The following is a 72089-nucleotide window of genomic DNA, read 5'->3' on the forward strand; positions in this document are numbered from 1 at the left end:
ACTAAGTGCTTCTGAAATGAGGGGAACGGTCACTGAAGCAGAACTACCCTAGATACTTCGTAGATGAGAAGGCTGGCAAGGTCGACAGAAGTATATTGGATATACATTATATTAATGTGTACTTTACTAGTACTCCTAGTAGCACCAGGGTATTAGATACCGGTTCGGTTGCTAAGTGTTAGTAACTCGAAATAAAAGCTGCGGAATAAACGGAGACTAGCTAAAGGTGAGATGACGATATGTGTTGGAAGTGTTTCCAAGGTTGATGTGATCAAGCATCGCATGCTCCCTCTACCATCGAGATTGGGGTTAAACCTGAATAATTATTATTTGGTGTTTGCGTTGAGCATAGACATGATTGGATTATGTTTATCGCAATACGGTTATTCATTAAAGGAGAATAATGGTTACTCTGTCTATTTGAATAATACCTTCAATGGTCTTGCACCTAAAATGAATGGTTTATTGAATCTCGATCGTAGTGATACACATGTTCATGCCAAAAGATATAAGATAGTAATGATAGTACCACATACTTGTGGCACTGCCACTTGAGTCATATTGGTATAAAACGCATGAAGAAGCTCCATGTTGATGGATCTTTGGACTCACTCGTTTTTGAAAAGATTGAGACATGCGAACCATGTCTATTAGTATATATGCATGAAGAAAGTCCATACAGATGGATCATTTGGACTCACTTGATTTTGAATCACTTGAGACATGCAAATCATACCACATGGGCAAGATGACTGAAAGGCCTCGTTTTCAGTAAGATGGAACAAGAGAGCAACTTGTTGGAAGTAATACATTTGATGTGTGCAGTCCAATGAGTGCTGAGGCACGCAGTGGATATCGTTATGTTCTTACTTCACAGATGATTTGAGTAGATGCTGAGAATATTTACTTGATGAAACACAAGTCTGAATTATTGAAAGGTTCAAGTAATTTCAGAGTGAAGTTGAAGATCGTCGTGACAAGAGGATAAAATGTCTGTGATATGATCATAGAGATGAATATCTGAGTTACGAGTTTGGCACACAATTAAGAAATTGTGGAAATTGTTTCACGACTAATACCGCCTGGAACACCATATTGTGATGGTGTGTCCGAACATCATAACTGCACCCTATTGGATATGGTGCATACCATGATGTCTCTTATCGAATTACAACTATCGTTTATGGGTTAGGCATTAGAGACAACCGCATTCACTTTAAATAGGGCACCACGCAATTCCGTTGAGACGACACCGTATGAACTATGGTTTAGAGAAACCTAAGCTGTCGTTTCTTAAAAGTTTGGGGCTGCGACGCTTATGTGAAAAAGTTTCAGGCTGATAAGCTCGAACCCAAAGCGGATAAATGCATCTTCATAGAATACCCAAAACAGTTGGGTATACCTCCTATTTCAGATCTGGAAGCAAAAGTGATTGTTTCTAGAAACGGGTCCTTTCTCGAGGAAAAGTTTCTCTCGAAAGAATTGAGTGGGAGGATGGTGGAGACTTGATGAGGTCATTGAACCGTCACTTCAACTAATGTGTAGCAGGGCACAGGAAGTTGTTCCTGTGGCACCTACACCAATTGAAGTGGAAGCTTATGATAGTGATCATGAAACTTCAGATCAAGTCACTACCAAACCTCATAGGACGACAAGGATGCGTACTACTTCAGAGTGGTACGTAATCCTGTCTTGGAAGTCATGTTGCTAGACAACAATGAACCTACGAGCTATGGAGAAGCGATGGTGGGCCCGGATTCCGACGAATGGCTCGAGGCCATAAAATCCGAGAGGATCCATGTATGAAAACAAAGTATAGACTTTGAAAGAACTACTTGATGGTCGTAAGGCTGTTGGGTACAGATGGATTTTAAAGGGAAGACAGACAATGATGGTAAGTGTCACCATTAAGAAAGCTCGACTTGTCGTTAAGATGTTTTCCGGCAAGTTCAAGGAGTTGACTGCGATGAGACTTTCTCACTCGTAGCGATGCTAAGAGTCTGTTAGAATTATATTAGCAGTTACTGCATTATTTATGAAATCTTGCAGATAGGATGTCAAAACATTGTTTCCTCGACGATTTTCTTGAGGAAAGGTTGTATGTGATACAACCAGAAGGTTTTGTCAATCCTGAAAGATGCTAACAAGTATGCAAAGCTCCAGCAATCCTTCTAAGGATTGGAGTAAGCATCTCGGAGTTGGAATGAACGCTTTGATGAGATGATCAAAGATTTTGGGTTTATACAAAGTTCATGAGAAACTTGTATTTCCAAAGAAGTGAGTGGGAGCACTATAGAATTTTTGATGAGTATATGTTGTTAACATATTGTTGATCAGAAATGATGTAGAATTTCTGGAAAGCATCCAGGGTTATTTGAAAAGTGTTTTTAATGGAAAACCTGGATTAAGCTACTTGAACATTGAGCATCAAGATCTATAAGGATAGATCAAAAACGCTTAATAGTACTTTCAAATGAATACATACCGTGACAAGATTTTGAAGGAGTTCAAAATAGATCAGCAAAGAAGGAGTTCTTGGCTGTGTTACAAGGTGTGAGTATTGAGTAAGACTCAAGACCTGACCACGGCAGAAGAAAGAGAAAGGACGAAGGTCGTCCCCTATGCTTTAGACGTAGGCTCTACAATATGCTATGCTGTGTACCGCACCTGAAGTGTGCCTTGCCATGAGTTAGTCAAGGGGTACAATAGTGATCCAGGAAGGGATCACATGACAGCGGTCGAACTTATCCTTAGTATCTAGTGGACTAAGGAATTTTCTCGATTATGGAGGTGGAAAGGGGGTTCGTCGTAAAGGGTTACGTCGATGCAAACTTTGACACTAATCCGGATGACTCTGAGTAGTGAACCGGATTCGTATAGTAGAGCAGTTATTTGGAATAGCTCCAAGTAGCGCGTGGTAGCTGCATCTACAAGATGACATAGAGATTTGTAAAGCACACACGGATCTGAATGTTGCAGACCCGTTGACTAAAACCTCTCTCGTAAGCATAACATGATCAAACCCTAGAACTCATTGAGTGTTAATCACATGGTGATGTGAACTAGATTATTGACTCTAGTAAACTCTTGGGTATTAGTCACATGGCGATGTGAACTTTGAGTGTTAATCACATGGTGATGTGAACTAGATTATTGACTCTAGTGCAAGTGGGAGACTGTTGGAAATATGCCCTAGAGGCAATAATAAAATGGTTATTATTGTATTTCCTTGTTCATGATAATTGTCTGTTGTTCATGCTATAATTGTATTAACTGGAAACCGTAATACATGTGTGAATACATAGACCACAACATGTCCCTAGTAAGCCTCTAGTTGACTAGCTCGTTGATCAATAGATGGTTATGGTTTCCTGACCATGGACATTGGATGTCATTGATAACGGGATCACATCATTAGGAGAATGATGTGATGGACAAGACCCAATCCTAAGCATAGCACAAGATCGTGTAGTTCGTTTGCTAGAGCTTTTCTAATGTCAAGTATCATTTTCTTAGACCATGAGATTGCGCAACTCCCGGATACCGTAGGAATGCTTTGGGTGTACCAAACGTCACAACGTAACTGGGTGGCTATAAAGGTGCACTACAGGTATCTCCGAAAGTGTCTGTTGGGTTGGCACGAATCGAGACTGGGATTTGTCACTCCGTATGACGAAGAGGTATCTCTGGGCCCAGTCGGTAATGCATCATCATAATGAGCTCAATGTGACTAAGGAGTTATCCACGGGATCATGCGTTACGGTAAGAGTAAAGTGACTTGCCGGTAACGAGATTGAACAAGGTATTGGGATACCGACGATCGAATCTCGGGCAAGTAACGTACCGATTGACAAAGGGAATTGTATACGGGATTGATTGAATCCTCGACATCGTGGTTCATCCGATGAGATCATCGTGCAACATGTGGGAGCCAACATGGGTATCCAGATCCCGCTGTTGGTTATTGACCGGAGCATCGTCTCGGTCATGTCTGCATGTCTCCCGAACCCGTAGGGTCTACACACTTAAGGTTCGGTGACTCTAGAGTTGTAGAGATAATAGTATGCGGTTAACCAAAAGTTGTTCGGAGTCCCGGATGAGATCCCGGACGTCACGAGGAGTTCCGGAATGGTCCGGAGGTAAAGATTTATATATGGGAAGTCCTATTTTGGCCACCGGAAAATGTTCGGGATTTTTCGGTATTGTACCGGGAAGGTTCTAGAAGGTTCCGAAGTGGGGCCCACCTGCATGGGGGGACCCACATGAACGTGGTTAGTGGGGGCAAGGCCCCACACCCCTGGTCAAGGCGCACCAAGATCCAACCTTAGAAGGAATAAGATCATATCCCGAAGGGATAAGATCAAGATCCCTAAAAAAGGGGGATAACAATCGGTGGGGAAGGGAAATGATGGGATTTCTGTCCCCCACCTTTGCCAATGCCCCAATGGACTTGGAGGGCAAGAAACCAGCCCCCTCCACCCCTATATATAGTGGGGAGGCGCATGGGAGCAGCACCCCAAGACCTGGCGCCTCCCTCCCTCCCGTGACACATCTTCCTCCCCGCTTGCGCTTGGCGAAGCCCTGCCGGGATCCCGCTACTTCTACCACCACGCCGTCGTGCTGCTGGATCTCCATCAACTTCTCCTCCCCCCTTGCTGGATCAAGAAGGAGGAGACGTCCCCGCTCCGTACGTGTGTTGAACGCGGAGGTGCCGTCCGTTTGGCGCTAGGATCATCGGTGATTTGGATCACGACGAGTACGACTCCATCAACCCCGTTCTCTTGAACGCTTCCGCGCGCGATCTACAAGGGTATGTAGATGCACTCCCCTCTCTCTCGTTGCTAGATGACTCCATAGATTGATCTTGGTGATACGTAGAAAATTTTAAATTTCTGCTACGTTCCCCTACACTGTGTGGGGGCATTACTTTGGGCACTTTGGCGCATTAGGAACAAACTTACGATTGAGGGAGTCTTTCCCTCCCATCCAGCTGATGTTATCTTCAAATGTGTTATCTTTTTGCAGCAGTGGGCGCCGTTGGAAGGCGTCAAGACGTTGATCTACTACAGCTCGCTCTTGCCCGTCTTCGTCAGGTCTATGCTTTGGCAAGAGCTCCTGCGCCGCAACCATAGGGTTTGGTGGCACCTTTTGGCATCTTAGCTGCGAGCCTGTGTGCTTTGTTCTAGCCGTATGTGGCTTGTAACCCTGAACTTGCTGCCCTCGCCTCGCTTGATCTTTTGAGGGTTTCGGACATATTGTAAGACTCTATTTGTGTGTACGCTGCCTGTTGTGGGCTTTATTCAGTTAAAGCCGGACGCTTCTAGCGTCTTTGTTCTAAAAAAACATACAACACACTGGAGTACCCTGCCGCGTCTTGGAAGCTCAAGGAGATCGACTCATCAACATGCCGGCTTGGGGATGACAACGCACGATGAATGTGCCTGTGAGAGAAAAATCATGGTTTCATTGAGCAGAGGGGGACAATGAAACTAAAGAGGGTGCGCATTCTGAAATTGCTCATAGTAGAAGATAGTTCTTGACTACAATGGCTACACACAGATGAAAGCACTCCCCTTGCCATTCTTGCCTCCACCGACCTCAATGCCTGCATCATTGTTCAAGACAAAAGGCCGAGAGTGCAACACAGAAGGAAAATAAATGCTACTCCAGTGTAAAAAACGCTCTTATGGACGGAGGGAGTAGTTCAAGAGAAAAGATACAGATCTTTGATGCTGCGCTGGGAGCGTGCTTGCAATTCTGGCACTGCAGCATCAGCAGAATCTTCCTGGCGGTTACTTTTCGCCTGAAAATGTAAAAAAATTAGCGTTGCACATCTGGCTCTAATCTTTATACCAGACGTTTAGATTAAACAGACACTATAGTACATGGCATCATGACAATGAACTGCTAGGAAAATCTGAAAAATACTGAACTACAATATACTCCCTCCGTTCCTAAATATAAGTCTTTTTAGAGATTTCACTAAGGACTACATACGGATATATATAGACATATTTTAGAGTGTAGATTCACTCATTGCTCCTATGTAGTCCGCGTTGGAATCTCTAAAAAGACTTATATTTAGGAACGGAGGGAGTATATCATGTTGGCAGATCAATAGATCATCACACCCAATGATGTCGCCATACCTTCTTGTGGGATACAAGAAACTTCCTGTCATAAACGAAACTTTCCCTGGGCAGACAGGCTGCCTTACCCTTCTTGTACCCAGTGATCTTGTAAAAGGTGTTCTTTGCTGCACTCCTTGTTCTTGCAGTTGCAGTAGGTATTCTTGGTCTTTGGAAGGTTCACCTATATAACATTTGCAATAAAAATAATGTTAAAGGACCCATAATTTAAATACCAAATATTAAGCGATAAGGACTGAAAATATATATCACTTCGCAAGAAAGAAGAATGCCTCATAGGTTCAGGAGAAAATTTAGAAGAAATTAATGACAATTGGTTATCTGCTCAGGGAATGCATGCAAACAATGGACCTGTGGGATTTAGGTTAGCTCAGTAAAGTACACAAAAAGCACCAAACAAAATCACTGGATACTCCACAATATGGTCAACCACATTGGTTTTAGATGTATCATGCAATTTAAAGTTGCATGAAGCACACCCTTCACAAGGTCATTTGAGTATATGGCACACTCAAAGATGCATGAATACACGCTATAGTCGACCTAACGACAGAATAAAAACTAAACTAGATTTTCTTTTTAGACATGACGAGCGATCCATTCCATCTAAAAAGAAAGGGCATCTGCCTGATATAAACTAGTATAGCTGCTTTCAGAACTAATGCCCATCTCATACATGTAACTAGGAACCTAAAGCAGTATAAATCAAGTGCAAATACACCGAATTAAGTAAACATACAGTTCATCAGTACACACAAATGTAGTATGCACATAGAGAACATAACATCAAAGCCTGATTACAGTAAACAGAATGGACAGTAATTCAATCCTGTGCTTTTAGAGTCAGAAGTGTTGAGTGTTTCATTGGAAATCATTACATTATCAGAAACAAGGACCAATTGCTCTTCATCTGTTCATCATATTTCAAACTAATGCCAAATTTGATAAAATCATGAGGGAATATCACAAACAGCAAACCTACTACTGTCTATATCATCACTAGTAGGAAAAGGGGCTTTTACCCCGGTTTGTAAGGGCCTTTTGTCCCGGTTTTCGAACCGGGACTAAAGGGTCGTTACTAAAGCCCTAACCCTTTAGTCCCGGTTCTTACACGAACCGGGACAGAAGGTCCTCCATGTGGCCGCTGCTGCCAGCCCAGGCAGGGGGGCCTTTGGTCCCGGTTGGTGCCACCAACCGGGACCAATAGGCAGGGCCTTTTGTCCCGGTTGGTGTCACCAACCGGGACCAATAGGCAGGGCCTTTTGTCCCGATTAGTGTCACCAACCGGGACCAATAGGCATCCAGGCGTCAGTAGCTGGCAGGAGCTGAGGTTTTTGTTTTTTTTGAAAGGGGGTGGTTTAGGGGTTTTGGGGGGTTAATTTAGGTGTTTCATATATTGTGTTAGCTAGCTAATTAATAGAGAGAAGTGTCCTCTCTTATCTCCGTGCTTGGTCGACGCTACGTACTATATACGTATGGAGAGGACTAGACACGCTAGCTAGTAATCAAATGAAGGAAACAGAAGATCGTCATGAACATATGCATACAGAGAGAAGTGATATCGACCACCTCTCCTTCTCCGAGAGATTGGTCGAACAACAAGTTCTCGTATATCTATCCGACACTACCGGCTACATATATACAATAATTATCTCTTACAATACAATCTCCTAATTAAATTGTAGGAACACAGGGTCCACATAGTATTCTCCGTTTTCAGCGATCACGTGGTCAAGGAAGAATGCCGCCAATTCCTCTTGAATTCCTCGCATACGATCTGGTGCTAGGAGTTCATCCCGCTTCCGAAACATCTAATTTGAAGAAGGGGGTCAATACATATATATATGAATAAATGAAACTCAACACAAATGATGGTAATAAAATAAAATTGTGAATATTATTGCTTACGCACTTCATATTGTTCTTCAGTGTAGCCCCGCTCACAGGTCGTGTAGCGGATGGACTCGCAAACGTAGTATCCACAGTAATTATTCCCGGGTTCCTGCCACAACCACTTTACAAGAAATAGAGGTCAATCAAACTGATAAGCAAGCATGCTAAATGGTATTGATGAAACTAGCGCTTGAATCACTAGGAGATGCGCGGAACATGCTACTATAGTACTTACTTTCGGGTGTTTAAATTGCAGCTTCTTCGGCAGTCCCGGAGCTTTTGTGGTGAATTTTCTCCAAACCCTGCCAGACAAAGAAAACAATTACTTGATATCAGGAAATGAACAAAGTTGCTGATATGGTGGATAATGATCGATTTAACTTACTTCTCGAGCATTTGAGTCATGTTCGCATAGTCCTGGGGATCTTTTCGTCTCGAGTCTAAGACGGTTACTACTCCCTGCTCAAGCTTAATCTCTAGGAGAATATAGTGGAAGCTGCGCATGCATGCATAAGTCATCAATTACATTACCATAACCTGGACTAATAAGGGAAACCGAATATGCACAAGACAGTAACACTCACTTGAAGTTGTAAGGAAAGAGTATTATATCTTTGTTTTGATTTAATACCAACGATTGTAGCAAGTTGGCCTCGGCTTCTTTGGGATGTTTTTCAACCGTATATGCATCTATGAGATTTGTGTTAATGAACCCAATATCACCGATTTGTCTTTTCTTCAATTCGGCGATCTTCAATCTGCATAATATAGTGAGGATAATTATAAATACATGCAATGAAAGAGTTGACCTATATAGAGAGACTTAATGACAGAAGTAGTACTACTTACAGACAGTAGCAAGTGATCGTTGTTTTATCGAGGGCCTTTTGATTGTAAAACTGGAAGAAATCCTCAAATGGAACATTCAGCAGTTCAATTCCAACGAGGTCATGCTCCGGTTTAACTCTCAGCGTCAAAGTACTCGTCCCATCAGACTCTCTGCAGGTTTTCATGTACCAATCATGTAATCTTCGCATCATCGTTGTTAGAGATCTTTCATCTTTGACGAGAGGCTTCCCGTAATGGTATTTGTGTTCGTCCACCTCCATGATTTCATAATGTACATCGTCGGGCAGGTAATCTCCAAGATTGCTATAACCGGGCACCATCCTCGGATCATTAGCGACGATGTCTTTTGACACCTTGAGCGGGGGGCACGATTGGTTCGCTTGTTCGCCGAGCTGGGCAATTTTTTTCCCAGCTCGTCGTTCTTTTAACCTTTGATCACTGACAGTACTTCCCGACCGCTCCGCTTCGGCATATGTCTTTGCAAGAATGCGCTCATAGTTGCCTCTCGGCGGAGACTTTGGTGGTTTTGTCAGGGCAGCCAGAGTGCGCTTTGCTTTCACCGGATCTACCTTCTCCTCCGGAGGTGGATGTTTCTTTGCTTTCACCCCTTCAAAGAAGTTTGTCACTTCGGCTCGCACGATCTTCCTGGTTTCCTCCTCGGTCCTCTCGTATGGTAACTTCTCTGGAGTCTTCAGAGAAGGACCGAATCTGTATTGCCTCCCGCCTCTGGCAGCTGTACTGCTAGACGCCGGCAGAGCAGACGGAGCGGCTGCGGCTGTCTTCTTTCCTTGCTTACGAGGCGGAGGAGAAGGACTACGACGCGCCGGAGCAGCCGCAGCGGCGGCGGGTCTCTTCCGCCCTTGCTGACGAGGCGGAGAAGGAGGAGGCTGGCTGCTCTGGCGCGCCGGCGCAGGCGGAGAAGGAGGCGGAGTGCCGCCACGCGCCGGAGAAGGAGGCTGAGTGCCCTGATCACTCGCCGGAGGAGGAGGCGGAGTGCCGCCACGCGCCGGAGAAGGAGGCTGAGTGCCCTGATCACTCGCCGGAGGAGGAGGAGGCGGAGTGCCCTTACTCGCCGGAGCCGTCCAGTTCGGAAGCTTGATGAGCTCCTTCCGCCATAGGCATGGAGTCTTCAGAGCAGAACCCAGCCGAGTCTCCCCTTCACCGGTAGGGTGGTCAAGCTGGAGCTCCTCAAATCCCTCCGTTATTTCATCCACCATCACCCTAGCATATCCTTCTGGAATCGGCCGGCAGTGGTAGGTTGCGCCGGGTTCAGGAGGTAAAACAGAGCCAACAGCCGCCTTGACTTTGAAGTTCTGCCATTCCGCCATAAGGTGGCAATGTTGAGACTCCGTGATAGCATCCACGGGGTAGCTAGCAGGAGCCGCATGCTCCAGCTGAAGCAGCTCGGTGGAAGCCACGCTGCTTCTCCGCTGAGATGGCGGTGTAGCTTCGGGGGCAGTTTCGGCATGTCGATTGCCGTCTCGTTCCTCTAGCGCTTGAACCCTTTCGTGCAGCTTCTGAATTTGGATCTGCTCCACTTTTTTCCTCCTCTCCTGGCTTTTGTAACCGCCCGCGTCCGGAAAACCAGCCTTCCACGGAACGGAGCCTGGCGTGCCTCGTGTCCGTCCAGGGTGCTCAGGATTCCCGAGGGCCATTGTGAGCTCGTCGTTCTCTCTGTCTGGAACGAACGTCCCTTCCTGCGCTGCATCGATATATTGCTGAATCTTCTTGACTGGTATTCTCAAAAGCTCGTTCGTCCAAACGCACCTCCCTGATACAGGGTCCAAGGTTCCGCCAGCCCCGAAGAACCAAGTCCGGCAACGGTCTGTCCAGTTCATTGTCTGTGGTTCGATCCCTTTTTCAAGCAGATCATTCTCAGCCTTGGCCCACTTAGGTCGGGCTTTGAGGTAGCCACCTGACCCCGTGCGATGGTGAAGCTTCTTCTTCGCAGCATTCTTCTTGTTTGTCGCTGACATCTTCTTACTCTTTTCCGATGTCTTGTGGGCCACAAATGCGGGCCAGTGATCTCTGATCTTCTCATACCGGCCGATGAATTCTGGTGTCTCTTCTTTGTCGACAAACGTTTTCAGCTCATTCTTCCACCTCCTGAATAGGTCTGCCATCTTCTTAAGAGCATGAGACTTGATTAATTGCTCTTTAACTGGCTTCTCCGGATCCTCCTCTGGCGGTAGGGTGAAATTTGCCTTCAGCTCAGTCCAAAGATCATCTTTCTGCATATCATTGACATAAGACACCTCAGGGTCTTCCTTCTTAGGCTTATACCATTGGTGGATGCTGATCGGGATCTTGTCCCTAACTAGAACCCCGCACTGAGCAGCAAATGCATCCTTTGTCCGGATGGGTTCAATCGGTTGGCCGTCGCGCGCGATTGCTGTGATCTCAAACCTTTCATCCGAGCGCAACTTTCTCTTCGGGCCTCGTCTCTTTACCGCAGTTGTGCTCGATCCGGAGGGCTAGAAAAAAGAAGAAAGACGAGTGTTAATTAATATGTGTACATACCAAAACAATGAATGCATCAATTAGCTAGTCAGCACAGGCTTAACTAATATATTTACCTGGCCGGACTCTGTTCGGTCACCGGAGCCGTCACCACGGGCTCCTTCTTGCACCAGCATTGGGTCACCGGAGCCATCATAATCATGTCTTTCCTCCTCCACTCTTCGATCACCGTAGCCTGCTTCTTCACCCTGTTCTTCCAGACCATCATTGTCGTTAAGATACGACAAGATATCACCTCCGGCTAAGATTATGTCCCCCAACACCTCTTCTGCTTGCTCGTCTCGTCCGTGCTCCATTGTTTCTGCAAATATTACAACATGGCAATTATTACACAAACATGACAGCAGGTGGATATATTAGTGCAAACGTAGACCTAGCTTATTCCGGGTTTGGGGTGGCCTCGGCAACGCTTCAAGGGTAGGGGCGCGGCGGGAGGGGGTAGGAGACCGACATCGTTTTTTTCTAGGGTTTGGGTGTCCTCGAGAGTTTTGGTCGAGCGAGAGGGCCGGGGGGTGCTCCCGTGGTATAAGTTATCACGGTCGAGAGGGGGTATAAATATCGACCGTCCATCATGTCGAAGTTATCTGGGAGGGAGTTATATATATCGACAACGACGACATACATACATGGGAAAATAATGTTATCGGGGAGGGGGTATATCGACCCCCCCCCCACGTGTTGAAGTTATCGGGAGGGGGTTATATCGACAACGACGACATACGTACATGGGAAAATAATATTATCGGGGAGGGGGTATATCGACCCCCCCCCCCTCGTGTTGAAGTTATCGGGAGAGGGGTATATCGACGACGACAGACCCGATAAAACATAAGAAAACGAAGAAGAAATAAAAAGAGGAGAAGAAGAAAAGGAATAGAGGAGAAGATCGAAGAAAAAAAGAAGAAAAAAAGAGGAGAAGAAGAAAGAAAGAGAGAATAGAATTTTTTCTATTTTTTCTTCTTCTCCTCTTCTTTTTCTTCTTTTTTCCTCTTCTTATTTATTTCTCCTCTTCTTCCTCTCCTCTTCTTCTCCTTTCTTCCTCTTCTTATTTTCCTTTTTCCTCTCATTCATAAAAAAATGTTCAAATAGAAAATTTCAAAAAAAAGTAAAGGTTTTTCCTAATGCATTGTTCATATGAATATACAAACATTTGCATATTCTACAATAATTAATATCACCAAAAAAATCTATGAACAGAAAAAAATCCTAACTTTTCTAAAAATCTATCTTTTGCATATATACATGAACATATATATACACAGAGAACATATATACATACATATACTCATACATGAACATATCATCATATATATGAACATACATTTTCTTTGCATATGCATATGAACATACATCCATACATTTTTCTTTCATATGAACATACATACATACATTTTCTTTGCATATGACCATACATACATTTTTCTTTGCATATGACCATTCATACATTTTCTTTGCATTTGCTTTGCATATAAACATACATACATATGAACATACATACATACATACATACATACATACATATAAACATAACATACATACACAAAAAATTCTAAAAATGTGCCTAAAAAATACTAAAAATCTGCCTAAAAAAATTATATGAAAAAAAGCATACATCATCCATCCATCCATATAATGAACATATACATCATCCATCCATCCATATAATCAACATATGCATATGAAAAAAAATTATATGAAAAAAATATATATGAAAAAAATATATATGAAAAAATTATATGAAGAGGATCGAGGGGACAGGGAGGAAAGGGGGTCGCCGGAGCCGGACCGAACGGGGAGGAGGGGCGGCGTCGAGGCAGGGGCGGCAGTGGGGGCGGGCGCCGGCGACGACGACAATGGTGGGGCGGGCCGGGGCGCAGGGGCGCGGCCGTGCGTGCTCGGGGACGGGGCAGGGGCACGGGGCGGCGGCCGGCGTGGGCTCGGGCGCGGGGCAGGGGCACGGGGAGACGGGGATGGCGGCCGGCGGCGGCGACGGCGACGAGGAGCGCGCGAGCGATTTGGGCAGCCTGGCGGCGGGGGCAACTGGCGAGGGAGGCGAGGGAGATGTGAAATTTTCACAAGTCCTGGTTATATAGCAAGGGCATTGGTCCCGGTTCGTGGCACCAACCGGGACCAATGCCACCCTTTAGTCCCGGTTGGTGCCACCAACCGGGACCAAAGGTCCCTTTTCAGCAGCCCAAAGGGCGGGAACCGGCGGCCTTTGGTCCCGGTTGGTGGCATCAACTGGGACTAAAGGGGGGGGCATTGGTCCCGGTTCGTGCCACCAACCGGGACCAATGGCCTTACACAGCGGCGTGGTGGTGGGAGTTTAGTCCCACCTCGCTAGCTGAGAGAGAGCCGCACATGTTTATAAGGTGCGGTGCGCCTGAGCTATCGAGCTCCTCTCTAAAGCAGGCTTACGGGCCTAACCTCTCTGTACATGCCTGTGGGCCTACTGGGCCTTCTGCGGGCCTGAATCCTGGCCCATGGATGGGTTTCTAGTCGTATTCAGGCCGTGGTGGCCCAGTAGGTGGCATAATTTTTATTTTTTGCCTGTTTTCTTTTTTGCTTTATTTATTTTGTTTTGTTTCTACTTACAACAAAAAACTTATTTATTTTATTTTATTTTGTTTCTAATTACTTATTTATTTTACTTTATGATAATTCTTTTTGCTATTAAAGTTTCTATCAAAAAAAGTTCTTTATGAAAATTCTTTTTGCTGTATTTAGTTTTTTTGTTTTCTTTTTTGCTTTATTTATTTTGTTTTGTTTCTACTTACAACAAAAAACTTATTTATTTTATTTTATTTTGTTTCTAATTACTTATTTATTTTACTTTATGATAATTCTTTTTGCTATTAAAGTTTCTATCAAAAAAGTTCTTTATGAAAATTCTTTTTGCTTTTAATGATTTTGAACAGAAAATACTTCGATAATTTTAGTTGCATCAATTTTATATGATTTTAGTTTCAATAATAATAGAGGTTTCTTATAATGTTTTGAACAGAAAATACTTTGTTAATTTTAGTTTCATAAATTTTATTAAAGTTTATTTTATTTTGTCGAACACAAGAAGTCCGGAGTTGTAATAAGTTATTAAAAATAAAAAAGAGGCGCAATGCTCGTTGATTTGCTTCAAGCCTTTCGGAATAGTGTAGACTGCACTGCACATAGCTCCATGCAGTCTACCTTATTCCTCAAGGCTTGAAGCTAAGCAACGTGAGCATTGCGCCTCTTCTTCATCGTCTCTGCACTCAGGGCTTATAAACCGCTCCTAGTGCCTCTCAGCTAGCGAGGTGGGACTAAAAAACTGCTTAGTAAGAAACTCTAGTACCGGTTCGTGCCACGAACCGGTACTAAAGGTGCTCGTGGGGCCACAGCCTCATTAGTACCGGTTCGTGGCACCAACAGGGACCAAAGGGTGGAATTGGTCCCGGTTCGTGCCACCAACCGGGACCAATGGCCTTGCACAGCGGCGTGGTGGTGAGTTTAGTCCCACCTCGCTAGCTGAGAGAGAGCCGCACCTGTTTATAAGGTGCGGTGCGCCTGAGCTGTCGAGCTCCTCTCTAAAGCAGGCTTACGGGCCTAACCTCTCTGTACATGCCTGTGGGCCTACTGGGCCTTCTGCGGGCCTGAATCCTGGCCCATGGATGGGTTTCTAATCGTATTCAGGCCGTGGTGGCCCAGTAGGTGGCATAATTTTTAATTTTTGGCCTGTTATTTTTCATGCATTTACTAATTATTTTGAGCTATAAGACCCTAAAATTGAAAAGCATTTCAAATGAACTCTGAAAAGGTTGAAAGTTGGCATGGTATCATCATTTCATCCACATAGCATGTGCAAGAAAGTTGAGAGGGTTACGGCAAAAACTAGATGCACTTCTTGTACAAAACGGACAATGGTATCATACTCGTCTGTTACAAAGTTGGCATGGTATCATCATAATAGTTGCGGGAGAAAGTCTTCACTTTTTCTTCGCTTGTGTCATTTGCTTATTGCGCCGTAACCATGGATAATCTTCATCGTTTATCAGGATGCTTGGGTCAGCCTTGACTTTGAAGGGAGGAATTTCATGAAACTTTTCATAATCTTCAGACATGTCTGTCTTGCCCTCCACTCCCACAATGTCCCTTTTTCCTGAAAGAACTATGTGGCGCTTTGGCTCATCGTATGATGTATTCGCTTCCTTATCTTTTCTTTTCCTCGGTCTGGTAGACATGTCCTTCACATAGATAACCTGTGCCACATCATTGGCTAGGACGAACGGTTCGTCAGTGTACCCAAGATTGTTCAGATCCACTGTTGTCATTCCGTACTGTGGGTCTACCTGTACCCCGCCTCCTGACAGATTGACCCATTTGCACTTAAACAAAGGGACCTTAAAATCATGTCCGTAGTCAAGTTCCCATATGTCCATTATGTAACCATAATATGTGTCCTTTCCCCTCTCGGTTGCTGCATCAAAGCGGACACCGCTGTTTTGGTTGGTGCTCTTTTGATCTTGGGCGATCGTGTAAAATGTATTCCCATTTATCTCGTATCCTTTGTAAGTCAATACAGTCGAAGATGGTCCCCTGGACAACGAGTACAACTCATCACAAACAGTGCTGTCACCTCTGAGACGTGTTTCCAACCAACTGCTGAAAGTCCTGATGTGTTCACATGTAATCCAGTCGTCACACTGCTCCGGGTGTTTGGAGCGCAGACTGTTCTTGTGTTCATCGACATACGGGGTCACCAAGGTAGAGTTCTGTAGAACTGTGTAGTGTGCTTGAGACCAAGAATATCCGTCCCTGCATATTATTGAGTCCCCTCCAAGCGTGCCTTTTCCAGTCAGTCTCCCCTCATACCGCGATTTAGGGAGACCTATCTTCTTAAGGCCAGGAATGAAGTCAACACAAAACCCAATGACATCCTCTGTTTGATGGCCCATGGAGATGCTTCCTTCTGGCCTAGCGCGGTTACGGACATATTTCTTTAGGACTCCCATGAACCTCTCAAAGGGGAACATATTGTGTAGAAATACGGGCCCCAGAATGACAATCTCGTCGACTAGATGAACTAGGACGTGCGTCATGATATTGAAGAAGGATGGTGGGAACACCAGCTCGAAACTGACAAGACATTGCGCCACATCACTCCTTAGCCTTGGTATGATTTCTGGATCGATCACCTTCTGAGAGATTGCATTGAGGAATGCACATAGCTTCACAATGGCTAATCGGACGTTTTCCGGTAGAAGCCCCCTCAATGCAACCGGAAGCAGTTGCGTCATAATCACGTGGCAGTCATGAGACTTTAGGTTCTGGAACTTTTTCTCTGGCATATTTATTATTCCCTTTATATTCGACGAGAAGCCAGTCGGGACCTTCATACTGAGCAGGCATTCAAAGAAGATTTCTTTCTCTTCTTTCGTAAGAGCGTAGCTGGCAGGACCTTCATACTGCTTCGGAGGCATGCCGTCTTTTTCGTGCAAACGTTGCAGGTCCTCCCGTGCCTCAGGTGTATCTTTTGTCTTCCCATACACGCCCAAGAAGCCTAGCAGGTTCACGCAAAGGTTCTTCGTCACGTGCATCACGTCGATTGAAGAGCGGACCTCTAGCTCTTTCCAGTAGGGTAGGTCCCAAAATATAGATTTCTTCTTCCACATGGGTGCGTGTCCCTCAGCGTCATTCGGAACAGCTAGTCCGCCGGGACCCTTTCCAAAGATTACGTGTAAATCATTGACCATAGCAAGTACGTGATCACCGGTACGCATGGCGGGCTTCTTCCGGTGATCTGCCTCGCCTTTGAAATGCTTGCCTTTCTTTCGACATTGATGGTTGGTCGGAAGAAATCGACGATGGCCCAGGTACACATTCTTCCTGCATTTGTCCAGGTATATACTTTCAGTGTCATCTAAACAGTGCGTGCATGCGTGGTATCCCTTGTTTGTCTGTCCTGAAAGGTTACTGAGAGCGGGCCAATCGTTGATGGTTACAAACAGCAACGCGTGCAGGTTAAATTCCTCCTGTTTGTGCTCATCCCACGTACGTACACCGTTTCCATTCCACAGCTGTAAAAGTTCTTCAACTAATGGCCTTAGGTACACATCAATGTCGTTGCCGGGTTGCTTAGGGCCTTGGATGAGAACTGGCATCATAATGAACTTCCGCTTCATGCACATCCAAGGAGGAAGGTTATACATACATAGAGTCACGGGCCAGGTGCTGTGATTGCTGCTCTGCTCCCCGAAAGGATTAATGCCATCCGCGCTTAAACCAAACCATACGTTCCTTGGGTCAGCTGCAAACTCAGCCCAGTACTTTCTCTCGATTTTTCTCCACTGCGACCCGTCAGCGGGTGCTCTCAACTTCCCGTCTTTCTTACGGTCCTCACTGTGCCATCGCATCAACTTGGCATGCTCTTCGTTTCTGAACAGACGTTTCAACCGTGGTATTATAGGAGCATACCACATCACCTTCGCAGGAACCCTCTTCCTGGGGGGCTCGCCGTCAACATCACCAGGGTCATCTCGTCTGATCTTATACCGCAATGCACCGCATACCGGGCATGCGTTCAGATCCTTGTACGCACCGCGGTAGAGGATGCAGTCATTAGGGCATGCATGTATCTTCTGCACCTCCAATCCTAGAGGGCATACGACCTTCTTTGCTGCGTATGTACTGTCGGGCAATTCGTTATCCTTTGGAAGCTTCTTCTTCAATATTTTCAATAGCTTCTCAAATCCTTTGTCAGGCACAGCATTCTCTGCCTTCCACTGCAGCAATTCCAGTACGGTACCGAGCTTTGTGTTGCCATCTTCGCAATTGGGGTACAACCCTTTTTTGTGATCCTCTAACATGCGATCGAACTTCAGCTTCTCCTTTTGACTTTCGCATTGCGTCCTTGCATCGACAATGACCCGGCGGAGATCATCATCATCGGGCACTGGTTCCTCTTGATCTTCAGCAGCTTCCCCCCTTGCAGCATCATTGGGCACATCGTCTGGTTCCTCTTGATCTTCAGCAGCTTCCCCCGTTGCAGCATCACCGTATTCAGGGGGCACATAGTTGTCATCGTCCTCTTCTTCTTCGCCGTCTTCCATCATAACACCTATTTCTCCGTGCCTCGTCCAAACATTATAGTGTGGCATGAAACCCTTGTAAAGCAGGTGGGTGTGAAGGATTTTCCGGTCAGAGTAAGACTTCGTATTCCCACATATAGGGCATGGACAACACATAAAACCATTCTGCTTGTTTGCCTCAGCCACTTCGAGAAAATCATGCACGCCCTTAATGTACTCGGAGGTGTGTCTGTCACCGTACATCCATTGCCGGTTCATCTGCGTGCATTATATATAATTAAGTGTGTCAAAAACCATTACAGAACATCATGAATAGATAATTAAGTGACCAAATTAATAGAAGTTCATCATCACATTAAAACCAAAGTACATACATAGTTCTCATCTAACAACATATATATAGCTCTCCAGAGCATCTAATTAATTAAACCATACATTGAAACTATGTAAAACATTTCAATGCGAAAAAAATGCGATCATAATCGCAACCAAGGTAACAATTGATCCAACGGCGTAATGATACCAAGCCTCGGTATGAATGTCATATTTTCTAATTTTTCTAATCTTCAAGCGCATTGCATCCATCTTGATCTTGTGATCATCGACGACATCCGCAACATGCAACTCCAATATCATCTTCTCCTCCTCATTTTTTTATTTTTTCCTTCAATTAATTGTTTTCTTCTTCAACTAAATTTAACCTCTCGACAATAGGGTCGGTTAGAATTTCTGGTTCAACCACCTCCTAGATAAATAAAATCTATGTCACGTTGGTCGGTATATTTGTCATAAACAATAAATGAACCAAATAGTTATAAAAAGATAATATATATACCACATCCGAATCATAGACAGGATGAGGGCCGACGGGGGCGGATACCAAAACCATCGCACTATGTAATAAGAAGGAATAATAAAAGTAACAAAATTAGACAAGTAACTATCTAAAGTAAGAATTTTTTTTCCTTTGAGAAAGAAGATAAGAACAAGAGGCTCACCACGGTGGTGCTGGCAACGAGATCGGAGCGGGCGATCGACGGCGGTGAAGACGGGGACGGGACGTGACGGACCGCTAAACCTAGACAAATCTCGGGGAAAATGGAGCTCGGAGGTCGAGTTTCGAGAGGAGAAAGATTAACTAGTGTGGCTCAGACATTTCATCGAACACCTCATGTGCATAGGAGGTGAGCTAGAGCACCGAAATGCCCTCCCCTCGCCGGCCAGAAAAAACAGAGCACTCTGGAGTGCTCTGCTGTGGCGATGGGGTATATATAGGGAACTCTTTGGTCCCGGTTCGTGGCACCAACCGGGACTAAAGGCCTTTGGTTCCGGTTGGGGCCACGAACCGGGACCAATGACCCCCTTTAGTCCCGGTTGGTGGCACCAATCGGGACCAAAGGCCTTGTGCTGCCCCGCGTCAAAAGTTTAGTCCCACCTCGCTAGTTGAGAGGGCTCGAGAGTGGTTTATAAGCGCTGCTGCGCCCACCCTCTCGAGCTCCTCTCAACTGCAGGCTTTCGGGCCTAACCGTTCTCTTTTCCTATGGGGCCTACTAGGCCTTCTGCGGGCCTGAATCCTGGCCCACGGATGGGTTTCAAGTCGTATTCAGGCCGTGGTGGCCCAGTAGGTGGCATGATTTTTTTTCTCTGTTTTTTGTTTTCTCTTTTGCTTTATTTGTTTTGTTTTGTTTCTACTTACAACAAAAAACTTATTTATTTTATTTCTAATTACTTATGTATTTTTTTTTTATTTTACTGCTGCTATTTTTAGTATTTTGCTGCTGCTATTTTTATTTATTTTATTAAGGTTTATTTATTTTAGTTACTATAGTTTATTTTATTTTATTTTATTAAGGTTTATTTATTTTATTTACTATAAAAAAATGAACATAGATGCGTTTATAGAGGAAATTCAACCCAAATTCATAATAAATTTCTATGAAATTTACTGTGAATTTAGGTCAAATTCTGTGTATAAGGGCATCTATTTTCACTTTAAGAGGAGCTCAACAAGGCAGAGAGGGACGGGCTTATAAACTGGTGTGAGCGCCCTTCGGTTGGCGAGGTGGGACTAAACACTGGCCGCAACTAGGACCAGCCCTTTAGTCCCGGTTTGTGGTATGAACCGGGACTAAAGGGTGGTGGGCCAGGAGCGTGGCCCATTGGTCCCGGTTTGTCCCACCAACCGGGACCAAAGGGTCCGGACGAACCGGGACCAATGCCCCCACGAAGCCCGGCAGGCCCCTGGCTGCACGAACCGGGACCAATGCTCACATCAGTCCCGGTTCGTGACTGAACCGGGTCTAATGTGAATATTGCCCTGTGACCAAAGCCCAGTTTTCTACTAGTGCATGTAGATTATGTAACAAAGATAACACTGTTGTAAGATGAATCTTTCCAACAAAAGCATATATGCTCCTGATTTGACATTCAGAATGAGTAGGAGCAATTTGTCATCAAATAGACCGGACACCAATTGTCTTCCTCATTATGCCAGTGACAGAATTATACGAAAAGCAGTGGAAAAAATGAGGAAAGGACCTGATGGAGCAAATATTTTCTCAGACAAATGCCTTGATTGTCCACATGGTTTAATAGACTACATCGGACTTGTTATCTGATTTCAACATCGCAGAGAAGTACGAGAAAGCACATAAATGCTCGGATCTCACAACAATGTCTAGTTACTCATTCATGCCTTGCTAAACTAACTTGACTCGATGCCTTGCTAAACTAAACTCTGCTGCTGAACTTCTTCTCAGCTTTCCCTTGCATGCCTCATTTCTTCTGGCCGGCGGAACCCTTCATCCCTTTCCCCCCTTTGGCGCCTCCTTTGCCACCTTTCCCCTTCTTCCTTCTTCTGTGAACATATCCTGACTGAACCACTGCTTTAACATCTTGCTCTTCCGCTGGCTTCTCTGTATCTAGACATAATAAAAGGGGGTTGGTCTCTTGGCCTTGATCTTTGTCAGAACCTTGATCGATGCCAACGTTGCCACCATCATCTTCACCTCTCTCTAACAAACCTGCATTAGCATCAGGATCGATTCGCTTGGCACGTTTGTGTTCTTGTTTTACTTCTTCACCCATTTTGGTCACATAACGCTCATAAGCTTCATCAAGCATCTCCTCCAGTTGGTGTTCTTCATCAGAATCCATTTCTTCCATTTCCTGTAAAAGCTGAACATCATCTTTGACCTTGGTGTCCGTCGCGGCACCATCATCCTGTGGTGTAACTTGCGAAGATGACGGCAGGGCTTTCCTTACGCGTGTGCGCCACTCCAAGATATGCTTGAAACTATTTTTATCCAGCACCTGCAAATCCTCGCAAAGGTATTTGACCTCATCTGTGGTGAGGTCGTGGTTCTTGATACTTCAGACAGATGATGTAAATTTCAGCGGATGTGCCCCTGCTCGCTCTAGGTTTAGTCACCTCGACCTTATGAAATAGCTGCTTCAGGCAGAACATGATGGCGCTGTAATCCTGAGACCTGAAGACCTTGGTGAATGGTGACGAAGGTGCCATTGGGGGCGAGGAACATGGTGGCCAGGCGAACGGCGTCGATGACGAGTGCGGACTGCGCGGTGGCCTCCTGCGCCCATGCGCTGCCGACGTTGGGCGAGCCGTCGTGGAGGACGACGTCGAAGGTGTCGATGAGCCTCCGCGTGGCGGAGCGGCACCTGGTGGTGGTGATGTCCTTGGCGAGGTGGTAGTACTCGTCCTGCAGCTGCTTTCCCTTCGCCTTGCCCATCGCCGCCGCCGCCGCCGCCGAGACGGCGGATCGTGTTTGATTGGGCTTGCGGGTCCGTGCAACAGTACTCGGTTCCGGGCTTCCGACACGGGTCGCGCCAGCCAGCACGCTAATTGGAGTTCGACTCAAACTCAGGAATGTTCGTTCGTGTTGGCGTCCGTTTGGGTGCGGGACTCCCGTCAAATTCGGAACCAACCTATATCCTCATATAGTACGTAGGGGTAGTGGCGGTGCCCTGGCTACACAGTTGATACAAACCCACCCGATCCACAGCCGCTTCTGTCTATGGCGACGTCGACTCCGGCGCCGTGGTCTGAACTCCCGCATGACGTACTAGACCTCATCATCGACCGCCTCGTGTCCTCTCCTCCACGGAGAGGCTTCTTCCCCTCGGCGTGGTCGCTAGTCCGATGGGTCCTTGGTTTCTCCGCTGACTTCGAGAAGGTGCGACGTGACCGTCATTGGGTCTCTGCCGCTGATCGAGCCCGCTTCCGTGCGGTGTGCCGTTCGTGGCATCTGGCTATGCGCCGGCACCTTTCGGCTTCACGGCAGCTACCCTGGATTGTCATGTCAGACGGCTCGTTCTACACACCTTCGGACGATGTTTGCACCTCGCCGCCCCGGCTCCCCACCTTGCCCAGCAACACAACGTGCATTGGCTCCACCGACGATTGGCTCACCATTGACTTCACCGACGCCAAGAAGATGCATAGCTACTCCTTGCACAATCCGTTTACTGGCATCACCGTGCCGCTCCCCGAGCTGGATGCTGTCATCGGCGATGTTTCCGAGCTTTTCATGGTTCGTAAAGTGCTCCTACGGTCAACGCCTTCTGACATCATCGCTGTCATGACGAATAGCCGCAATCGCCCTCTCATCTTAATCCGGACGGGGAAGGGTGTGTGGTTGCCTGAGCCACAAACTGGTCCCTTCATCTACATCGTTGACATTGCTTTTCTTGGAGATAAATTATATGGAATCACGGAGGCAGAGGACCTTGTCTCCCTCAGTATAGATTTTGATAGCGATGGTATACCCACCGTTACTAGCATCGAACGCCTCATTAGACACCCACCAGGTTATTATCATTTTGGCGTGTGGAGTGATGATGATGATAATTCTGAGTCCGGAATCAATGATGTGGGCACTAAGGACAAGGTCACGAATATTGATGAAGGCCATATCGAGGTACCGAGCAAGGAAGATTCCGAGGAGCACGCCTTAGATGAACTTGAGAAGAAAACCGACGACGACGTGATTCTTGAAGGCGCAACATGTTGGATAGATGATGAGGTGCCATATGAACCTAAGGATTTCATCACCCTCAATCGGCACTTGGTTAAGTCATGTGGGAAACTGCTAATGGTGAAGCGACAATTGCATTGGCCTTCTTATAGTATCAACTTCACCCGCAAGGTGGAGGTTTATGAGGCGGATGTCAATGGAGACGCGCACTGGGTGCCGATTTCAGGTGGGCTGGGCAGTCAAGCGCTTTTCATCAGCAGATTCTTCTGCAAGTCCATTTCTACTCGTGAAGACGTGGACCAAGATGCTCTTCATTTTATTGACACGGGCGAGAAATACGATATGAAATCCCAAAGTCTGAGCCCCAGCTGGAAGGAGATTGACTACCATGGGTCAACGTGGATATTTTCTCCCGAGCTAGTGGTTTAATATCTTTGTAACAATATATGATGAGTTAGATCGGTGATTGCCAACATATGTACTCCAAATCAGTGGTTTAATAATTTACTATGTAACGGTATAAGGTATAAGATCAGGTTTTGTTTGGGTGTAAGTTCAAATTTTAATTTGTGTGAGAAAGGTTCACAAGGCTGTTATGCTTTTAATATGATAGTATATAACAAAAGGGCATTCGCTACCGACCTGAAAAGGGCATTCTCTACCGACCTACTGCAAAAAGGACCGATTCGCGAGGCTACAAAAACGTCTTATATTTTGAGACGGGGATAATAGCTTTGTAAGGTTCGAATTCTTCCTTTAGTTTCCTAGAAATTGAACCGTTGTATGTGAATTTATTGCATTATAGAACAGGACATATAAGTGGCTTGCTTTCAACTCAGGTCCTACCAGACTTTTAGTCATCGTTTCCTTGTGTGAATTAGCAAAGAGACACTAATTTTTTCTAACTCTCCGCCACCAGTTTTCACAATCCCGAGTGAACCGAAAATTAGTAGAAAATCACACCCAACTAAGAATTAGCAAAAGCTGGGTTCATTCAACATGATACTTGCTCTTTTTTCCCCTTATCTGACGCATGCAACCCACCAAGTGTAACAGCAAGGCTGGCAGGAAAATAACATTACTAGCAGGCGGAGGTGCGGTGACGAGCCACGCCCGTCTATTAGTTCGATGTTGGCTAGCTTCATTCATTGGCGTCCATGATTTGCTTTTGGTTATTCCTAGCATTTTTTTAAGTAGCATGAAAACAGTATAGTGGATGATGTAAATTGCTGGGTCGGATAGAATTCAATGGCATACAGTCGGAGATGAATGAAATGGTACAGTACAGTCAACACTAAGAGGGTGCACTTCATAGACCTAGATAAGAAGAAGAACTTGGTGGACTTGGTCTGCAGTTCGCAAGTATCTTGGTTGAGTTGCTTTTGATCTGCATTTTCTTGTCGTCGTCTTCTTCGGATGAGAGCATAATTATTTTAGCGGGGCTATTTCTTTGCCTAGTGTCATGTCAAATTCTTCTTTCACTTGGCGTTAGTTAATTTTGTTCAAATCAGAAGAGTTCCCTAGTAGCAGACGACATCCCTCTACTCAGTGCTGATCTTCAATTCTTTGTACAACCATACCTCAGAAAGGAGGACGTGAATCAGAGTAGCGCATCAGCCTAGAGCATGAACACGAACCAAAGTAACACATCAGAATTATGGAATTCACTCAGAGAGAAAGAGAGATTCTTTTTTCTGGAATATGCGTGGTTTTGGGGTTAGGGGGCGCCGGAATTTGCTTAAGGAGTACATCCGTTCTTTTCTTTTTTTGCGGATGAAAGGAAGATTTTATTTCATCAATCAGGACATAAGTCATTCTTACAAATATCAGGGACGTCTCCTGGTCCCGAACCCAACCACACCACAGTGCGACCTTCTGTCCGTTCAAAGGAGGCCAGATAATGGCTTGCACCATTCTGTTCCCTATGAACATGAGATAGCTTGAACATCCTCTCTTCCCTCAAAAGCCTTTGAATTTGATCAACCAACATGGTATAGCGAGACCGTTCCCTGTCCGGGCCATTAATCATGTTAAGAGCGAAAAGGCAGTCCGTCTCTACTTCTATCGGCATCTCCGTCCAATGCAGGGCGAGGTTGTTGCCCTCCATGCAAGCTGAGAGCCCAGCCTCCAATGGTTCTGTACATGTACGCAACTCTCTACAGGATAAGAAAATGATGTCGCCGGTGGAGCCACGCAGAATCATGCCCGCCCCCGCAGTTCTCGATGTGGCGCAGAACGATCCGTCAGCGTTCAATTTTGCCCATCCTTAAGCCGGAGGAGACCACCTGGGTGGGGCACCATTGATGGCATGAGCATGCGGTAATGTCTTTTTGGGAGTCACCACATCCACAACTTGCTTTCCTTTAATTGGATCAGCACCCGGGTTGTTCTACACACCAATTAGTGAGTCCACATATCTTAGAAGATACCTCTTGGATGCTTCAACTGGGGGCGGATGCTTATGGTGTGTTATCTCGTTGCGAACATGTCAGCAACGCCATAGTGTCATCATGAGCTCCAATCTCTCCGTGTCCCGCAGGTCGCAAAGCGTTTGGGCAAGCCACTCAGAGCCCGTCCACTAAAACGACGCCGACAGGGGGATCCGCCACTGTTCTGCCATCGCTTGCCAAAGTGTCACCGCTCTAGGACATCTACGAAATGCATGAAACGTGTCCTCTGACTCCATCGCGCAAAGGGGGCGGTCATCAAAGACTTCCAAACCGCGTCGTTTTTTTATTAACCCACGTAGGTAGACAATCTGTGATCAAACGCCAAGTGAAGGTGCGAACCTTAGGAGGAGCAGGGCACCTTCATATAGAAGCCCAGACGGCTCGTTGCCCATCCGGTGCCTTGCTCGCCGCGACTGAAGAGGACCAAAGATGATCCTCCAGAGCAAGTCGGTAAGCACTCCGTACCGTGAAGCAACCATTCCGCTCCGGTCCCCACGCAAGAAGATCCTCACCCATACGAGGTGAAGTTCGAATTTTGGCAATCTCTTATGCATCCACCAGAAGGAACGTGTCATGAATAATGTCCATATGCCAACCACCATGATTATCCAACAACTCAGACACCCGGCGGAGACGGCTTCGGCCTTGTGGTGTCACCGGTCGTCCTCCCCCATCCCGTGGAATCCATCGGTCTCGCCAAATTCTAATGATATTGATCTTATTTGGTTGCAAGAAACTATCAAAGCATCCTTTTCTTATGTCAATCTGGCTTCCTTGGCTGCCGATGGGATTTTTTTCTGGAAGTGGATCCCAGCCTCTGGCCATTCGGGCGGTATCCTATTAAGGGCGCGACAGGATGTTTTTGATTTGGTTTCCTTTGATTCTGGTTCCTACTTTGCTAGCCTAGTGCTTCACCATCGTATTCTTGATAAGAGCTGGGAGTTCATTCGGGTTTATGGGCCGGCCGATCATTCTTTATCGAACGCTTTTCTTCTGGAGCTAACTGCTAAAGTTGAATCTATTTCTGTTCCCTTTCTGATTGGTGGTGATTTAAACCTTGTTAGGTTCCCCTGGGACAAAAATAATGATAATGTTTCTTGATCTAGGGCTGAGGGTTTCAATGATTTCATCATTAACTTTGCGCTTCGCGAGCTCCATAGGTCTGGGGCGAGGTACACGTGGTCTAGTCATCAACTCGACCATGTCCATTCGGTCCTGGATAGAGTTCTTGTTTCTCCTGATTGGGATAGGTTGTTTCCCCGTTCTTCTCTTGTTGCGGAATCCTCTATTGGTAGTGATCACACATCCCTTCTTGATTCTGTCATGGTTCCTTCCTCCTGTCCCCGCTCTTTTAGGTTTGACGCTTCGTGGCTTCTTACTGAGGGCTTTTTTCACTTGGTGTCGGGCAAGATTCTTAGTTCACACCGTTCCTTCGGCCCAGTGGATGATTGGCATTTTCTCTCTTCCAACCTTCGGCGTTTTCTTAGGGGTTGGAGTCGGAACCGGGATGCTGATTCTTGCAAAGAGAAGGAAACGCTTCTCTCTTGTATTAAGTCTCTTCACGCGACGGCAAGACTCCGTTGGTTTGGATGAAGGGGGCTGGTGTCGGGGATATACCCCGCGGCGTAACCCGGCCGGAAGTATAACCCGGCCGGACTGGACGACTCACTGGTAACCCGTTCGGAGCTTGGCGATTCACGGGTAACCCGCCCGATCTTGGCGGTTCATTAGTAACCCGGCGGGCGGGTCAAATGGATGACGAGGCCCAAGGCCCAGAAGGCCGGTTCACGTTTAATGGTGTGGGCCGGTTTATGAGGAAAGCACAAGGAATATTCCCTTACAAAGGAAGCAAGACTAGGACTCCACTTGTAATAGAGTAATCCTAATCCAACTAGGATTAGTCATGTAAACCGCCCCTTCAACATATATAAGGAGGGGCAGGGCTCCCCAAAAAGGGAGAGGGCAACAATCAATAATCTCTAGGGCTAGACACAATTAGAGGAGAGCCGGTTTATGGCGACTCCCTCATGAGCGTAATGAGATCTAGCCTCAAACAGCATGTAGGGTTATTACCGGATGATGTTTCCCGGGGCCCGAAGCTGTCTAAATCCTCGTCTTGTGTTGCGTCTCTCGATTCCGCTCAACCCCTCTCAAGCTACCACATAGATGCATTGGCCTCGCGACTAAGTCCTCACCCTAAGGACATCTGCCGTGACAAAACCACGACAGTTGGCGCCCACCGTGGGGCCTGCGCACGGTGGTGTTGAGTTCTTGGAGGGAGCTTTTCTAGGGTTCGAGAAGATTGCAATTGGTCAGATAACAAAAGCGGGCACGGAAGGATCTACATCAACTTCGAATTCATCAGTTGAGATTAAAAAAGTTTCAGTGTCCGCATAAAACAGATCAAAGGGAAAAAGTTTCTTTGACAGCGGCGTACATCAGATATGGGTGATCCATCGTATGGTTTCCGACTCACGGGTGTTCGGGAGAAATCTCGCAAAGCGATGAATCCCAACGCAATTTCCACATCAGCGCCGTCGCACTCAGCCAGCTGCAAAAGTTCAGAGTACAATACATCAATCATCGTTCTATGTGCCAAGACAAATTGCTGCTGTCAACACATCAAATCATGGGTCAAATCTGCTGTATATTACGTGAAGAGCACAAGCTGCAACCTGACAAAGCCGGAGTTGCAGAAGCAAGAAGTCCGAGTCGTCAACACGGTCGGCACGGAATCAAAAGCAGATTCGTCCTCCGCATACCAAAAAATAAATATATACAAGTCTAAGACTGACCAAATACATCAACGAGGACGGGGACGGGAGTACTTCATCCCAATGGACAGGTTCCTTTGCCAAGTGCTTGCACGTTTTGGTCAAAGGGTCAACGGCTTCAACGATTTAGAAAGAGAGGATGGTCAATCGGCCCGTGCGCTGCCTTGGTAGTGACAAGCCGACGTGCGCCTTCGCCGACTCGTCGCGGAGCACGTTTCCGTCTCAAACACGGTTCTCAACCGCAGGCCGTCGCCTTATCGCCCTGCCTCCTCCGGCCCTGAATCTGCAGCAGACCGCCGCCAAGCCGGCCATAGTCACTAATGCTCACCTCCGTCAAGCTGCTTCCTCTGAGCCGCTCCCGGATCGTCCCGCCGCCGTCATGGTTTGCGGCGTCACCGGCCCTGTTGGGCCGAGGAGCCGACCCGCCATCGGCCGCAGCGCCCCGCGCGCCTGTCTTCGCCAAGCGCACCGCGGGTCACCTCTGCCGCACCGGTCTTGTCATGGCCTCCTCCGTCCTCGGCCCGCCCGACGTCTCTGAGCTGCCGCCAGACGTCTCAAGCCTCGTTAAGACACAATACATGTCTGGCAGGGCCAGAAAGGTATTTCCCAGATTAAGAAAACGGATCATATGGAGTCGGGTCTCGAAGAAAACCTCAAAAGCTGTCTCGCCATGAAGACTTAAGGATCATCTGTCGTCTGGGCGAATCAGGTGCTATTTATCCTATTTATTTTTAAGCACATATTAATTCATCCGAGCAAAACTACTTTGCCCTGCTGTGTTTTATATGCAGGAGAATTATTAATTACAAAGTGGCATTATACTGCGGAGATGGAGGCGTACCAACATCATTCGGCACAGGTGGTCGTCCTTACTCAACGGACTCCCGCACCGGCTTACAACGTCGTGGCCGACTCGCCCGTCTGCACCAGCTTACAATGCCGTGACCGATTCATCTCTCCGAGCCGCCTCTGATGCTGTGATCATGGGTCGTTCACAAACATCAGCTTCACGGACGAGTGTGTTGCGGTCCAATTTGCATCAACATGTCGGCTGAATCGCCCGTCCGCGCCGCCTTACAACCCCACGGACGAGTCGCCCGTCCGCCCTCGCCGTCAGTTCATGTGTCCGCGCCGGTTTACAATGCGAAGGACAACTTGCTCGTCTGTACCGTTGTACAAACGCCGCGGCCGATTCATCCGTCTACTCGCATGGCCGACTCGCCCGTGATTGATTCCAGTTTCAACATGGTGATCATCAACTCCGCGGTGGATATTTTCTTGCTTAACATATCAGGTGAAATTCATCCATTATATTTTCATATTATGTATTGCTTTCTTTAAAAAGAGCAATTACTCTGGCTTGCAAGTTTTCCAATGCAGGACAAATTGTCTACTGCAAAAAGGGATTATTATATCGCTGAGCTATTGGATAACCCATGCCGGTTTATATCGCGGTCCAGTCTGCATCAACTCGTCAGGACTGTGCGAATTACCCAATAAAGCGTGCACAGGTTGTCCGTCTCTCGCGGCCTGGTCCACATCAACATACCGGGCCGCACCTGTCTGCATGAGCTGTTTATTGAGTATGAGCAAGTCACAGCTTGGGTAGCCCGGTTTTCTTTCAAATTGGAGGCAAATTATCATCAACCGCCGTTTGCACTGGATGGCTCAATGGGAAGGCGCACAAGTCGCCGCCACTACAGTTTTGTTAACTTCAAATCGCCAGTTGGAAGGAACCATTGGCCGAGTTGCTGACACGGATCATACGAGATCATTTATAACCCGCCGCAGTCACCTCAACCTTCTGTGGATTCACATCGTGCTATCAACACCAATGATATACAAGTTATGCCAGCTTATATCACGGTCAAGTATGGAGAATCTCAAGCCAACTCCTCGAGTCACCTTGAGACTCGGGGGCTACAATGATATGACTCAGCAAATGTTGCCGGTTTTCAGTGAACTCAAGAACCCCAGGACGTTGGAGGGAAAGATAACCCGGTCCCGGAGGCTACTACCATATGGATGAAAATTTAAAGGCCGTCAAAAAATTTCCGGTTTAGAAAATATATGACAGTTACAAAAACCCGGCTTAATGAAGAAGGTCCGGGTCATCAGAAAGGATTCCGGTTTAAAATCCGGCTCAAGGGAAGTCAGTCTCACTGAAGCTCTCGAATATCCGGTTTACAATCCGGTTCAAGGAAAATCTGTTCTCCCACAAGGCTCTGAAGCTCTCAAATCCGGTTTAAGAATTTCCGGTTCAGAAAGAATTAATCTCTCGCAAGTTCGAGTTTAAATGCCGTCAGAAAATTTCCGGCTGAAAATAAAGATTCCGGTTTAAAATCCGGTTCATGTGAAAGATGTCTCCCACAAAGCTTTGAAGCTCTCAATATCCGGTTTAAAAATCTCGGTTCAAGAAGAATTTATCTCTTGCAAAAAGTTAAAGGTTGCCGAAGAGGGCATGTTGCCATGATGCGCGGTTCAAACATGGGTATTCCGCCTTATTGGCTTATCATATTATTGATCACTTGGGGGCTTGGTCGTATCCGAACCATAGCTACACCTCTTGATCGGCGCAATGCCACAAAGTCACTTGGGGGCTTGGTTGTATTCGAACCATAGCTACACCTCTTGGCTGGCTCAAAAGCCACGACAGTAAGTCACTTGGGGGCTTGGTTGTGTTCAACCATAGCTACACCTTTTGGCTGGCGCAATGCCATTACTTAGGGGCCAAAGAGTGTTGTCAAGAACAACTCAAACATAGGCACCCGTTGAGCACAGCTCAAAATGTTGCTTGGGGATTCTTTGCTATCGCAATGAACAAAGAAATCTACACTTGCAATAAGCTATCAAGCCGTGGCTTGGAATCCTGGTATACACACCTAAAACCCCGGGTTAACCTGCCTTCATTAAGTAAGTCACTCATACCAGGTAAGCCTGGTATGACCCGCCAACTTGACAAGTCAATCGCATATGACCCTGAACTTGTCAATGATAGACCGGCGATTGGTTAAAGATGGAGGACCATCTTAAAAGGCTTTGTGAAATGGTTTAACTCAGTGGCCTGGCAGCCCATGAAAAGCCTCGAATTTGGGGCCTGGCAGCCCATGAAAAGCCTCGACTACAAATTTTTCATATGCTTTTGTTTGCCAAGTTTTTTCTCTTTTGGTGACATTTATAATGTTTTGATAAACCGGTGTTCATTAAACCGGCTTGACTTTCAACTACAAGTTGTCAGTACATGATCAGTTATAATCCGGTGTTTATTAACCGGGCCTGGCTTTCGACTATAAGTCGCCAGTATATATTTGGATTGCGCCATTGGAATCATGCGCTTATAAATCATTGGATTATATTATTCAAATCTTTAATAGCCAACATGGCTGGATTTTTATTATGGTTATCAATAGCCAATATCATGATGGAGGTCTTCAAAGTCGCTTCAGCGCAATGGTTATTATTTTATTAATGGACATGATTTATTTTTACGATGGAGAGAATAGTCCCGAGTCGCTGCAGGCTCACGACCCGGCGCTTGGGGGCTACATTATTCAAATTGAGATTACATCAAATATGCAAGTCCCATGTCACTGCCAGCATGCATCATGGCACTTGGGGGCTAATGCAAAGTCATTTTTTTGCTCACTTTATGGAAGACCCGACTCGTCACATTGTAATGAGCCGGCCCTTGGGGGCTACCAATTGCTCCTGTCAACAATTCAAGGTACACAAGTCTTAAAACCATTATATTGAAAGGTCCATTGCTCAGTTGGTAAAGCACAAAGCTCTTAACCTTGTGGACGTGGGTTCAAGCCCTACGATGGAAGCTACATTACAAGATGTTATTTTCATTGAAGTATATATCAAGTCCCGGTTCAGTATTATTTTACTAAGCCGGCCCTTGGGGGCTACACTGATTGAAGTTTTTATAAGCAATTACAAGTCCCAGGTTGCTGCAAGCATGACAACCCGACACTTGGGGCTACATATATGGAGTATTCAGTTTATATGATTGAGATGAACAAACCGGATTTCTTCAAGGTTGAAAACACTTATTGGAGCAAGTCTTAAGTTATCACTATGTTCTCCTCTTAAGACTTGGGGGCTACAGGTATTATGCATATAAAGGAGGAATGTCTTCAGTTTATCAGTTTTGAGCAAATCCGGAAGATCAATTACATGACCCGGTGTCGACAACAATTATGACCCGGTGCCATCAATATTTATAAACCGGTAATTTTGGTAATATTAAACCGGCAAGTTCTACATCTTCAAACCGGTTGAATATCAGATGAGTATTTCAAGACCAATATTTCTTAAACCGGCGCTTTGGAAGCCGACTCAAGTGGATTATTCTTCACAATATTTCTCTGTGAGAAACCAATGTCAGCAAATTGAGTATGAAGTTGGCTTGTTGACCCGGATTTTCTAGAAGGAGGAAATGACAAGGACTTAAGGATGATCAAGTGTCGGTTTATAAGAATATTTAAACCGGAGCACAACCCGCCAAATTTGTTCTTGTGTTTATGTTGCAGATCAGTTTAACATGGATAAATCCAAATTAAACTGGGGGCTAATGTCGGGGATATACCCCGCGGCGTAACCCGGTCGGAAGTATAACCCGGGCGGACTGGACGACTCACTGGTAACCCGCCCGGAGCTTGGCGATTCACGGGTAACCCGCCCGATCTTGGCGGTTCATTAGTAACCCGGCAGGCGGGTCAAATGGATGACGAGGCCCAAGGCCTAGAAGGCCGGTTCACGTTTAATGGTGAGGGCCGATTTATGAGGAAAGCACAAGGAATATTCCCTTACAAAGGAAGCAAGACTAGGACTCCACTTGTAATAGAGTAATCCTAATCCAACTAGGATTAGTCATGTAAACCGCCCCTTCAACATATATAAGGAGGGGCAGGGCTCCCCAAAAAGAGAGAGGGCAACAATCAATAATCTCTAGGGCTAGACACAATTAGAGGAGAGCCGGTTTATGGCGACTCCCTCATGAGCATAATGAGATCTAGCCTCAAACAGCATGTAGGGTTATTACCGGATGATGTTTCCCGGGGCCCGAAGCTGTCTAAATCCTCGTCTTGTGTTGCGTCTCTCGATTCCGCTCAACCCCTCTCAAGCTATCACATAGATGCGTTGGCCTCGCGACTAAGTCCTCTCCCTAAGCACATCTGCCGTGACAAAACCACGACAGCTGGGCTCACAGATATGAGTTAGAGAGTGCCCTATTGGATTTGCATAAGCAAGAGGAGGTGTGTTGGCAATAGCGTGGTCGTATTTCGTGGATTCTTAAAGGGGATTCTATTACTGCTTATTTTTTCGCCATAGCAAACGGGCGTCGTTGGAGGTGTTCCATTTTTAGGCTCAATATCAATGGGGTAGTTGTGGCCGACCCGTGGTGATTAAGGGGCATATTTTCTCTTTCTTCTCTAATCTTCTGGCTGCTAAACCCCGCGCTGATGTCAGGATCAAACCCAACCTTTGGGGTGTGGGTGAGAGGGTTTCCATGGAAGATAATGTCACACTCATGATCCCTCTTTCCCATGAGGAAATTGACTTGATGGTCTCTTCGTCCAAGGCTAACTCTGCCCCTGGCCCGGATGGGTTTTCGATCTCTTTCTTTCAGAAGTTCTGGCATGTCCTTAAACACCCAATGTATGTTGTTGTTATTGGTTTTTGTTTGGGCACTGTGGATATCTCTAGGCTTAACTATGTTGTCATCTCTATGCTTCCCAAGGTCAAAGGGTTGATTCCATAAAACTGTTCAGACCGATTGCCTTGATTAACAACATTGCTAAATTGCTTCTAAGCGTTTGCCACGCACCTTTCACCGGTTGCCCATAAGGTCATTGGGCAACAACAATCTGCGTTCATTAAAGGACGCTTTATTCTAGATGGTTTCCTTAGTCTGCATGAGATCATCCATGATCTGAAAGTTAGGAATTGCAATGTCGTGGCGTTCAAACTGGATTTTGAGAAGGCTTATGATTTGGTTAGCTAGACCTTTCTTTGTGATGTTCTCCTGGCCAACGGATTCTTAAGGCTAAATACTTCCCTACCTCCTCCCCTCTCATGTGCAACTCGGCAGGTACCCCGGCGGTGTCTCAGTTCTGGCGCCAACTTCTCACTACCAGAGATGACTTTAGGGCCCTGGTTAAATTTTTTTTTTGACAATGGTGCCTCTATTAGATTTTGGCTTGACTGGTGGGGCGGGGGTGGACTTTGGCTTTCGCCGGGCCCTGTCTCCTGTAGAGTTGGAGGATTGGCACCATCTTGTTGCTCTCCTCCCTGCGCTCTCGGAGTCTCGGGATGTGGTCTCTTGGCCACATTATGTCTCTGATCGCTTCTCTGTTAAGTCATGCTATCGTGTGTTGTCTTTGGGTTCGGTGGTTAACAAGTTTAAGCCTGTTTGGGCGGCCAGGATGCCGCCCAAAATCAAAAAAATTATGTGGCAGGCCATGCGTGGCCGCTTGCCGGCTGTGGATCAGATTAAGAAACGGCATGGGTCGGGCTCGAAGTTTTGTGCCCAGTGCTTTGAAGATATGGACCACATTCTCTTCCGGTGCCCTTTGGCTAAGTTCTTTTGTAGCTATCTTGTGAGTGGTTGACCATGTCTTGGGCCCCGAATAACTTTGTTGAGCTCGGTTCTCTCGCCTCCCCACAGCTGGGCCAAACCAGGAGGCTGTTCTAGTTCAGTTTCTCTGCCATGTGTTGGACTCTATGGACGGCCCGTAACAAGTTTACCATTGAACACGTGTTTCCTAACAAGGCAGTTGACTGTTTTTTTTTGCATGGTAATACGTGTCTCATTTATATAGAATAAAGATCAAGTTACAAGGCACGTAAGCACCGACCATACATGACTGAAAAGATAGGAAAATCCTATGTAAAATACCAGCGCCTATCCCTTTCCTTCGATACCACCGAAGCGGCCACCAAAGGGTAAAAAGACAGATCACCTCTTCGCCCAAGCTCGACGCGGCTCCATCGCTGATCAGCAGCTTTACGGACCTCCAAAGTAGTTTGCCAAAAGCAAAACCATAGCCGTTGAAAGAATCAGACCGGGGCAACATGTCCCCGGACACGCCATCGAACTTCAGAACTGACACCCTCGCATGACGACGACGTCGGAGAAGGAAACCAGAACTGCCCGCCTTCGACCACAGACCCAACACAAGATACTCCATCTTCCAGTTGTCACTTGCGTAGACAACCGCCTGCGCGTACTCCTGAACGACGAAACCTCACTGCTCCACCATGACGTCGGAGACAACGCCACAGCAACGGGGATAGAGCAGAAGGAGAGACACACCTGATGGAGTCGCCGTCGCCGCCTCATCAACACCATTCATGAACCCTAACGTTGTCGATCTAAGGGATCGACAGAGACACGATGCCATCAACTCCGAGACGCCGCCATGAAGGACACCGCCGGTGTGGGAGTGGGGTTGAGGCAGATTTATTCGTCCGGGTGCTGCTCCCACCACACCAACGACGCACCATGACCTACAAATCCAAAACCTAACTACAGAGCGGAGGAACGGGTTCCCCCTCCCTCCTGCCGTCGGAGCAGCGGCCGGAGGGAGAGGGGGCCAGCGCACCGGCCGGTGGAGATCGGAGGAAAAGAGTGGCCTCGCCCTAGTCGCCTGGTGGCGGCGGCGGCTAGGGTAGGAAACGATAGCGAGCCGTATCCCGCACGTCCTTGGTGACGTCCAGCACGACTATCGTCCTGTGCTTTCACTTTCGTGGAAACTCCGAGGCAGTTGACTGTTTGTTCCAATTCCTTATCCTTTTGCAACAGTAGAAGTCTCTGACTAAGGACGGCGACAAGGCGGCTGTGGAGCTTCTTATTTCCCGCGTTCATTCTTCGGCAAGCACTATCCTGGGCGGTGATCGTGCCGGTCCGCAGCAGCCTAAAAATGTGTGTGATCAGCTCTCCAATGGCTCCTGGATCAGGGTCCTTGGGAAGAAAGGTTTCTCAAAAAAAGTTCTTCTCGAAGAATTCGTCTCCCTCTAGATCAGCCTGCAAAGCATCCCTCCCCTGTCAGTTGGCCCTAGTTTTCGTTGATATTGGACGACGGATGAAAAATATTCATCCAAATCAGCATGCATCGCTCAACTCAAAGGCTCCATCCCAACGCATGCCACTTCAATGATTTGGGAGGCATATATACTGGATCCAATCGCTCAAAATAAAATCCTTACGGCGGACAACCTAGCCATTTGAGGTTGGCCTCATAACCAGTCATGCTTGTTGTGCCACTACACTTTGAGACGGGTCAACATATTCACGTCACATGCCCTTTCTTTCGTGCTATTTGGAACCTGGTCCTTGGGCATTGCAACTTCTACATCACCGACATCTCCACCCCAACCGACTTTCCCAACCTCGTCTCTTGGTGGCTTCATGACTCTTCAGAGGCGTTTCTGAAAAGGAGGAGAACTCAACATGATCACCATTTACATTATTTGGTATATTTGGAAAAAGCACGACAACTGTAATTTTTAAGGGATCTACAACTCAACAGCCGGAGTGTTGTCCCTCACTTAGGAAGAACTTTCGAAAATTCGCCCTTCAACGGCTGTAGCACTGTAGTCCTCCTTGGCTTAGCCTCTAAATCCAGAGAGGCTGCCTCCATACACTACACACCTTAGCCTTCAAGTAAAAGTCTTTGGAGGTGCCTCTAAGCTTAGCGTTGTCTCCAACACTTTGGGCTGATTAAAATATTCAGGTGCCCCCAGTTGTCAGCCATAGTAATAGGTGGGTTGGTTGTTATAAAGACATTGTATTTTATTCAATTGTGGGTCTAACTTTGAAACTATACTAGGGGCAGCATACTGCAGAGTTTTCACCTGAGAGCAAGTATAATAAGATGATGTGGGCGGGTTGTAAGATTTTAAATACTATACCTTTTGTTGAGTTGGATGAGAGAGAAGAGAAGCGCGTTGTAGATTTATAGCCGGATGTAGCACGGGCTCCAAGAAGTCGAGTGAGAGTGTATGGTGGGCCATGTGATAAAAAAATAGTAATTTCTTGTAGCCCACTACTATACATGTTGGTTATTACATTGGTTTTAAATGATATGACAACATGTTAAGGCCATCAGTAGGCTATATTATTTACCATGTTCTAAGCTTTGAGGAAGGTCGATGCCTCTAAACACTGTGATGCTCTTAAGCTTCCTTTGTCTTGGCTTTATGCAAGCGGGTAAAGTCTGAAATAAACCTTGAACTTGTACAGCTTGTCAAAATCAAACCCTAAACTTCAAATCCCTGAAATTGGCACCATATACTTTCTAGTCCCGGTCAACACCTGAACACGTTTGGCACACCCAGAAAAGATTGATCCCGACCGGGATCACAGACTACTCTCACTGACATACCAGCCCCACATGTCATATTCTTCTTTATCTTCCTGTGACCCCATTTTCTTTTTCTTCCCATGCTAATCTTCTTCATGTCCCAGAAAAGATTGATCCCAACCGGGATCACAGACTACTCTCACTGACATACCAGCCCCACATGTCATATTCTTCTTTATCTTCCGGTGACCCCTTTTTTTTTCTTCCCATGCTAATCTTCTTCGTGTCCCTGATCAATCAAGCCATGCTCACGTGCTAGTGCGTGATTGTACATGAATCGATAAAGTCGTCATTGTACATGAATCTCCAACCGTCCCCCACGAGTCCCCTCAGGACAACTTTTTGGGCACCGGCGGAAAAAAATGCCCCAGTCGTACTCTAGGGTATTGTTTTGTGCCGGATTTGTCTCAAAAATCATCCAGCGATCCCACCCGAAACCCAGCCTACCGGGGGGGCGTCTGGGGGCGCCGGCGCTATCTTTTGCATGCGAAAACCCCACAAGTCAGTCTCTTTCCTCACTCTTTCTCCTCTTTTCCTCACACCCGCCGTGGAACAGTCCTTCCCAACGCGCCCAACCACGAATGCCAGCACCTCCACGGCCGTGTACCGACGCCGGCAGCCACGTCGAAGAAGTCGGCCACGCGCGCGTCGGGGTCGCCAGCGCGCTGGCGCAGTTCGGCCTCGAGCCTGGCGAGCACGGCGTCGGCGAGCAGCGCGTCCCCCGCGCCTGCCCCGCAGCGCGTCTCCAGCCCGTGCAGCTCGACAGACTGCATCCCTCCCGGAGGAGCACGCCAGCCCGTGCAGTTCTCCGCGACCTCCGTGCGCCGCATGGCTGCACTGGCTGCAGTCTTCACGACCATTCTCCGGCGCCGAGCTCGACTACATCGCGTCGCTGGACCCTTTCAAGGACGCCGAGATGCTCCGGGAAGAGTTGCCATCCCTGATGATCCGCGAGTTCTCGTCGACGGAGCCCCGCGCCGCGGCCACATCCTTCTCCTCCGGCGGGGCAGGGGCGACGCCCGTCACCATCAACCACGCCTCCCGCAAGTGAGCTGAGATGGACTAGGAATTAGTAGTAAATTTTCGTTTTTCAATTTCAGAGGGCAGGCTTCAGCCTGTTAAAGCATGCCCAGTAGAATCGCCACTGGTTCTGACTACACGTATAAATTCAAGGTTTAAAATAGACTTTAGTCCATGCATAAACTCTCCTTTCCTCTGATACTTTTCATGGAAGAAAAAAAAGGCAGTATCCTGCCAAGCATCATCCGTGGGTGTTTATTGGCTTCCATGGTGAGAGTAAGTCAACTCAGTGTCTCCTAAAGCTTCACATGACATAACTTAGGATAAATGATGATATAATCATTCCACGATAAATAAAATTAAGAGTTGCGCTACTCAATTAAAAAATGATAATAAAACCATTTGAATATGTTGGCCAAAAGGACCATGCTAATATGCATCTTGTGGCTTTTCCTAATTATATAGAGTTCATCGTTTGGTCCCAGTTAGTCAATCAATAAACCCCGAACAATAACTTACCGCAGCACAATGTCCATTAGCTCTTGCACATCCCTTTGCCTGGTGGACTTCAAACTCTGAGTCATGGTCAGCCTAGCAACCATAACGAGTCTTCTTTTGATCACAGGGTATCAACAAACTTTTTTAGGAAACCTTGTCATGAGGGAAGGGTCCTCCTGCGATTTCATAAAGAATAGAGATAGCCCAATTTATAAGGAAAATTAGGCCAAAAATTAGGCAAACACGATTTATTAAGAGACAATCATGTAAAAAAACCACAAAGAGAGGAAAAGGAAACTAGAACAACAATGCCGACATTGTCGAAGCATGACCTCCACCGCCAACATGCCCTCAACCTGAAGAGAAGCCTGTGGGTTCTCCGGAGATGCCCTCAAGAAGGAAACGATACCCATGGGCACCGTTGCCATTGAAATCATCCCTTGTCAAAGTCTTAAACATTTTTGCCTGGAGCCACCGAAAACCTCCACCCCCTCGCCTAACCTTGAGAAAAGGTCATCCATGATATAAACCACCATGACAAGTCTAAGAACCGACCAACCTTGTTCTAGTGGAGAGGAGGAACCCTTCAACAACTGCTCGAAAAGAGAGAGCACCAACGTGTCATTATCGCTAGTACCCATCGAGCCCATTGAGAACAATGTTTTTGTCCAGGGCCCTACGCCCCTCTACTTGCTCGAGTCCAGGGAAGGGGACTAGCCGTTGCCCGCACCGCACCTGCAATAGCAGACCGCCCACGCCGCACACATCGCCCCTCGAGGCGCCGAATGGTCCACCAGTTGCTACCGCGGGATTCCCTCACCGCCAGAGGCTAGACAAGAGGAGCAAGTCCCGTTGTCATCAGCTCCGCCCGGGTTTCACCCGGTTGAGTGACGGCGAGCGAAGAGGCGAGGTAGAGGGGCGGGGAGGGAGGACAGAGCCGCCGCCACCCGTGTCGTCTAGGGAAGGGAGTGACGCCGACATTTAAGATCCAAGGTATCAAATCACAAATACACATTCCCCCAAAAAATTAACATAAGCAATCCCCAAAAATACAGGGGGTGTTTGGTTTCAGGGACTTTTTTAGGTTGGGACTAAAAAAAGTCCCTAAAAGTCTCTAGCAAACCAAACAAGGGGAACTTTTTTAGAACATTTTACTAAAAATCCTTAAAAGCACCTCCTTAAACGTCTTATTCAAAAAGTCCTAGGACTGGAAAAAAGTCCTGTGACTAGAAAACCAAACACCACCACAATCACACAACACACGCACGCCCCTCCCACTCTCGGAATCCCCCCCCACTTTCACCTGTTCCTCCCACAGCCAGCTCCATCCCTTCCCTCCCACACGAGCGAGACGCGAGACATGGCTAGGGTTTTCGTCAGCGCTGCCGCCCTCGCCGTCGCCGCCGGCCGCGCCGTCGCCCGCACGGCCTCTCGAGCGGGCAAAGGGCCTCTTCTCATGGGCGGCGGCATCATCACTGCCTACGTGTACCGCGAGCACCTCCGCCGCCTGGCCCGCCGTCTCTTCGCCTCTACTCGCGGGCCACATGGAGCTTGGTGGTGAGTCGTCCTTCGATTTCTGTCCTTCTGGTTCGGTTGCGATAGCTTCTGCTGACACGGATCTACAGGACCAAGGCGAGCCGCGCGGACAACAAGGGGGCGCGGAAGGTCCAGCAGGCGGCGCACCGCCGCTTCTACACAAAGAAGTTCGGGCCGGCCCCCCGCTGAATATCAGGTTCGATTTGTTTCCCGATCGTGTGTTCCGGGCTGGTGCGGCTTGGGGTCTAGACGTGATCAATTGATTGAGTGGGTATGGATGTTGGAGGTGATTTGCACGTGCGTGTGGTTTAGATTCGAGACAGCAACGTTTTAGGACTTTTGCCAAATTCGGCTGTAGTCAAACCAATAAGGAATGAATTCTGGTCGGCCTGCCCACTGCAATAGGCAACAGCTTACCAACCTTCCTATATGTCAATCTCACACCTTTTTTTAACCCAAAATGGATTTTGTGAAATGTGTAGTCAAGTATGCAATTCAATCGACCGGTACATTAGATTTTAGATTTTCGTGATTTGGTCGTATAGTGCATAAAGCCTTGACAAGAGATGGTGTATTGCTGTGCATCTCTGCTTGCTTTCACTTGAAACTGCAGGATTTTGTGTGGGCAGCATGGTGTTGTTCTGCCTACTGTTGCTGAGAGCGGTCCTGCATAATTGATATCATGGAGGATGGGACATGTCTTGCTTTAAGATGTTCTGATGCAGTGCAAAACCTGCCCTCCATGTACAACTTAATGTGTTACCTTTTCTTGAGTACAAGCTCTACTGTTTACATAATGCATTCTTGTATTTAGGAACGGAGAGAGTATGAATACATGTTTTCACAATTTTCTCAAACTTGGGTATGGATTTATCTAAAGTTTCAGTTATGGGCTATATTTGACATGAGATCAGAGCTTGCATTCTTCTTTGTCGTGACAGCAAGCGTACAGTTTTGAGATCTTGACTGTACAATAGTGATACGAAGTAGGATATTTTCTGTTCACCAGGTGGCCTGTGGTGGCTGATGGTGGTGATAAAGATGGTTTGTGAATCTATTAGTACTGTCGAATCTTCTTGTTTGAGACGGCTTGTAGTCAAATCCTGCTTTTGAGTTACGGTGCAATCAGATGCAGCGTAATTGGGTAGCGGGCCAGTGTAATTTCGTTTGCTTGTGCTGGGCCTGGGCGTGACGCTCCTGGCCTGGAGCCTCCTTTGGTCTGCAATATCTTCTCTGTTCCTTTTCCTAGACCAGTAAATGCATCTTCTGAAAGTGGGTGGCATCAAGCTTCTAGTCACTATTTGCTTCGCTAACCTTGCCATTCAACTCCGGTCGATCACAACTCCCTGTCATGCTCAAACTATTACTGTGATTGGTCATGTTCATGGATATGGTGTCATATAATCACGCATATCTAATAGGCTCAGTCCTAGTACTAACTACTAAGTATATATGGTGTCATATAGTCACGCATGTCTTAGACGACCTGTGAGCGCTTCCTCAAATATCTGTGGTGGGGTTATTAAATAGCTGTTCTTCAAATATCTGTGGTGGGGTTATTAAATATTTCCAGTTAGTCTCGCTCATGTTTATTTTTCTGACAGTCGACTCATTAAATTCTTTGGTCCATATCCAACCGGTGAGACCCATCAAAATCAATACGACAGTAAATTCTTTAACAACTGTGAAGGCTGCACCAGCAAATGAGATCAAGTCTTTAGACCGTGAATTCTCTGTTGGTCGGTCTGCCTGTAAATACACCAGACCTGAAAGATTTAGTGGGGAAATCTATGAGATCAGGTTAAGTTACCATTACATCTAAAAAATGAACATGTAAATACAACAGATAATTTTTTTTAATTCAGTCTCACCGACATAAAAACAACTTCAATAATTAACTAACCTGTGAATCCATCCATTGGTCTCTCTGAAGTCTCTCTGAAATCTGAACCATTAGCCTTCATCATTGCAATCAGTTGAAGGGTTCCTCCCTTTTGTTTGCTGTATCTTGTTGCATCATACAATTTGATACTTCTTCTATTTCTGAACATACTTGTGATATTTGGTGAAAAGCAGCTACATGTGATATTTGGTGAAAAGACAAGCCAGTGATGAATCAACCTAATCTGTATTTGTACCAAGTTTTAAATTGATGTGAATCTTTTTCTATATGAATAAGGCCTCCTTTGGTTCATAGGATAGGAATATTATAGGAATTAACCATAGGAAGTGAGATGACATGTATCTCAATTCCTATAGGGAAAGAGATGTCACTTGATCCATAGGATAGGAACTTTTCCATTACATCTAGGCTATTTTTTTTCTTTGAAATGTGATGGATTGGTTCCTATCCTACATAGGAATATGAATTCATTAGTACAAGCCAAAGAGCTCCAAAATTATTTTTCCTACAAAATTCCTCTAAACTAAATGTTTTCACAATTTTTCTCAAACTTTGGTAAGGATTGTTTGTGACGTTTCATTTATGGGCTATATTTTGCATTCTTGTGATGGCATCAAGATCTATGTATGATATTTGCTGAGTTGGAGAAAAAAAGAAGAGAGAACGCTTCTCAATGTGCGACACAGAATGTACTGTACTTGCCGCATACGTTTCTGGTTTACATATGTTGCAGATGAACTTGATCTCAGTCCCTAAACATTTGCATATGTTTCTGATTTGTGCAATGTACAATACAAAGTTACTGAACAACTCGACGCTGTAAATTCTTTGCTATGTTTTTCTCCTCTGTTCATTGTCCAAAGTTACTGAACAACTTGTTCTTATAAATTCTCTGCAGGCTACCGGAGAAGGGCATATGCAAATGGACATAGTAGCGGACAAATGGGTGGTTACAAGTTGAGATAAATTTTGGGTTAAAAAACTTGTGGGTTTACTCGAATCCCTGCTATCATCTGATTATCACTGAATCTGAGACTTACGCCGTCGTCTATTGCTGTTGAATCAGTGGACAAATGTGGTGACTTTGATGACGCTGGGATGGAAATTTTTGCAATAGTAATCGAATTATGCCGTCATCTATTGCTGTTGAAATATGCTGTCAAAAGTTGTTTGGATGTCATTTGGCATTGACCTCTTTTTTGAGCTAGGGTATAATCAGTTGCAGTGTGATTGGGCAGTGGGCTAGTGCTATTTGGTTTGCGTTTGCTGGGCGTGACAGCTCCTGGCCTAGAGCCTCGTGATGCATACAGGACCGTGTTCGGTTACCCTCCAGTGGTAGCCCGGCCAGGACCTGTCACGGCAAGTGATTGGCTTGGAGGCGCTAGGTCCTAAGGTCCTGTACAATGCAAGGTGCTTGGAGTAGGTGCTTAGAGAAATAAATCAGTTTTTCTTTAAGCATCAGTGCTTATTTGTAGAGGGTAGACGCTTAATTAAGCATTTGTTCTGTAGAATAAGCATCTGTGTTTAAAAAAAGTTGGTTTATTTTACTAAGCATCTCTCATTGTACAAGGCCTAATTCGGCTTAGCTAGCAGCGACATCACAGTTGGCGTACTTGCTAGTTGAGCAGCTATGTCACCCTTCCTGACATGGGACAATTGTTTGATGGAGATCTTCCCCCGACGGATATGGTAACCGTCACAGAGTTAAAGAAGACGACGCCGGTCAAAATTAACACTAGATCATAGATTTGATCCGCATCAAACTGAGAAACGTTGTCAGGTAGTTCAAAAACAGAGAGAGAACGTCGTCGTCATGCCATATAAGACCCAATAATAAAAGGGGAATTTTTGTTTATGCCACTCTTAACTTCCAACCATTTTGCATCATAATTACCACTGTAGTTTAGCTGGAAGTAAGTTGCCTGAAAATTGAATTTGGCTATGGCGGCCGATGCAAGAGACTGCACAGGAGAACCACCGACAAACAATCTAACGACGAACGACCAAGTCGACATATGGCTCACGATCGCCATAATTTATGGAGGGCACTCGATAACCGACCGTGTTGCCTTCAAATATTGAGGCTGGGAGGGCCAATACGACACTTGCTCCAACCAAAACAACTAGCACGGTAGGTAAGTTTCAAGTTCTTCCTCCCGGCGTCCCACATGGGATTTGAAGTAGCCCAACCTTCCAAGCACCACCGGCGACGGGCATCCAACCAGTAATGCCACTCCATCGGGTTGCCATGGCCGGCCCGTTGCATGGCCGCCACGCGCGACATCATCTCATGGCTTGCGTATGAGCTGGTTGAGAGGAGTTGTGCGAGCAACCGTGATAGTCTGAGCAGTCGAGAAGCGCACGAGCAGCCCACGTCAACATTTCTCACTGGGGAACATGCCCTTTGACTGCTCGTCGTTTCCAGCCTACCCAAGTGCCTCCTTAATGGCACTCATAGCGGTGTATAAGGACACCGCCCTCCCCTATCTTGCTCCGATTCTCTTTGTGGCACCGCCCATTCTCATCTCGTCTGCTTCCAACCCCCGAACATCGTCTTCGATGGCACATCCGGAGAGTTGCCCCTCGTCTTTAGTTTTCGGGATGAGGAAGAGGAAGGCAGCACATGAACCCTCTATCCCCCCTTTGGGAGCAGATGGACCTTTCCTGGAGGAGGTTCCGCAAATGGACGCACAAATAGAGCTAGATTTGGGTCCCGTGCCTGCAGTTGCAGACGAAAGGCCGGCCTGGGCCACCACCGCCAAGGTGCATTTCCAAGCCATCAAGGTCCATTCCCGCATTCTACGTAGGTGGTGAGGGTGGCAGTGGTCATGGAGGTGGTCATGGCCGCAACTAGGCAGTCCATTTAAGAGTGGCACAAATTGAATGGTCAGAATGTAGATTTTCCATAGTAAAAAGGAAGACCGGGTATGAAATGGAAATCAAACAAAAAAGATTGCTCCACGGAGCATGTCAACTATGTGTTCGCCATATAGCATGATATTTAGAGTTGATCACTTTCAAATGCATGGCTAGATGAGAGCAGATCTCGACAGAGCTGGAGTAACTTCTATGACTTAAGGAATACAAGTAATTGAACTACCAAATAACCAGGTGGGAAATTGTACAGTGTGATCATAGCATGTGTACCTTTTTGTCGGCACTTCTCCATGTACAAATTGACGCGGGGCTACTCGGCAAAATTTTTCATCTTTATAGATCCATCACAAATATTGGGTGACCGACGGGCCAATGAGGAGCTCTACCGCTGCACAAAAGCTCAACATGCCAACGAACGGAAGCGAAGCTACACCCCATCCTTTATTTACCTTCAAAGGGATAACAAATGAGGACAAAGAGAGAGAACAAACCTAGATGAACTAGAATTCTATTAATCGGTTCCCCTTAATCGCTAGTTGGATACGTTCCTAATTTGATAAGATTGTCATGACTGTTTAGTGGACCAACCTTTCGAAATAAAAGGGATGGAGGAAAGACGAAAGGATAACATGACAAGGCACACATAATACATTTTCAGGTTAATAACTCATTGACAGAGATAAAATGCACGCAACAATGCTTATCGCGCTGAGGTCATATGAACTCGCTGTGGCTACACCAATGATTTCTTTCATACCTACAAACCCACTACATATACATTAATAATTAGAATTCCAACTCCTAAGTATCCTGAATGAGAAATTTCCCGTTTAAGATTATTGATCCATTGTGCCTGGTTTGGCACCTTTTTTTCAGGAATATGTAAAGCTTTTGTATCATTTCATTGATTTTTCTTTTGTGGGTATATCATTCCATTGATATGGGAAGAAGTTCAGCAGTTTACATGATGTAACTCGACTTTCTAATTTTTACCCACCTGCGCGGTCCTCACAAATGGTGCTCGCATGCATGTCAGTTCTGGTTCGTGATTAGGTGCCATGGTGCAAAGGTACCTTGTTTGGTGCTACGTGATATGTGACCTGGAGCAACACAACTTCGTTTGCCCGAACAAGCTAGCAACCGAGCCACCAATGAGCTGCCGTGATTTCTCCGGCAATTGCCACCGGCCACGCTGCTCTAATCCACATATAAGGGTCTAGTAAGAATACCATTTCTCAGTGGCGCATAACCGACGGTGCTGCAACTGCAAGTGCACCACACCGGCTACCGATGCTACGACCAGTGATGCGACATGCTGCAAGTCAGAGCTGCCAGTGCTGCAAGTGTACCATGTCGTCCATCGATGCTGCGATGGTTATGCAACACACTGCAAGGGCCGAGCAGGGAGATGCCACCGATGGTGCAACAGAGAAACGTGGTGATGCAAGTGGAATGCGCCGATGCTAAGCTTCTAGAGCATGATGAGTGCTGCTGCGAGAAGATGGTTGGTGCTGCTGCAAGGTACGGCATCGGTGTGAGCCAAGCTAGCGGGGGTGTGCAGATGTTGCGAGCGGGAGAAGCAGTCCTGCCAGTGTGGTGAGAGAGGACGACACAGAGCAGGAGGTGCGGGCGAGAAGGCACAAGGGGTCAGCGTCTCCCAAAAAACATATACCGGATGTTTTTGTCTCGACAAACAACATATCATGCATACTATAACTATTTTTGTCTACACACCATGAACCGGGGTACGAATTTACAACTGGGGCTCTAGCGCCCCAGGAAAGAGTCTGACTGTATGGTGCACATCCCCGTTTTGAAAAAAGAAACATGTTTCTGGAACAGCTCACAGTTACAATATGTATTTATCACTGCACCAAAATTAATATATAAATTATACTTATACTTATATATATGTAGATTGGAAGAAGGCAAGTATAGTGTTGGAGCGAAAATGAGCGGAATGAATAACACAACAACAACAAAAAAGAACTATTCACAGCTAGATTTGCTTTCATTTATCTGATTAGATATGGGATTAAACTTCTATAACATTACAGGTTCATGTTGTATCGAAGTCAGCAAATTCTGTCCAGTTTTTTAAAACTTGTGTTGTATTGGTGCACCAGGGTTGGGTGGCTTGGAATCGACGCAGACAAGCATGTAGAGATAACCAACAAACAGTTAAACACCATGGCGACAGATTAAAATCGAACAAACTAGCAAGCAAAATCTACAATCGGACAAGAATACAGCCAGGAACACGTGAACAAGCCGTGTTTATGCGTGACTATGAAATGGAGTAGCCTGTTCATAAGAAACAGAGCGGAGGAAATCTCTGAGAATCGCCACATAAAACAGAGGCAGTAGTGACAAACCTTTATTTATGCACCAAAAAGGGAACGACTGATCCTCGAGCAATTGCCGCGCCCCCTCCCGGGCCGAGAGAGATCTGCAGGATTGAAAGAGGAATTAGGAACAGAAAGAACGTGAAGATTAGCACGTCGTAACCATGCAAACACTTCCGGTGAGAAGTGGATCTGCCCGAGGGAAGATTACAGGGCATCACAGCGGATTCATCACGGCGGGGTCGTGGCTCCTACCTGCTTGAGAAGATCACGCGGAAATAGTCTAGGGTTCGTTCGTTCATGAGATCCGCATAGGACCTGGATGGAGCGAGAGGCAGAAGATAAGGGAAGGGGGGAAAGAGAAACGAGGCATTAAAAAACTGCCTGTACGTGAGCAGAACACGGCTCCAGCCGAAACCAGCGGCTGCAGATGGGTCCGGCCCCTTCGCTGGCTCATGTTGTCAGTGGCCACAGGGTACGTGCGTCGGTTGGTTCGTCTCGAGGCTTCGTTCCGACCGAGGAGCGATCTGAGATCTGACCCCGGATACCGGCACGGAAAGAAATTACCAGAGCCTGATGCAACCGAGTGCGCTTCTTGTGGAGGGGATCGGCGGTGGCAGCCAGGCAGGTCCCATCGGACCGTGGACATTTTCTCGTACTAGTGCGAGAGATATTTATTTGAAAAAAAAACTTGCAACGCGCTGCGCGCAGGTCTAAACCTGTTCAAAGTGCTATGCTCCGATTGTAAACTTGAAACGTCGCGTGACAAAAAGGTCACATCACTAGTAGAAAAAGAGGCTTCCATACGCCCCTATTAGTCCCTAAAATAATCGAACCGCGACCAAAGGGGTCTTTAGTCGCGGTTCGGGAGGAGACCCGCGACCAACTATCTGGGCCCAGCGCGCTCGGTCGACAGCTGGCGGACGGGAGGGGCTTTAGTCCCGGTTGGCCTGGCCAACCGGGACTAAAGGTCCTCAGGCTGGCCCGAAGGCCTTTAGTCGCGGTTGGCCAGGCCAACCGGGACTAAAGGCCCATCCCTATATATAGGACTCAGCTCACTTCACTTAGCCACAATTCAGAAAGGGGGTGGTCGGTTTGCTTTTGGTTCCTCCTATGCACACAAGGTGTTCGATGAAATGCCCGAGAGCATGAAACAAACATGATATGAAGTGTCCGAGCCACACTTGAGCTTTCTCATTTATTTTTCCTCCGCGATCGCGGTTAGCAACTTGAACCTTTCATGTGTCATTGATAAAATATGCATGTGTGTAGTTCATTGTTTAATTTGTATTATTTCTAGCTAGTTAGTTTAACAAATGCATGATGGTTAATTATATACTTTATATAATAATAATGCAGATGAATCGGCAATGGATGTACGGTCCCCGACTCTCCGGCGAGTTCACTACGGGTTTGAAAGATTTCCTCGTAGTGGCAAATGCGAACAAGCAGCGAGGTTTTATTATCTGTCCATGTGCTGTCTGTAAGAATCAGAAGGGTTACTCCTCCTCAAGAGACGTTCACATGCACCTGCTTCGGCACGGTTTCATGCGAAGCTATAATTGTTGGACCAAGCATGGAGAAAGAGGGGTTAGAATGGAAGAAGATGAAGAAGGGGATGATATCGATGACAACTATCATGATCATTTCGGTGATACTTTCATGGAGGATGATGCTGAAGGTGGGGAAGGGTTAGGTGAAGGTGAAGAAGAGGCACATGATGAGCCCGCTGATGATCTTGGTCGGACCATTGCTGATGCACGGAGACGCTGCGAAACTGACAAGGAGAGGGAGAATTTGGATCGCATGTTAGAGGATCACAAAAAGTCGCTGTACCCAGGATGCGATAATAGTCTGAAAAAGCTGGGCTGCACACTGGATTTGCTAAAATGGAAGGCACGGGAAGGTGTAGCTGACTCATCATTTGAAAATTTGCTGAAAATGTTGAAGAATATGTTTCCGAAGAATAACGAGTTGCCCGCCAGTACGTACGAAGCAAAGAAGGTTGTCTGCCCTCTAGGTTTAGAGGTTCTGAAGATACATGCATGCATTAACGACTGCATCCTCTACCGCGGTGAATACGAGAATTTGAATGAATGCCCTGTATGCACTGCATTGCGTTATAAGATCAGAGGCGATGACCCTGGTGACGATGTTGAGGGCGAGAAACCCAGGAAGAGGGTTCCCGCCAAGGTGATGTGGTATGCTCCTATAATACCACGGTTGAAACGTCTGTTCAGGAACAAAAAGCATGCCAAGTCGTTGCGATGGCACAAAGAGGACCGTAAGTCCGACGGGGAGTTGAGACACCCCGCTGATGGAACGCAATGGAGAAAGATCGACAGAGTGTTCAAAGATTTTGCAGCTGACGCAAGGAACATAAGATTTGGTCTAAGTACTGATGGCATGAATCCTTTTGGCGAGCAGAGCTCCAGCCATAGCACCTGGCCCGTGACTCTATGCATCTACAACCTTCCTCCTTGGTTGTGCATGAAGCGGAAGTTCATTATGATGCCAGTGCTCATCCAAGGTCCAAAGCAACCCGGCAACGACATCGATGTGTACCTAAGGCCATTAGTTGATGAACTTTTACAGTTGTGGGGCAGACCTGGTGTACGTGTCTGGGATGAGCACAAAGAAGAGGAATTTGACCTACGAGCGTTGCTTTTTGTAACCATCAACGATTGGCCTGCTCTCAGTAACCTTTCGGGACAGACAAATAAGGGATACAATGCATGCACGCACTGCTTACATGAGACTGAAAGTGTACGTTTGGGTAATTGTAAGAAGAACGTGTACCTGGGTCATCGTCGATTTCTTCCCCGAAATCATAACGTAAGAAAGAAAGGCAAGCATTTCAACGGCAAGGCAGATCACCGGCCGAAGCCTGCGGAACGTACTGGTGCTGAGATATTTGATATGGTCAAGGATTTGAAAGTCATCTTTGGAAAGGGTCCTGGCGGACAATCAGTTCCGCGGGGAGTTGACGGGCACGCACCCATGTGGAAGAAGAAATCTATATTTTGGGAGCTAGAATATTGGAAAGTCCTAGATGTCCGCTCTGCAATCGACGTGATGCATGTTACGAAGAATATTTGCGTGAACCTGCTAAGCTTCTTGGGCGTGTATGGGAAGACAAATGATACAAAGGAAGCACGGCAGGACCAGCAACTTTTGAAAGACCCAGATGACCGGCATCCGGAATGGTTTCAAGGTCGTGCCAGCTACGCTCTTACCAAAGAAGAGAAGGTCATTTTTTTTGAATGCCTGAGCAGTATGAAGGTCCCGTCTGGCTTCTCGTCGAATATAAAGGGAATAATAAACATGGCGGACAAAAAGTTCCTAAACCTGAAGTCTCACGACTGCCACGTGATTATGACGCAATTGCTTCCGATTGCTTTGAGGGGGCTCCTACCGGAAAATGTTCGAGTAGCCATTGTGAAGCTATGTGCATTCCTCAATGCAATCTCTCAGAAGGTAATCAATCCAGAAGATCTACCACGGTTACAGAACGATGTGGTCCAATGCCTTGTCAGTTTCGAGTTGGTGTTCCCACCATCCTTCTTCGATATTATGACGCACCTCCTGCTCCACCTAGTCGAAGAGATTTCCATTCTCGGTCCTGTATTTCTACACAATATGTTCCCCTTTGAGAGGTTCATGGGAGTATTAAAGAAATATGTTCGTAACCGTGCTAGGCCAGAAGGAAGCATCGTCAAGGGCTATGGAAATGAGGAGGTAATTGAGTTCTGTATTGACTATGTTCCTGACCTTAAGCCGATTGGTATTCCTCAATCGCGGCACGAGGGGAGACTAAGTGGAAAAGGCACGATCGGAAGGAAATCAACGATATGTATGGACGGTCATTCTATGACTGAAGCACACCACACAGTTCTGCAAAATTCCAGCTTGGTGGCTCCGTACTTCGAGCAACACAAGAATATTTTACGCTCGGACAACCCGGGGAAGCCTGAATCCTGGATTAGAAAGGCCCACATGGAGACTTTCGGCAGTTGGTTGCGAAAACATTTAATGAATGACAATGATGTTGGAGATCAGCTGTACATGTTGGCCAAGACACCATCTTCGACTATAACGACTTTCCAAGGGTACGAGATAAATGGGAATACATTTTACACCATCGCCCAAGATAAAAAGAGCACCAACCAAAACAGTGGTGTCCGCTTTGATGCAGCAACCGAGAATGGGCAAAAGGTCACATATTATGGTTACATAGAGGAGATATGGGAACTTGACTATGGACCCTCCTTTAAGGTCCCTTTGTTCCGGTGCAAATGGTTCAAGCTAACAGGAGGTGGGGTAAAGGTGGACGAGCAATACGGAATGACAATGGTGGATTTCAACAATCTTGGTTACCTTGACGAACCATTCGTCCTTGCCAAAGATGTCGCTCAGGTTTTTTATTTGAAGGACATGAGTAGCAAACCGAGGAAACGGAAAGATAAGAAAACGATCAGTACATCATGCGATGATCCAAAGCGCCACATTGTTCTTTCAGGGAAAAGAAACATCGTGGGAGTGGAGGACAAGACAGACATGTCAGAAGATTATAATATGTTTGGTGAAATTCCGCCCTTCAAAGTGAACACTGACCCAAGCATTAAGTTAAATGATGAGGATGCTCCATGGATACGGCACAATCGTAAGCAAGCAGGGACACAAGGGAAGAATTGATGTGTAATAATTTATTGTACCAAACTTTGTTGAATGGATCATGTGAATTAAAACGTACGATGGCGAATCCGGATGATTTGTATTTGGTCGATGAACTGAATGATGTATCAAACCTTTTGTCAAACCTTCAAGGGATCGAGGATGTAGAACAAAACAATCGGTATCGCCATCATACAGCCCTGCCGTGGCTACTGAGTGCATATATGCATACCAAATGCACGGCAGGACGTATGATGGCGAATCCGGATGATTTGTATTTGGTCGATGAACTGAATGATGTATCAAACCTTTTGTCAAACCTTCAAGGGATCGAGGATGTAGAACAAAACAATCGGTCTGAATTTTTAAAATGAATTAGTTTTATTTTTCTGGATTTTTTGATATATTATTTGTATTTTTAAGATTTTAAAATGAATTAGTTTTATTTTTTTGAATTTTTTGATATATTATTTGTATTTTTAAGATTTTCAAATGAATTAGTTTTATTTTTTGAATTTTTTGATATATTATTTGTATTTTTAAGATTTTCAAATGAATTAGTTTTATTTTTTTGAATTTTTGATATATTATTTGTATTTTTAAGATTTTCAAATGAATTAGTTTTATTTTTTTGAATTTTTTGATATATTATTTCTATTTTTAAGATTTTAAAATGAATTGGTTTTATTTTTCTGAATTTTTTGATATATTATTTGTATTTTTAAGATTTTAAAATGAATTAGTTTTATTTTTTTGAATTTTTTGATATATTATTTCTATTTTTAAGATTTTAAAATGAATTAGTTTTATTTTTCTGAATTTTTTGATATATTATTTTATTTTTAAGATTTTAAAATGAATTAGTTTTATTTTTCTGAATTTTTTGATATATTATTTGTATTTTTAAGATTTTAAAATGAATTAGTTTTATTTTTCTGAATTTTTTGATATATTATTTGTATTTTTAAGATTTTAAAATGAATTAGTTTTATTTTTCTGAATTTTTTGATATATTATTTGTATTTTTAAGATTTTAAAATGAAAAGTATTTGAAAAAGGACCTTTAGTCGCGGTTCGTGACATGAACCGCGACTAAAGGCTCTTTCCGCGCGGAACGAAAACGGCGCGAAAGAACCTTTAGTCGCGGGTCTTGACACCAACCGCGACTAAAGGTACCCCTTTAGTCCCGGTTGGGGACACCAACCGCGACTAAAGGGTACCCTTTAGTCGCGGTTGGTGTCCCCAACCGGGACTAAAGGCTTGCCCTATATATTCTCCGCGGCCCTCGTCTTCTCCGCGCTAACCACCAAACGCATCCGGCCAGGACCTCGTCTTCTCCGCGGCGCCGCCCTCGTCTTCTCCGCGCCGCCCTCGTCTCCGGTAGGTGCCCGCCGCCGCCTGCCGTCCTCCTCGCGTGCCTAGAAGAAGAGGGGACCGCCGCCGTCGTCTTCTCGCCCGCCGCCGCCTGCCGTCCTCCTCGTTGCCGTGTATTGGATGCGCGCCTTGCCGTCCTCCGCCGCCCGCCGCCGCCTGCCGTCCTCCGCCGCCCGCCGCCGCCTGCCGTCCTCCTCAAACAAAAACTTCTATGCAAATTAGTGCTCAATAAAAAACTGAAAAGGAAAAAGAAAAGGAAAGAGAGAGCAGAGAGGAAAAAAGAAAAAAGGAAATTTATTTGGGAATAATTGTATAAATCATTAAATTTGAGCGGCGGCGGAGGAAAAAGAAAAGGAAAAACAAAATACTTGGCACTGCTCAAACAAAAACTTCTATGCAAATTAGTGCTCAATAAAAAACTGAAAAGGAAAAAGAAAAGGAAAGAGAGAGCAGAGAGGAAAAAGAAAAGGAAAAAGAAAAGGAAATTTATTTGGGAATAATTGTATAAATTTGACCAAAAAAACATCAATTTTATTTTTTAATAGCTCTTAATCATTCAACCGTCGCTGCTCCTCCTCTATGTCCCCTTAATCTTATTTTTTAATTCCTTTATACTTAATTAATTTTTACTACATGCAGGAGTGACATATGGCGGACGATAGAGCCGAGCCGCTTAGGGATCCGGAGGCTGAACGTTATTTAATGGGCATCATAAACAACGAGATTCCTTATGTGCCGGGCTCAGAATATGAGCAAGAAGAGGATGTAGTCTCTTCTTTTCTGAACCTTGACGGTGGAACAGACATTGTCGATGATCAAGAAGGTGAAGGAACGGACATTGTCGACGGAGGTCAACCGTCAACAAACGACGATCTCGAATTGCAAGTAGCAACCACCTCCGGCGAGGTATATATATACATTGAGCCTCTCGTGATACAAACTTACTGAAATGTGAATACATATGTATTAACGCGCGCGACTCTCTTTCTTTTTTTAGCCCTCGGCCGGATCGAGTACGACAAAGCGTGGCAAATCCAAGGCGATGAAAACAGGAGAAACATATACCATTGATTTTGTCAGTGAAACCGGCAAGCCCCTACAGCACACCTCAAAGTTTATCAACCAATGCGGAGTCGTTGTTAGAGACAACGTCCCGATCACCGTCCAGGAATGGAAGGAGCCAAAGAAGGCACGTCTTGGTTTCAGTTTTGTCGACAAGAGAACGAAAAAGGATTGCTGGAGAAAGCTTATGGAACATTTCATTCTACCTCCGGAATACAACAAAGTCGATGAATTCGGTAACGAGGTTCCGGGTGGACGTGAGAGGAGGAGGCTAGTTAAAGAGTTCGCTCTTCAGAAGATGGCCGAAGCATTCCGGAACTTCAAGAAAAATTTAACCCGTGACTATGTCAACAAGGGCAAGACTCCGGATTTCAATGGACAACATGAGAAACTGAAAGATGATTGGCCAGAATTTGTGAGGCAAAAGAAATCGGAGCATTTCAAGGAAATATCGAAAAAAATAAGGATAATGCGAGTAAGAAAAAGTTCCATCATATTATGGGGCCAGGAGGATACCGCCTTTCGGAGCCTAAGTGGCAGAAGATGGAGGAGGACCTGAGGGTGCGAGGAATCCCTCTAGGTACAGAGGGATGGGACCCAAGGGCCAAAAGCTGGTGGTACGGGCATGGGGGATCGCTAGACCCGGAGACAGGGGTGTGTGTTCACCGGAAGAAAAAGTTTGCTCCCACCCAAGCCCTTATTGACGCAATGACCCAAGCTCAAGAGGGCTTGATCAAGTTCAACAGAGAGAAAGACGCACTGACAACAGCCCTCGGGAATGATGAACACGGAGGACGTGTACGAGGCAAAGGCAGAATTCCGTGGAAAGTAGGGTTTTCCCAGGACAATGACCCGTACTGTTACAGAAGCCGTAAGAGAAAGACGGACCGGGATGCAGATCTTTTGGCGAAGTTTGCATCGGAACTCCATGAGTTGAAGCAGACCGTGCATGAACTAGTAAAAGAAAAATCGGCTGCAGGGCCGCATGAAGATCATGAAGCGGATCGCGGAAGCCAGCAGCGGAGAAGCAGCGTGGCTTCCACGGATGCCCCGCCTGGTGCTAATGCACCGACGATCGAGATTCGTGCACCGGAGCCTCACTACCCCGTGGATGATGTAAAGGAGATGAAAGAATGTGATCTGCATTATCCCGTGGGGAACGTTTCCACGAAGGTAGCTACCGGCAGTGCTTTACCCTGTACACCTGGAGCACTCCACCACAACAACCCCATTGCATATGGCTATGCTCGTGTCACGGTGGAAGACATAGTCCAAGAGTTTGAGGACCTGGAGATTGACAAAGCTACACCCGAAGGGGAGAGAAGACTTGGAGATGTCAAGCGCCAGATCATTCTATGGAAAAAGAAGTACATAGTGTTTCCAGGCGAGGCGCCAAGGCTAACAAGTCCACCCCCCTCCGATGGTGGTGGTGGTGGTGGTGGTGGCGGTGGTGGTGGTCGTGGTGGTTCACCTACACCTCCTTCACGCCATTCGACGCCGTCCCCCGATCCACAACCTCCGGCGGGTAAGCAGCCGCCGCCCCCCAATCCTCCTCCGGCGGGTACGACGCCCCCCAATCCTCCTCCGGCGGGTACGACGCCCCCCAATCCACCTCCGGCGAAGAAGCAGAAGCAGGCGGACAGCAAGGAAACCCGCTCCTGGACTATTAACCCGGACCCTTATGTACCTAAGACCACAAGGGTACCGGAGCCATCACTGAAGCCTCTCCTCCCAAGGCCTTGGGAACTTAGTGAAGCTGAAACCAAATTGGCCGCGTCTGCTCATTATGAGAAATGGAAGGCGGATACGAAGGCGATAAAAGAGCCTGAGCCCAAGCAAGTATTCACTGAGAAGCAAAAGAAGTGGGCTAAGGATTTTTTGACGACACCGTCCCAAGCCGAGCTGAATATGCCTGACGACTATGGACATGAACTTCGTAGGCAAGCAAAAATATTGAAGGAGGAGAAAGAAGAAAGTAAAAAAAGCGGGAAACAAGTTGACCAGCTCGGGATGCAGAATAAACAATCGATCCCCCCGCTCATAGTGAAAGCCGGTCCGGAAGAGGACCCCGAGATCATAGCAGCTGCGGCAGCACTTGGATTGACTGTAGCGAGTGCCATGAAACAAGCGTCCGAGATGGGTTTGACTCTTCGTGCCTCGTTAGGCCTTGAGGATGCGCCAGTATGTGAGATAGCATTACAATATGTGCGGAATGGGCCTCTCGTCGAGCCTGCGCGGGAAAAGAGTCTACCACCACAAATGCGAAATCTGCTACGTTGGTACAAGCATTTCATAACATGGGCCGACAAAGAATATGTTTATGCGGATGTTACAGAGGAGCATCACACCAAACGGTACTCTGTACAAGTTCATATGAGTGAATTGTTCCAGCTGTTCAATCTGCGCGAGCTCGACAAATCTATCCTGAGTTGCTACGTTCTGTAAGTGATTTATTTCTACCTCATCTCGTTCTTCATTGCCTGCACTATATATATATATTGTCCTAACTATATTGTTGCGTACGCTATTATGCAGATTGAAGATTTGGGAATGCAAAATAAGAAACATCCATGATGTTGGGTTCATTGACCCACATATCGTTAATGGACATGTGTTACAAAATCACCCCGAAGACGTGGAGAAAGACTTGTACAAGTTTCTTAGAAAGCATCAACTCAAAAGTCATATTCTATTTCCTTACCATTTTGGGTGAGTGTTTCTCTCTTGTGCCCATTCTCTTTTGTTTACTCCATGCATGGTATGTCTAATCGATGAGTTATGCATGACTGTGCATGTAACGTGTCCGCAGGTTCCACTGGATTCTGCTAAATATTGAACTTCACACCTCCAGAGTTCTAATCATGGACTCTATGGATTCGGATTCAAAGCGTTGGGCCGACATGAGAAAAATGCTGCAAAAGTAATTATTTTCAATCATTTGAGCTCTATATCGATCGGTCTCTTTCGTTCATTTCCTAATATCAAGTAACTAATAACTCCCTTGTTCATTTAATTTTCTTTGCCCTGTAGGGTTTGGAGACGGTTCTCAGAAGAAATTGTCGGTGAATTCAAACATGAGCTAGATTTTAGAAGGTTAGTTAATGTGGATAAGCAGCCACCGGGGACCAATCTATGTGGATACTATGTTTGTGAGAACATCCGGAGACACACCTCTGAGCGGAAGGCATCGGATAGCGTGCGGAAGGCGACGGATAACTTGCGGAGGAGGCTTAGTCCAGAAGCTCGCTTCCGACCAATTCAAGATGAATTAGCAGGATTTTTCATGAGGGAAGTCATCAATCCTAAAGGAGAACACTATACCGAGGACGAAGAAATTTATATGCATACCCGAGATTGAAACTTGTTCGAAGTTGTATATGGTCATCCATCCTAATTGTGTATGGAAACTTGTTCGAAGTTGTATATGGTCACCCGAGATTGAATATATATTATATATTCCTCTTGAATTCTTCTTGTTTGAAATTTCATATGCATGTATATAGTAGCGTAGAATATGTGTACTGAAACTTCATCAAAATTAAAATAAAACACAAAATAAAATATAAAAGAAATAAAACACTACAAATTAAAAAGAAACCAGGTTTAGGGGGGCTAAAAACCTGCGGAGGAGGCCTTTAGTCCCGGTTAGCCACGAGAACCGGGACTAAAGGTCCTCCGCCCCGACGGACTCCTGGCGCCCACGTGGACGGGCCTTTAGTTGCGGTTCGTAAGAGGCGCGACTAAAGGGGGGGGGGGCTTTAGTCGCGCATATTTAGTCCCGGTTGCACAGCCGGGATTAATGGCCTTTGCGAACCGGGACTAAAGGCATATTTTCTACTAGTGCATGCCAATCACAGCGTGGCAAAAATTCGTATTTTGACCCTTTAGATGTACTCCAGGAGTAGTTTTGCAGGATCTAACCCCGGTTGAAAAAAAATAGTGATCTAACCCTTTTTCCTACTGCCAGGGCCCATGGCGATAGGGTTGAACATGCTATTACCGTGGCCACCGGCGGTAGCCCACTCATCCACGTCAGCCTCCCAAACGGCTCCCGTCTCCTGTTGTCGACCCTACCGCCAAAGGCCCTGGTTGTAGGTGCCTGAACCGTTATAGACCCGCGGGGACGGCTCGTGGGGCCCACCCACGAACCCATCCCCCATCTTCTTTACCCCTGCCGCCGCTGCAAGAACAGAGAGGAGAAGCCCTCTCTCATCCCCTCCACTCCCCCCTCTGACCTTCTTCGTTTGTCCACCGTTTTATGGATCGGGATGGCTCTGGAACGAGAAAAGTAAGCTCTCTCAATCCCTCCAATTAGTTTTAGTTAAGAAGTTTTCTATTCAACGCGTTATTTGGCACAAGATGAACCCTATTTCATCTAGTAGATTTCGATTTTTGTTGTTTTTAGGTTTGTTTAGTTAGGAGTAGTATGATGTTTGAGGTAGTTGACTATGATAGAAGCCTATTTTATATAGTTGACGCACCCTAGTGCATGTTAATATTTTTTTGAATTATTAATCGATGCTTGATGTGGTTAAATATGTTTGAATATGATTGATGCAGTGATGTGGTTGAATATGATTTGTTAACTAGTTTGAAGATGAACCTAGTTTAAAGGTGAACCTAGTTTTTTTACAATAAGATGTGGTTGATTTTTTTACAATTGTTGAATATGATATGATTGATGTTAGTTGAATGGTTGAATATGATTGGTTAATGTGATATGATGGATTGAATGGATTGATTAGCTAGTTTGAAGATGAACCCTAGTTCATGTTTATAGTATATTTTTTACAGTTGTTGAAAATGATATGATTGATGTTAGTTGAATAGTTTAATATGATATGATGATTATATGTTGATAACTAGATGTTGTTGTTTCAGGAGGGCCCCTGGTCTGGCGGTCAACACTAATTACACTATGCTTGACCCGGCATTCGATAACGGTCATCGCACCCGTTACATCGAGAACGGAGTGGCAAATAACAATGATCAACGTCTTGCATCAAAATTTTGGCTTCCCAAAAGTTTGTTACTAACTATTTTCGTGTGCACATTGACAGATGCTTCCACCATTACGTATGAGGGGCCACACCAAGGTCTCTGAGATGAAGTGCGACAACCACTACGAGCCGTATTACAGGAGAGTCGGGCTATTGGGTTTCGTGCTCCAGTTCAAGCGTGTGCCGCCGACGCTTTTTCACACGGCTCTCACAGCGTTGGTGGACCGTTGGCGGCCCGAGACGCGCTCTTTCCACCTCCCATGTGGTGAGATGACGGTGACCCTCAAGGACTTCGACATGATCAACGCCCTAGTGATCCAGGGCCAGGCTCTCATTGGGTGTGTGGAGAGGAAGAACTGGTCAGACAAGGTTAACGCCGTCATTGGCGACTGCCCTCCCATGAAGAACAACCGAACGTCCGGTGTTGTCTTATTGCTACCTTTTTTACTATGTTTAAACCTATTTCATATGTTGAACTTATTGGATATGGCCATTTGCTATCTATAATGTGTGAGTGAGGTCATCATATTTTCATATGTTGTTGTTGTGTGTTTATCTATTGCACTGTGCAAAGTCATATTTTTAATTCAAATGGTCAAGTTCTTGTACAAAATTAAGTGAGAAAGACCCTACCGCCAGGAACCATGGCGGTAGGATCTCACACTTTACTGACATGCCCCATGACAGTAGGGTGTGAGAACCTACCGCAAAAAAACCAGTTTCGCTTGCAGAGTTATGTCACGCCTGCCACACCCTACCACCGTGGGGAGTGGCGGTAGGATGTGATAACTTACCGCAAAAAGAGGCTCGTTTTCTATTACAGCAGCCTGGCGCCCACGCAGACCCTACCGCTGAAGGGTGTGGTGGTAGCTTTAGGTACCCTACCGCCGTCTAACCCGGCGGTAGGGCAGCTGGGACTCAAGATGGCAACGGGGACGAAACCCATCGGGTTTTGCCTTCCCAAACCCATCCCCACGAGAAAATCGTAAACCCGTCCCCGTCCCCATCACCGTGTGCGGGGCTAGTTTTCTGCCCGTCCCCTAAATCCATCGGGTTTCGGGGAACCCACGGGGAACCCATGATAAAATCAAAATATTTAAACAAACATAGTGGCGACAAAGAATAACATTTCAGCAGCAAAACAAGCACATTTCGGCAGCATAACTTGAGTAAATTTCAACAAAAAACAACAGTAGATGGTTCAACAGCTATATAAGTTCTGAAATAGAACTTATAGTTCACAAATCACTTTAAAGTTGGAATCATCATGGCATCTTTCATATCTCCAAGCCTCCAAACGACCATCTTCAAATCTTCCAATGCCAATCAAAGTGCCAAGTCCTAGGGAAGATCAAAATTCGCTCAAGCTAAAGTTAAACATGAGAAAAATATACAGATTAGTATATGAAATTTGCAAGTACCTGTACTTCACCTGCATTCCCTCTTGAATGTCTTGAAGACAACTCCAAAAGCTTTGTCCTTATTCATTGTCAGCATCTATGAGAATCAAATAAGTAGTAATGAACATCTTATGAAACATTGCAGCAAGATAATGATAAACTTTATGATGATATGTAAAGAAAGACACACCTTTATATTTGTTTCTTATCCAATCTAGTGAACACATCAAGGCCTCTAAGATTTCGGGGGTAAGATGACTACGGTGGTAAAAAAATAATGTAATTTCGCGGGTATTGCCGGGTGTCGGGTTCGGGGACTACCGAGACGGGTGTAAACCCACAAACGTATCGGGTTGTATAATGTGCCCAACAACAGCCCCGCGGGGATGAAAAGATGCCCATCCCCGTCCCCTAATAGGGTAAAAACCCACGGGGACGCGGGTTTCGGGGCCCCATTGCCATCTTGAGCTGGGACACGTCAGCCCACAAACGGCTAGTTGACGGGGGTTGTCGTTAACCTACCGCCAGAAGGGTCAGATCTAAAAAACCAGGGTCAAATCATGCAAAACGGGGGTTGACGGTGGTAGCTTTAGGTACCCTACCCACCTGAAGTCGTTCGGTGGCGATGCGATGGTGCCCGCGCAGGTTTCCGGAGGTCAGATCGAGCCGGTGGAAGAGTTTGATCACACCAGCAACTGGGATGAGAGGGAAAGTGTGGGGCTGGATGGTCCGGAAGTCAGTATTGGCGGCGAGGTGAACCTAGATGATGATGTTGTTGTGGAAGAGGAACCTGCAGTGGAGCCGGTGGCGGCGCCGCCGCGGTGGAGATTGCTCGGCCGTTACGTCAGCATCGGGCGGCCAAACGTCGATGACATGACGGAACACTTCAGCGAGGTCTGGAAGGTACGAACAGGTCTCAATATTGCAAGGATTAAGAACAATTGGTATGCGGTGACCTTCTTCTCCGAGGGAGATTACAACTTTGTAGCAAGAGGAGGACCTTGGATTTTCAAGGGAAACGCACTCATTGTTGGCCCGTTCAAGGAAGGAGAGCAGCCTTCTGAGGCTGTACTGAATTCAGTTCCGATCTAGGCCCGTGTATACAACGTTCCGTGGGGAAAGCAGACTATTGCGTATGGTGAATTTCTTGCAGGCTTGTTGGGTACCGTCATGGAGGTGGATGCTGAGGCTGATGGGAGCAGGGTTCGCGAGTTCTTGCGCATCCGTGTGGACCTGCCACTTGGCCGCCGGCTCCAGACCAAAATTACCATTGGAAGGACCCGGCGAAACAAGTTATCTACCCACTCCGGTACGAGAGGGTGCCCCACTACTGCTTCTGGTGTGGATTCATAGGCCACGATGGCAACCAGTGCGAGAAGAAAAGGTTGGGTGTTCCGACCCGAGCATATGATGAAGGGTTGCGGTGCTCTCCGTACAGAAAGTTTGAGAATAGATCAGCGTTTGTGGCGCCCGGAACCCAGCCTGCAGCAAGACGGGGGCTGAACTTTGCTAGTAATGCGCCCTCTGAGGTTCTTGGAAAGCCAAGAGAGAGGCGTAGAGGGAAGGGAAATCAAGAGCAGCAGCAAACACCAGAGATACCAGTACGGGTTGATGCTCACGACGGTTTTGGCGAGCACAGCAGCTCTGACGGACACAACGTGGACACGGACCTTTCTGATCGTGTTTTAGCTATGCGTGTACACTTGGCTGGGCAGAGAGCTAAGGTCAGCAGAATCCGCATGGTGCGGGCATCATCTGAACCTCTAGAGTTCGTCTTCCTTGGAGGTAGAATACCTGCGCCCCTGCCACTTTCAGTATGCCCACCTAGGAGTGAGGCGAGCCACAGCAGCAACCTTGGGAGCAAGGATATGATCCCGGCCATGCGTAACCTTCACGACACCTCGAATTTCTCATCTGCTGAATCCGATCAATACATGCAAGAGGCTGATTCTGTTCTGGGGAAGAGATTTTCACGTGGGCAAGCGTCCGACGACCTGAATCCCAACCAGGGAGCTATGGTGGTGCATGCAAAGAGGGGCGTTGGCAACAAGCAGAAACGAGGGAAGATTCAGCAGAGTGGCAAAGGCAAGAACCAAGATGTGGAGAAGATGGACTCGGACAGCATGGATGGAGTGGAGGCAACTGGCCTTGGGGCCGCCGGTAAACTGACGGGGTCGGGTGCGCCGCCCCGTCAGGAGCAATGAATTGGCTAAGTTGGAATTGCCGGGGGGCGGGGAATCCTTCGACAGTTCGTGATCTCGAGTCTCTTGTTATGACGCATTCCCCAAGTCTTGTTTTCTTGTGTGAGACTAGGCAGAATAAAAATAAGATGTATCGTTTGCGTAATAGGTTAGGGCTTTCTAGGTTTGAAGGAGTCAGTAGTAATGGTCGTAGTGGCGGCCTAGCACTATTCTGGCATGAGTCTATGTATGTCGATGTGCAAGAAGCAAATGAAAGATTGATTGATGTGTATTTGCGTGTGTCCCCGGACAAGCCATTATGGAGAGCTACATTTGTTTATGGCGAACCGAGAGTAGAAAATAGACACATGATGTGGGATAAGCTTAAAGGTCTGCATGCTCAGAGCGCTCTGCCATGGGTGATTATCGGTGACTTCAATGAGGCTATGTGGGATTTTGAGCATCAATCGGAAACTCCGAGACCTGCTAGTCAAATGATTAATTTTCGGGATGCACTTGAAGCTTGTGGCCTCATTGATCTTGGTTTTTCAGGGCACCCCTTCACATATGATAATAGGCGGAGTGGCCGGGCGAACGTCCAAGTTCGGCTGGATAGAGCGGTGGCGTCCAATGACTGGAGAGACATGTTTATGCAAGCTGCGGTGGCACACCTTGTGTCGCCGGCGTCGGACCATAGTCCGCTGCTCCTCAAGTTCTCGCTGGAACAGGACAGGCGGCCTCGCAGCAGCCGCCGGTACGAGTTGATGTGGGAGAGATCGCCGGCTTTAGAGGCCATTATCGCAAACTCTTGGTCAAGCAAAGGTACGAAGAGGAACCTGGGAGATGTAAGGGAGGCCCTTGCTATTGTTATGGCTGATCTACACACTTGGAGTAATAAAACTTTTGGCAATGTTACACGGGAGCTAGAGAAGTCACGTACTAGGCTTGAGGAACTCACCAATATGAATGCAGACCGAGCTGAAATAAGACTGGAGATGGAAGAGATGAATGAGCTGTTATACAGGGAGGAAATGTTGTGGCTCCAGAGATCTCGGATTGATTGGCTAAAGGAAGGGGATCGTAACACCAAGATGTTCCACAGGAAGGCAGTTTGGCGAGCGAGGAAGAATAAAATCCAAGGGCTGGCGGATGAGGCGGGTGTTATGCTCACCGATCAGGCCACCATGCTACAGATGGCAAAATGTTATTTTCGCAATTTATTCACAGCTGACCCAATGTTGGAGCCACATGATGTGTTACAGCTTATACAGCCCAAGGTGTCCGCGGAGATGAACAATAATCGCAAGGAATTTACCAATGAGGAGATTTCTAATGCAATGTTCCAGATAGGTGTTGGAAATATGCCCTAGAGGCAATAATAAAATGGTTATTATTATATTTCCTTGTTCATGATAATTGTCTATTGTTCATGCTATAATTGTGTTATCCGGAAATCGTAATACATGTGTGAATACATAGACCACAACATGTCCCTAGTGAGCCTCTAGTTGACTAGCTCGTTGATCAACAGATAGTCATGGTTTCCTGACTATGGACATTGGATGTCATTGATAACGGGATCACATCATTAGGAGAATGATGTGATGGACAAGACCCAATCCTAAGCATAGCACAAAAGATCGTGTAGTTCGTTTGCTAGAGCTTTTCCAAATGTCAAGTATCATTTCCTTAGACCATGAGATTGTGCAACTCCCGGATACCGTAGGAGTGCTTTGGGTGTGCCAAACGTCACAACGTAACTGGGTGACTATAAAGGTGCACTACGGGTATCTCCGAAAGTATCTGTTGGGTTGGCACGAATCGAGACTGGGATTTGTCACTCCGTATGACGGAGAGGTATCTCTGGGCCCACTCGATAATGCATCATCATAATGAGCTCAATGTGACGAAGTGTTTGGTCACGGGATCATGCATTACGGTACGAGTAAAGTGACTTGCCGGTAACGAGATTGAACAAGGTATTGGGATACCGACGATCGAATCTCGGGCAAGTAACGTACCGATTGACAAAGGGAATTGTATACGGGATTGATTGAATCCTCGACATCGTGGTTCATCCGATGAGATCATCGTGGAACATGTGGGAGCAAACATGGGTATCCAGATCCCGCTGTTGGTTATTGACCGGAGAGTCGTCTCGGTCATGTCTGCATGTCTCCCGAACCCGTAGGGTCTACACACTTAAGGTTCGGTGACGCTAGGGTTGTAGAGATATTAGTATGCGGAAATCCGAAAGTTGTTCGGAGTCCCGGATGAGATCCCGGACGTCACGAGGAGTTCCGGAATGGTCCGGAGGTGAAGAATTATATATAGGAAGTCAGGTTTCGGCCACTGGGAAAGTTTCGGGGGTCACCGGTATTGTACCGGGACCACCGGAAGGGTCCCGGGGGTCCACCGGGTGGGGCCACCCATCCCGGAGGGCCCCATGGGCTGAAGTGGGGAAGGGAACCAGCCCCTGGTGGGCTGGTGCGCCACCCTTGGGCCTCCCCTGCGCCTAGGGTTGGAAACCCTAGGGGTGGGGGCGCCCCACTTGGCTTGGGGGGCAAGCCACCCCCTTGGCCGCCGCCCCCCTTGGAGATGGGATCTCCCAGGGCCGGCGCCCCCTAGGGGGCCTATATAAAGGGGGGAGGGAGGGCAGCCGGACCACAGCCCCTGGCGCCTCCCTCTCCCTCCCGTGACACCTCTCCCTCTCGCTGAGCTTGGCGAAGCCCTGCCGAGATCCCCGCTACTTCCACCACCACGCCGTCGTGCTGCTGGATCTCCATCAACCTCTCCTTCCCCCTTGCTGGATCAAGAAGGAGGAGACGTCTTCCCAACCTTACGTGTGTTGAACGCGGAGGTGCCGTCCGTTCGGCGCTCGGTCATCGGTGATTTGGATCACGACGAGTACGACTCCATCATCCCCGTTCACTTGAACGCTTCCGCTCGCGATCTACAAGGGTATGTAGATGCACTCATCTCTCTCGTTGCTAGATGACTCCATAGATTGATCTTGGTGATGCATAGAAAATTTTAAATTTCTGCTACGTTCCCCAACAATAGGGCCCCTAAAGGCGCCGGGGCCGGATGGGTTCCCCGCGAGATTCTTCCAGTGGCATTGGGCGGTGATGAAGGATGACATAATTAATGCGGTTAAATTATTTTTTGCCTCTGGAGTCATGCCGGACGGGATAAACAGTACGGTCATTGTTTTGATCCCCAAGATTGACTCGCCGTCCCGACTCACTGATTTTCGGCCTATCAGTCTCTGTAATGTCATATATAAGGTGATAGCCAAATGCCTGGTCAATAGGTTGAGGCCTATTTTGGATGAGTTGGTGTCCCCAGAGCAGAGCGCCTTTGTACCGGGCAGATTAATTACAGATAATGCCTTAATCGCTTTTGAGTGTTTTCATGCAATCAAACAGGAGAAGGACCCGGAGCAGAGCTTTTGTGCCTATAAACTGGACCTGTCCAAGGCTTACGATCGGGTAGATTGGGTTTTCTTGGAGCGAGTGATGCAATAGATGGGTTTCTCTCACCGATGAGTGGATTGGATAATGAGGTGTGTCACCTCGGTGAGGTATTGTGTGAAAGTCAATGGAGTCCTCTCGGATTCATTCGCACCGTCTCGTGGACTACGGCAGGGAGACCCCCTCTCACCTTTCCTATTCCTTTTTGTTGCTGACGGTCTTGATGCTATTCTAAAACAGGAGATTGCAGCCAACCGCCTCACTCCACTCCGGGTGTGCGCCCAAGCTCCAGGCATCTCACACCTCCTGTTCGCGGATGACACCTTATTGTTCTTTCGTGCTAATGGACAGGAGGCTGCCCAAGTCAAAGAAGCTCTCAGTACATATGCTAGAGCTACGGGCCAGCTCATAAATCCTGCCAAGTGCTCTATAATGTTCAGCCCCAAATGTTCACAAGCTAACAAACAGGAGGTCATGCACAACTTGGACGTGGTGAATATGAGCTTTGAGGAAAAATATCTTGGCTTTCCAACGCCAAGTGGCCGCTTGTCAAAAGGGAAACTACACAATCTTCAGCAGCAACTGACAAAGAGAATTATACAGAGGGGGGAATTGATGTCCCAAGCAGGACGTGATGTTCTTATCAAGGCGGTGGCGCAGGCCCTACCCACCTTCCTAATGAGTTTGTTTAAATTTCCTAGAAGCACCTGCGATGATTTGGGGCGGATGATTCGTAGCTACTGGTGGGGCGCGTACAGAGGCAAGAGGAAAACCCACTGGAAATCTTGGGACTCGTTGCTGAGGCCCAAATCGGCTGGGGGTATGGGATTCAAGGACTTCAGACTCTTCAACCAAGCAATGTTAGCTCGGCAAGCATGGCGTATTTTGGTCAACCCGGAATGTCTTTGTACGTGCGTCTTGAAGGCAAGGTATTTCCCTAATGGACGATTAGAAGATACTGTTTTCACTAGCAATGCGTCGCAAACTTGGCAGGCCATTGTGCATGGGTTGGAATTGCTGAGGAAAGGCTTAGTCTGGCGCATCGGTAACGGGCAGTCGGTCCGAATTTGGCGGGACTCCTGGATACCACACCCTGTTGGTCGGCCACCAATTACCCAACAGGGAAGGTGCCGTCTCCACCGAGTCTCAGAGCTCCTAGACGAGTATGGTGCATGGCGCGGAACCCTACTTCAACAGTACTTTTTGCCCGTTGATGTTTAGGAGATACTAAAGATTAAAGCGTCCCCTCGGCTGGGGGCAGATTTCCTTGCATGGGGTGCAGAATGTACTGGTATCTTCACCGTACGTAGCGCGTACCGGCTGGCGCTTGAGGACAAGCTTCGTCCCTCTTCAGTCGCAGCGAGCAGGGCACCGGCGATGTGCCGTCTGGGAATTATTATGGAGGTGCCCTGCTCCTCCTAAGGTGCGTGTGTTTGCATGGCGTTTGGCTACTAATTCCCTTGCCACATGGTCTAATAAATTCAGTCGACACATGGAGGTTACTGATATATGCCCATTATGTGGTCTCGAGCGCGAGGACACTTTTCATGTGTTTTGCAGGTGCCCTCGGGTGGTGCATTTGTGGCGGACTATGGCGGAGGTGTGGAGTATACCGGACATCGAGTCAGTCCGTAACACCGGCCCGGAGTGGCTCCTGAACCTAATTGCAGAAAGCAATGAAGGGGACCGGCTGCGCCTGATTATGCTGCTGTGGAGATGTTGGCATGTGCGCAACGAGATCACTCATGACAAACCGGCGCCGCCTGTGGAGGTATCTCGTCGCTTTTTGCAGAGCTACGTAACCTCACTGCTCGGGATCCAGCAGTATCCGCAGGGAGATTGGGACAAAGGGAAGATGACCATCCAACAAGAAGATGCAGAACAGCCTATATCGCATGTGGGAGGTGTGCCACGAACAGCCCACAAATGGGGTCCCCCACCCGCCAACTGGACGAAGCTGAATGTCGACGGCTCCTTTTCCCATGATGACGGGAGGGCCGGGACGGGAATGGTGCTCCGTGACCAGGAAGGGGCCATTATTTTCTCCGCGTGTCGCTCGCTATGGTCTTGCCCGGGCCCTCTACATGCCGAGCTAGCTGGGTGCATGGAGGGCATAGCTTTGGCCCTCCAATGGACGGAGCTGCCGTTTATCATCGAGTGTGATAGTCTGCAGGCAGTGCAACTGATCAATGCCTCAGGACAAGACCGGTCGCAGTACGCCATGGTGGTCTCGGAAGTGAAGCATCTTATGAGTGAAAGGGAGTGTCATGTTATTCATATTTCTCGAGAGCAGAATAATGTAAGCCATACGTTGGCGAACTTTGGAAGGACGGAAGACCGTACTGTGGTCTGGCTCCACACCGGCCCGGACAATATCCCTAGCTTGTGTAGGGAGGACCTTCTTGGCTCTTGAGTAATACAATTCCTTTTACCCCGCAAAAAAAAATCATGCAAAACTATAGCTAAAGGGTCAAAACATGAAATTTTGCCTCACAGCGTGTCCTCTGACAGCCACGTCGGGCCTATTTGTTGAGCTGGCGACGCAGTTAATTCCCGTTGCAATCTTGCTGATATCTCTTCTCGCAACCAAGCCTTTTCATGCGCGTGCGAACTCTCATCGCCAAAAGCTTAGCAAAAAGCTTGGACACGCTGGGAGGTAAGCTATGGACGAAAATCGCCCACATTATCCGCGTTCCTTTCTTATGAATAAGGACGATCAAGGCGCGAAAAACAAACCCTCTTCTGTCTCCCACAAAGATCTTCAACAAAACTGTTTTTTTAGAAAAGGAGAATGACCCCGGCCTCTGCATCTGGGCGATGCATACGTTCACTTTAATAATTATTCTCACAAGACCTTACAAAGTCATACAACAGCAAGACTAAAGCCACCGTCTAAGCAACAACTGTCGCTACACCTACACAATTGATGAAGGGGCGCAGATAGTTTGGGCCTAATACCAAACAGACATCGCAGCCAAACCTAAACATTTAAGACCTGAGGTCCCAACCAGGACGCCTGCCGGGTATGGGGCACCTACCAGTCCGGCGTACTCCTCAACCAGGACGCCTGCCGGGTATGAGGCCGCCGCAGCCAGCTGCCACCAATCCATCTTCAGAGCTGTACTGTTGCATGTACCGTGCCAGGTCTCTCTGCCATCGACGCCACCACGACGACCGACAGCGTCGTCCTCCTGCGCGAGTCCATCCTCCCACAGCGAACTCCGAATCTGCACTGCGCCACGCCGTCAAGATCCGTCGCCATCAGTGTGTAGGATGAATCACTGCCCCACCAAAGAATCCGTCCTCTGGTCCCTCGATCACGTGTGTACCTCCAAGAATGACGCCCCCAAGGGAGGAACGACACCATAGTGCCGCCGTCATCCGATCATCCGATCTAGGCTTTCCCCCGGAGGTAGCAGAGAGTGGCCTTGAACTTCTCTACGGCGATGCCTTCAAGAAGGGAACGACGCAGATAGCGCCGCCACCGCCGGCCTTAGCAGACGCCGAAGGCAAGTTTTCACCCAGATCAGTTCGAAGGGATCCAACTCTCGTGCACGGGCCGCCGTCACCACCAACACCACCAGGCAGCCCTGGAGCACCGGCAGATCAGTGAGCCCACCATCGCATCCAGATCGCCGGCCACGCCGGGCCGCCGCCATCCCCGCGCCGTCCGAGTCAGAGACGGAGCCGCCGACCGCGCATAGGGACCACCGCCGCCTGCACCCACCGGAGCGCCGTCGAGAGCCCAGCGCCCGCCACCACTTGCCGAGGGCCGCCGCCGCGCGCCCCGAGCGGATTCCCGCGCACATCAGGGGAAACCGCGAGCGTGAGCCCTGCCGTCGCCTCCAAGCCCGCGCCGGCGCGCCCCGCCTCCAGCGCGCTGCCAACAACCGCCGCGATCCGCCCGCGACAGATCCAGCGAGTCGTGGGAGAAGAGATCCCGCCGCCGCCGACCGGGCTTTGCCCGGCGGCGCGCCCCGGCGGCGGCGAGGAGGAGAGGTCGGGGAGGGACGAGGACGTGGTGGCGCTAGGGTTCCCCCCGGTCGCCGCGCAGGGGCGACATGGGAGGAGTCGGAGTATCTAAAATGGAAGCCTCCTGGCGTCTGTTGCACGCTTATGCTCTCTTTGTCTCAAAATGTAAGACGTGTTTTGATACTGACTTTTAAGACAGGGAGTATTTGCCACTGGGCCACTAGAAGACTGTGTGTGCTGGCTGGGCGTTATTAGAAGTCTTTCGTCTTAAAGAAAAGTCCCTTTGACAGAGGTCTTTGGTCTTAAAGAGAAGTCCCTACCTTAGACACTTTAATAGCCCAAGACCAAGTGAGACTCGTACTGGCTGGCCATGGATGTTCACACGAGTGAGGGAGCACCCCGGCCGGCAGTACATATATGCTCGTTGCTCACAGCCTTAACGCACAGTTTTAGTACTGAACTACAGGAGGATTTTAGCTACTCATGGAGAGAGCATCGTTTCCTTCAAAGGTTCTCCTATCCTTCCTCCTGCTCTCTCAACTTCTGGAAGCACGAATACTAGGTGAGTGCTGAGTGCACTGCACACGAAATTTTTTGTGCACGATTCATAGATATATTATTCTTGGTTTGTTGATTTTCTGTTTGGTAACGGAACATTTTCAATTACCCTTACGTGTGCCCACTTCAGGCGATGCATACAACTACAAGCGC

General features: G+C 47.0%; 1 protein-coding gene, 1 long non-coding RNA gene, 1 other non-coding gene and 1 pseudogene across 4 annotated transcripts; all 4 read right to left on the reverse strand.

Moving 5' to 3' along the window:
- Positions 1 to 20872: 20872 nt before the first annotated feature.
- LOC123182868 (adoMet-dependent rRNA methyltransferase SPB1-like) lies at positions 20873 to 27601 on the reverse strand. Its single transcript, XM_044595543.1, has 2 exons — positions 21972 to 27601; positions 20873 to 21819 (listed from the first exon to the last, which is right to left on the reverse strand). Exons 1-2 carry the CDS (start codon positions 22222 to 22224, stop codon positions 21251 to 21253), a joined length of 822 nt encoding a protein of 273 aa, XP_044451478.1. The 5' UTR covers positions 22225 to 27601; the 3' UTR covers positions 20873 to 21250.
- On the reverse strand, positions 20903 to 20969 carry LOC123183768 (small nucleolar RNA Z105). Its single transcript, XR_006492795.1, has one exon. It is a non-coding gene; the product is annotated as a small nucleolar RNA Z105 (small nucleolar RNA).
- LOC123183933 (uncharacterized) lies at positions 21029 to 21110 on the reverse strand (annotated as a pseudogene).
- Positions 27602 to 39438: 11837 nt separating the features above from the next.
- Positions 39439 to 48843, reverse strand: LOC123182869 (uncharacterized). Of its 2 annotated transcripts, none has more exons than XR_006492356.1 (4): positions 48499 to 48825; positions 48274 to 48347; positions 46169 to 46347; positions 39439 to 39758 (listed from the first exon to the last, which is right to left on the reverse strand). It is a non-coding gene; the product is annotated as an uncharacterized lncRNA (long non-coding RNA). The 2 variants fall into 2 exon arrangements; XR_006492355.1 differs by having other exon boundaries at positions 39731 to 42884; positions 43022 to 46347; positions 48499 to 48843.
- Between the last annotated feature and the right edge of the window lie 23246 nt (positions 48844 to 72089).

This window comes from Triticum aestivum, chromosome 1D (genome assembly GCF_018294505.1).
Source record: "Triticum aestivum cultivar Chinese Spring chromosome 1D, IWGSC CS RefSeq v2.1, whole genome shotgun sequence".
Taxonomy (NCBI): domain Eukaryota; kingdom Viridiplantae; phylum Streptophyta; class Magnoliopsida; order Poales; family Poaceae; genus Triticum; species Triticum aestivum.

Coding starts and splice junctions, on each gene's coding strand:
- LOC123182868 (XM_044595543.1), bottom strand. CDS start 22,224: ATGGGCAAGGCGAAGGGAAAGCAGCTGCAGGACGAGTACTACCACCTC. Junction 21,820..21,971: donor CTTCGTCACCATTCACCAAG/GTCTTCAGGTCT, acceptor ACCTCACCACAG/ATGAGGTCAAATACCTTTGC.